Here is a 72,089-nt window from a genome sequence, read left to right as displayed (position 1 = left end):
TCATGAGTGGGTTTAGTAGAGTCTTGCGGATGGGTATGGAGATGTCTGTACTTATCTTCAGGAGGCTGCAGAACCTTTAGGAAACTCCACATTCTTGAATTCTTGTCGTACGAATCTGTTGATTCTAGTAACTAAACATCTGTTATTTCCTTCTCTCACAGATGGTGAGGACTCGTGCTACCGGTCAGGAGGGCCAGCTACCAGTACCACCAGCCAGGGCCGCGAGAGGCCGAGGCTGCGGTAGAGGCCGTGGTAGGGGCAGAGGTGCAGCCCTTACAACAGTTGGGGCAGTACCTACAGATCCACCGGTTGTCCCAGACCAGGACCAAGTTCCAGTTGTTGATGCACCAGCTCAGGCACCACCTGTGCCTATTATGATTCCAAGCCTTCAGGAGGCCCTAGCTCAGATTCTGATAGAGTGTACTGGCCTTGCTCAGGCGGTCTCTATTTCGATGGCCGCAACCACTTCTTAGTCTAGGGGAGGCACTCAGACTCCTATCGCTCGCACACCCGAGCAGGTTATTCAGGGACTTCAGACACCATAGGCACCACTATCCCTGCTGGTTGCTGTTGCCCAGGATTATGTGGTTCCTACTATGCCTGAGGATGATCAACGTATGTTGGAGAGGTTTGGGAGACTTCAGCCACCACCTTTTAGTGGCACAGACAGAGAGGATGCTCAGAACTTTTTGGACAGGTGTTAGAGGATACCCCGTACTGCTGGTATTTTGGAGACTTGTGGGGTCTCATTCACTACCTTTCAGTTTTCTGGGGCTGCACTCAGATGGTGGGAGACTTACAAGAGGCGTAGGCCTGTTGGCGCAGCACCCCTTACTTGGTAGCAGTTATCCATGGTCTTTTTGGAGAAGTTCGTACCTCGATCTCACAGAGAGGAGCTGCGTAGATAGTTTGAGCGGCTCCGCCAGGGTGATATGTCTGTGACGTAGTTTGAGATGCGGTTCTCCGATTTGGCCCGTCATGCTATCTGGTTGGTTCCTACGGACAGAGAGAAGATCATAAGGTTTATTGATGGCCTCACTTATCAGCTACAGTTGCTCATGACCAGGGAGCGGGTTTCGGGTGCTACCTTTGATGAGGTTGTCGACATTGCTCGGCAGATTGAGATGGTTCGCGGTCAGGAGAGGGTTGAGCGGGAGGCCAAAAGGCCTCGTGGTCAGGGTGGATACAACGGTGCTCCTTTTGGGAGTCAGTTCTAGCACGGTAGAGTTCGTCATTTTAGAAAGGCTCAGTCAGCTCGGCCATTTCATCGGGGTGCATCATATGGCCATGGTTCTCACAGTTCTCATCAGGACCACTCATCACTTAGTGCCCTTCCAATTCAGAGTTCGTCCCGTGCTCCACCTATTCAGGGCTCTTCCATGCCAGGTTCTTCTACCAGTCATCCCGGTGCTAGAGGTTCCCTTCAGTTTTCGCCGCCAGCACCAGGGAGTTGTTTTGAGTGTGGGGAGCTTGGGCATATGTGGAGGCAGTATCCTCGTCATCATGGAGGTCTATCTCAGTAGAGGAGTCAGCCTCCAACTACAGCACCAGCTACCTCACCATCCGCCCAGTCAGCTCGGGGTGGAGGTTAGTCAACTAGGGGTCGCCTTAGAGGGGGAGGCAGATCAGGGGGTGGTCAGGCCCGTTTCTATGCTCTCTCTGCCAGACCAGATGTTATTGCTTCAGATGCTATGATTACAGGTATTGTCTTAGTTTGGCACAGAGATGCCTCAGTATTATTTGACCCTGGTTCCATGTATTCATATGTTTCCTCGTATTTTGCCCATTTTCTGGATATGCCCTGTGAGTCCTTAGTTTCATCTGTACATGTATCTACTCCTGTGGGCGATACTATTATTGTGGACTGCGTATATCGGTCATGTGTGGTGACTATTGGGGGTTTGGAGACCTGAGTAGATCTATTGTTGCTCAGTATGGTTGACTTTGATGTGATATTAGGCATCGATTGGTTATCTCTATGTCATGCTATTCTAGATTGTCACGCTAAGACGGTGACGTTGGCTATGCCGGGAATTTCGAGGGTTGAGTGGAGCGATTCTGTAGATTATGTACCAAGTAGGGTGATTTCATATTTGAAGACTCAGCGCATGGTTGAGAAGGGTTGCCTATCTTATTTGGCTTTTGTGAGGGATGTTAGTGCAGAGACTCCTGTCATTTATTCTGTTCCGGTGGTACGTGATTTTCCGAATGTGTTTCCTGCAAACCTACCGGGCATGCCGCCTGATAGGTATATTGACTTTGGTATTGGTTTGGTGCCGGGCACTCAGCCCATTTCTATTCCACCATATCGTATGGCATCGGCAGAGTTGAAGGAATTGAAAGAACAGCTTCAGAAACTCCTTGATAAGGGGTTTATTCGGCCTAGTGTGTCACCTTGGGGTGCACTGGTTCTATTTATGAAAAGAAAGATGGTTCCATGAGAATGTGTATTGATTACAGGTAGTTGAACAAGGTCACAGTCAAGAACAAGTATCCTTTGCCTCGTATTGATGATTTATTCGACCAGCTTCAGGGAGCGAGGGTGTTCTCCAAGATTGATTTGAGGTTCGGCTATCACCAGCTGAAGATTCGGGATTCAGATATTCTCAAAACAGCTTTTAGAACCCGATATGGCCATTATGAGTTCTTGGTGATGTCTTTTGGGTTGACCAATGCCCCAGCAGTGTTCATGCATCTGATGAACAGTGTATTCCAGCCCTATTTGGACTCATTCATCGTTGTATTCATTGACGACATCCTGGTGTACTCTCGTAGCCAAGAAAAGCACGCTCAGCATTTGAGGGTTGTGTTGTAGAAATTGAGGGAGGAGAAGCTTTATGCAAAGTTCTCTAAATGTGAGTTTTGGCTCAGTTCAGTAGCACTCTTGGAGCACGTGGTGTCCAGTGAGGGTATTCAGGTAGATCCGAAGAAGATAGAGGCGGTGCAGAGTTGGCCCAGACCGTCCTCAGCCACAGAGATTAGGAGCTTTCTTGGTTTGGCAGGTTACTACAGTTGCTTTGTGGGGGGAGTTTCATCTATTGCATCGCCCTTGACCAAATTGACCCAAAAGGGTGCTCCATTCAAGTGGTCGGATGAATGTGAGGAGAGCTTTCAGAAGCTCAAGACTGCTTTGATCACAGCTCCAGTGTTTGTTTTGCCATCAGCTTCAGGTTCTTACACCGTGTATTGTGATGCCTCGAGGATAGGCATTGGTTGTGTTTTGATGCAGGAGGGTAGGGTGATTGTCTATGCCTCATACCAGTTTAAGACCCATGAGAAGAACTATCCTATCCATGATCTTGAGTTAGCAGCCATTGTTCATGCCTTGAAGATTTGGCGTCATTATTTGTATGGGGTTCATTGTGAGATCTATACTAATCACCGGAGTCTGTAGTATCTGTTAAAGCAGAAGGATCTTAATTTGCGTCAGCGGAGATGGTTGGAGCTTCTTAAGGAATATGATATCACTATTTTGTACTATCCGGGGAAGGCCAATGTGGTGGTCGATGCTTTGAGTCACTGGGCAGAGAGTTTGGGGAGTTTAGCATATCTTCCAGCAGCAGAGAGACCTTTGGCATTAGATGTTCAGACCTTGGCAGGACAGCTTGTCAGATTGGCTATTTCGGAGCCTAGTCGGGTATTGGCTTGTGTGGTCTCTAGGTCTTCTCTTTATGACCGTATCAGGGAGCGTTAGTATGATGACCCTCACTTGCTCGTTCTTCAGGACAGGGTTTGGAGAGGTGATTCTAGGGATGTGACTATTGATGATGACGGGGTGCTGAGAATGTAGGGACGGATATGTGTGCCTAATGTAGATGGGCTTCGAGAGCTGATTCTTGAGGAGGCCACAGCTCGCGGTATTCCATCCATCCGGGTACCGCGAAGATGTACTAGGATTTGAGGCAGTACTATTGGTGGAGGTGGATGAAGAAGGATATAGTTGGGTTTGTGGCTCAGTGTCTAAACTGTCAGCAGGTTAAGTATGAGCATCAGAGACTGGGTGGCTTGCTTCAGAGGTTAGAGATCCCAGAGTGGAAGTGGGAGCGGATTACTATGGACTTTGTAGTTGGGCTCCCACAGACTTCGAGGAAGTTCGACGCTATTTGGGTTATTGTGGATCGGCTGACCAAGTCCGCGCACTTCATTCCATTTGGTACTACTTACTCTTCAGAGCGGTTGGCTGAAATTTACATCCGAGAGATCGTTCGCCTGCATGGTGTCCCAGTTTCCATCATTTCAGATAGGGGTACTCAGTTCACGTCGCAGTTTTGGAGGGCCGTACAGCGAGAATTGGGTACTCAGGTTGAGTTAAGCATATCTTTTCACCCTCAGGCAGACGGGCAGTCCGAGCGCACTATTCAGATATTGGAGGACATGTTGCGTGCTTGTGTCATTGACTTTGGGGGTTCATGGGACCAATTTCTGCCACTCGCGGAGTTTGCATATAACAACAGTTATCAGTCGAGTATTCAGATGTCTTCGTACGAGGCTTTATATGGGAGGAGGTGTAGATCTCCGGTTGGATGGTTTGAGCCGGGTGAGGCTAGGCTCTTAGGTACAGACTTGGTTCAGGACGCATTAGATAAGGTGAAATTGATTCAGGAGCGGCTTCCCACGGCGCAGTCTAAGTAGAAGAGCTACGTGGATAGGAAGGTCCGTGATATGTCTTTTATGGTTAGGGAGAAGGTTTTGCTGAAGGTATTACCCGTGAAGGGTGTTATGAGGTTTGGGAAGAGGGGCAAGTTGAGCCCTCGGTTCATTGGGCCTTTTGAGGTGCTTGAGAGGATAGGATATGTGGCTTATAAGCTTGCCTTGCCACCCAGCTTATCGAGTGTGCATCCAGTGTTTCATATTTCCATGCTCCGAAAGTATATTGGAGATCCGTCCCATGTTTTGGATTTCAGCACGGTTCAGTTGGAGGGTGATATGACTTATGATGTGGAGCCGGTGGCTATTTTGGATCGACAGGTTCGAAGGTTGAGGTCAAAGGATATAGCTTCAGTGAAGGTGCAATGGAGAAGTCAGACTGTGGAGGAGGCCACCTGGGAGACCGAGCGGGACATGCGGAGCAGATATCCATGCCTATTCGAGACTCCAGGTATGTTTCTAGACCCGTTCGAGGACGAACGAATGTTTAAGAGGGGTAGGATGTAACGACCCGGCCGGTCGTTTCGGGGTCGGAATTTGATTCTGAAAATTGGAATACCTCTGTTATGTCATTTAAGACTTGTGTGCAAAATTTGAGGTCAATCAGACGTGATTTGATAGGTTCCGGAGTTGTTTGTAGAAATTAGAAATTTCAAAGTTCATTAGGCTTGAATTGGGGTGTAATTCATGGTTTTAGCGTTGTTTGAGGTGATTTGAGGATTCGACTAAGTTCGTATGATGTTTTAGGACTTGTTGGTATATTTGGTTGAGGTCTCGAGGGTCTTGGGTGAGTTTCGGATGGTTAACGGATCAAAAATAGAACTAGAACAGCTGCTTCAATTTCCTTCTGTTGGAAATTGCTTCTACCCAGAAATCGAGCCCAGATGTGAGCCCAGATCGAGCTCAGGGTCGAGGGCCACGATCGAAGCCCAGATCGAGCTCACGGTCGAGGGCCACGATCGAAGGCATGATCGAGCCTAGAGTCGAGGGTCACGGTCGAAGGCCGGGTCGAAGACATAATCGAGGGGCAGGATCGAGGACCTCGATCGAAGGCTAAGATCGAGGCAGAACCGAGGATGTCTGGGCAGAATTATAAAAACAGGGACTTCGTCCCATTTGCCATTTTTGACAAATTGGAGCTTGAGGAGAGGCGATTTTTGATATATTTTCAAGAAAAACTTGAGGTAAGTCCCTTGTGATCATTTCTACTCCATAATATTGAATTATCATCGAATAATCCGACTAGATTACATGATTTTGAGGTGTAAATCGGAGATTGGAACTTAGAAATTTGGAAATAAGATTTGTAGATTTGAGGGTCGAGTTGAGGTCGGATTTTGGTAAAATTGGTATGGGTAGACTCGTGGTTGAATGGGCTTTCGGATTTTATAACTTTTGTCGGGTTCCGAGACGTGGGCCCCACGAGCGATTTTTGAGCTAATTTTCGGATTTTTATGGAAAAATCATTATTATCTTGTGGAATTAATTCCAATGAATTTTATTGACTGAACGAATTATTTATGACTAGATTCGAGGCTTTCAGAGGCCGATTTGCGAGGCAAAGGCATAGCAGAGTAAAAAGTTTCACATTTTGAGGTAAGTAACGATTGTAAATCTAGTCCTGAGGGTATGAAACCCCGGATTATTTATCATTCTACTATTTTTAGTGATGCACATGCTAGGTGACGGGCATGTGGGCGTTCACTGTTGGGGATTTGTGACTTGGTCCGCCCCGTAGCAACTGTAAAGTTGCATACTTTGTTGAAACCATTGATACTTATATATTTTAGAAAGATTTTCTGATAATTGGGCTGAATGCCATGTTTGGGCCTTGCGCCAATGCTGTTTGGACCCTTAGAGGCTGTTTCTTACCATCCTCTCACTATTTTCGATTGAAAAATCTATACTCAGTCATGTTTATACTTGTTTACCGCATAACTCAATTTTATGACTCTATTTTGATGCATATAAATGTTTTGGACCGAATGCCCTGTTTTAATGAAATGCCCGAGTGGCCTGATTTGTGAGGATGAGTGTGGATCGGGGCTTCCCGCCTGCAGCATACTTTATGACTGAGTGAGGCCGAGGGCCTGATTTGTGAGGATGAGTGTGGATCGGGTGTGCCCGCCTGCAACATACTTTATTATTATCGCACGTGAGTTGTCCGTGCAGATTATAGCGATGTGCTGAAGGAGCCCTTCCGGAGTCTGTACACACCCCCAGTGAACGCAGGTACCTACTGAGTGTGAGTGCCGAGTGCTGAGTGACTGGGAGGCAAGAGTGATTGTGAGGTATACCTGAGTGGCAAGAGTGATTGTGAGGTATGCCCGAGTGGCAAGAGTGATTGTGAGGTATGCTCGAGTGGCACGAGTGACTGTGAGGTTTGCCCGAGGGGCTGTATACGAGTGATGTTTTGTCCGAGGGGCTGTTTATGATTTCATCATTTTTGCTCACCTTTGCATTGAGCTTTTGTTTGAAAAACTGTTGGAAAAATGTCTTTAAATGATTTCTACTGGAACTGGGTTTAAACGAGATGTTTGATTCAAATCCTGATTTTTTTAAGAGCATGTGGTATTTTACTGAGATTTCCTGATATGAATAAAGCACCTTTGCATGTGCTTTATTGCTCGTCACTACTGCTAAGTCTTTATTTATTGTTGTTACTTACTGAGTTGGCGTACTCACGTTACTCCCTGTACCTTGTGTGCAGATCCAGGTGTAGCTGGACACGGTAGCAGTTATTGAGTGTTCTGGTTGCAGATTTTCTCGGAGATAGCAAGGTAGCTGTTTGGCGATCGCAGCCCCTACTCTTCTCCCTCTTATCTTCCTCTAGTTGTATTTAGCTATTTTCCGGGCTGAGTTAGCCTTGATATTGTTAGACAGATTGTAGTATATGCTCATGACTAGTGACACCCCGATGTCGGGCTTTTCTTTTCCGCACTTCTATTTTTCTTTGATTTGAACTCTCTAAATGGAGGTTTTATGTTAAATAACCTTGAAATTATCTTTGAAATGAAAATATTATTTTGTTTTGGAAATGAGTCGGCTTGCCTAGTTCCACGATAGGCGCCATCACGACAGGGGTTAGTTTTGGATCGTGACATGCATGTGCTCCACATTTGCTAACATAGATACGCCCCTGAACGAGGATGGGAACAAAGACATTGTTCTGGGTGATTTGGGATCCTCCAAGAGTCATTGCGACTTTGGATATTGTAGGCGGATAATCTTACTCGGTTTTTATTGTTCTGTTCAAACTTATAAATATCAGTAGGCTCATATTATTATCAAATGGGAAGAATTTATAGCTTCGGATGTTGTGTATATGTTTCCAAAAGATAATTAAAGGAAAGTTACTCCCAACTGCAGTAACAAATTATCATTTTCATTTAGAAAGACTAACATAGAAAAACCCACAAAGTCTACCAGTTAATTCCACTTATATCCCTATTAAAAATCAAAGATTAGAACTGGAATTGTAGGGGCACTCAACTTGAGAACCCCTCCAAAAATTGGTGTATGCCACTAAATGCAGCGCGCACACGGTATTCTTTAGTAAAAGGCGAAAGAAAAGTTGCTTTGTGCTCACTCCGTTAGTTGCAAGAGTTTTGCATTATGCTTAAGTAACCTTTTATATCTAACAAGAAGTTTGGGCTTACTCTTTCATTTATGATGTGGGAGTTAGCTCTCTTCTGTGGTTTAGAGTACAACAACAACAATCTAGTATAATCTCACTAGTGGGGTATGGGGAGGGTAGTGTGTACGCAGGGTAGCGAGGTTATTTCCGATAGACCTTCGGCTCCCTCTCTCCAAGAAATTTCCACCTTACTCTTGGGGTGACTGGAACTCATACCTATTATTTGGAAGTGAAGGATGCTCACCGCTTGAGCAACCCACTCTTGCCTGTGGTTTAGAGTCTACATTTTAAATAGAAGCGACTTTGTGGATCGTTTTGCTCTGTCCTTTGATTCATTCGCGTAGTTGCTTTTAGCTTTTATTCATTTAAGGTTCTTGATAATTTTGAAAAAATAGATGCTAGAAGCTGGCTAGGAAGGAGGCGAAGTTAGCGGTTACGACGGCTAAGACTGTAACATTTAGTCATTTATACGAAGAACTTGAGGGTAAAGGCGGGGATAAGAGGCCGTTTAGGCTAGCCAAGGTGAGAGAGAGAAAGACCTACGACTTGGAGTGAGAGAGAGAAAGACCCGTGACTTGGACGAAGTGAAGTGCATCAATGACGAAGAAGGTAGAGTTTTGTTGGATGAGGCGCATATCGTCGGAGATGGCAAACTTACTTCCATAGTCTCTTGAACGAGGACAGAGAGGCGGGTCCATGATTTTAAGACCATGGGTGCACCACGATACTTGTCATAATATTAAGTGATGTGTATTTTTTTTTGTGTTTTATGACATATTAATAATTTTGCACATTATTCAACGAGATAAGCTATAATCTTACTATTCTAAATCTGTGTTTGTCATTAATATTATCAATTATAATTCGACAATCATTGCATAATGTTTATCTTAAAACATGTTCAGGCTTTAGCATATAATTCAAAATAAAAAGGAAAAGTAGAATACTAATGAAAATTTAATACCGTAAAAATTGAAACTTTGCAAATTTTATAGCTAAAAGAAAATGAAAATATCAAAAAGCTCTTAGAGCATATGACAAGTTCTTTATATGTGACTTGCTTATCCAAAAAAAGAAAAATATATTTTATCCTATAAATTTTGAAAAATAATTTTAATAATTTGATTGAAATTCAAATATGTTTAAGCAATATTTTGGGATAAAAATATTTAAACAAGTCTCATCATAGACTTAGATCTTATTGTCACATAAATTATTTATAATAAAACAAATTTATAGTGGTTCAAGATAAGACAAAAATCAATGAAAGTAATAAGTAGTTTAATTTCCGACTCCTTAAGTGATTGTTTACCATGAAAACTTGGCGAAGGAGATAAAAAAGGAAAAAATGATAAGAAGGGAAAAAAAATAGAACTAAAACAAAAAAAGCGCTACGAGGTACAAACTAAATACGTAGTATTATATTAATGTGTGTCCATGGGGTCTCGACCTGAGGCACCAATGCCAGAATTTGAGCATGGGTGCCATCTACTCTATATGGCTAAACTATTAAAAATTTGTACATAAAATCCGCTTTTACTTGGTAAGAGGATGGGTACATGTGCCCCACATTTGCTAACATAGATACGCCCCTGACCGAAGATGGGAACAGAGACATTGTTCTTGGTGATTTGGGATCCTCCCAGAGTTGTTGCGACTTTGGGTATTGCAGGCGGATTAGAGTTGAGGAGGTTGTGGGGGCTATGCGTAAGATGAGCAGGGGCAACACTACCGGACCAAATGAGATCCCGGTGGAGTTTAGGAAGAGTGTGGGCAGGGCGGGCTTGGAGTGGCTTACTAGGTTATTTAATGTCATTTTTAGGATGAAAAAGATGCCCGAAAAGTGGAGATGGAGCACGATGGTTCATGTGTACAAGAGTAAGGATGATATCCAAAATTGCAACAACTATCGGGGTATTAAGCTGCTCAGTCATACTATGAAGGTATGGGAGAGGGTGGTGGAGCTAAGGGTGAGGAGAAGAGTGTCTATTTTCGAGAGCCAGTTTGGGTTTATGCTAGGACGTTTGACTACGGAAGCCATTCACCTTGTTAGGACATTGATGGAACAATATAGGGAGAGAAAGAGTGACTTGCATATGGTGTTCATCGATTTAGAAAAAGCTTACGCTAAAGTCCCGAGGGAGGTTCTGTGGAGATGTTTGGAGGCTAGAGGGGTACATGTGGCCTACATTAGGGTGATTAAAGACATGTATGAGAGAGCGTAGATCTGTGTGAGGACAGTGGGAGGGGTCTCGGACCATTTTCTGATCATGATGGGGTTGCATTAGGGGTCGGTACTCAGCCCTTTTTTGTTTGCCCTGGCAATGGATGTACTGACTCGCTATATCCAAGGGGAGGTGTCGTGGTGCATGTTATTTGCAAACGACATTGTTTTGATTGGCGAGACGTGAGACGGTGTTAATGTGAGGTTAGAGGTGTGGAGACAGACCCTGGAGTCTAAAGATTTCATGTTGAGCAAAACCAAGATAGAATACTTGGAGTGTAAGTTTAGCGGTGCTACTCAGGGAGTGGAAGGGGAGATGAGGCTGGATTCAGAAGTCATCCCTAGGAGGGGGAGTTTTAAGTACCTTGGGTCTATTTTATAGGGGATTGGGAGATTGATGAAGATGTCACACATCGTATTGGGGCGGGATGGATGAAATGAAGACTTACTTTCGGTGTTTTGTGTGACAAAAAGGTACTACCAAAACTTAAAGGCATGTTTTATAGAGCGGTGGTCAGACCGCCTATGTTGTATGGAGTTGAGTGTTGGCCAGTCAATAGCTCTCACGTCCAAAAGATGAAGGTAGCAGAGATGAGGATGTTGAGATGGACGTGCGGGCACACCAGATTAGATAAGATTCAGAATGAAGTTATTCAGGACAAGGTGGGTGTCGCCCCTATTGAGGAAAAGATGCAAGAAGCACGACTTAGATAGTTTGGACATGTGAGGAGGAGAAGCACAGATGCTCCGGTAAAGAGGTCTGAGAGGTTCACATTGGAGGGCCTTAGGAGAGGTAGAGGTAGGCCGAAGAAGAGTTGGGGGTGAGATGATTAGGCATGACATGGCGCAGCTACAACTGTCAAGGACATGACCTATGATAGGAAGGTGTGGAGGTCGAAGATTAGGATAGTAGGTTAGGTAGTCTAGATTATTCAGACCGGTAGTGTTAGTACGTACTCTCACATTTGGTTGGTAGTAGTCTTATTTGAATACATGTGGGTTTTTTTTTACATTTCGATCATCTTACTATCTTGTTGTGTATGCTGCTTTTACATGGTTTTTCAGTGTTGTCCCGTCTTGTTTCTTGTTATTATTGTGGTACCTATGCTTGCCTAAGCCGAGGGTCTATTGGAAACACCTTCTCTACCTCCACAAAGGCAGGGGTAAAGTCTACGTACACACTATCCTCCCCAGACCCCATTATATGGGATTATAATTGGTATGTTGTTGTTTAGATGCTGGAAGCTGGCATATGTAATGTCGCATGCAGAGGGAGATTCAGGTTTTGAATTTTATGAGTTCCTATGATAACTTTAAGTAAATTTATAATAATAACTCGGTTCACAATTAAATATCTATAGATATTTAGTGAAATTTTTAACACATACACACTATCTAGGCAAAAGTTACTGGGTTCATGTGTACCCATATGTCGTATGGCAAATGCGCCCCTGGTCACATGGAATGTTGTCACGACCCAAACTGATGGACATTGACGAGTACCCGAGTTCTACCTACCGAACACCCTTAAGCACATGTTTAAGATATAAACATGAAATAAGTGTAGGTCATGCATAACATCTACCCCTAAACTGCTGAATCACGTGAATAACATACGTGAGGAGACATACTTGAAAGATATATATACATATACATGTGGAATATAGTAGGGTGAGCCGACAAGGCCACATACTATCCAATTATAGATGATTGTCTACAGGCCTCTAATAGAGTGTAAAACTACCCTTATATATATACAAACGTATCGTATCAAAATCCAATAGCAGCTCCGGATCAAATAGAGCACATCAACTCTCACTGAGCTAGGATCCTAAGGAGGGGGACCGTCAGCCTGTCTACCTACACCTGCAGGCATGAAATGCAGGCCCCCAGGCAATAGGGAAGTCAGTACGAATAATGTACCGAGTATGTAAGGCATAAAAATCAATATATAAAAGGCATGAAAGAAACATTGAGTAAAGAACTCAACTTGTAAGTCTGAATAGCTCTGTGAATTATGAAGATATTTATAATGTCATGCGTATGCGTATAAATGTCATATCATGCATAGGTATATGCGTACATAACATCATTAAGCTCCTGAGGGCATCCCATCATATCATCTCAGCCTCTGTGGGCGAAATCATAAACGAATACCAGCTGATCAGGTGGTGGTGTGTATATAACGCCATCTGGTCATGGGTCGATATACATTTATAAATGAAAGCGGTGCATAATGTAATAAGTCAATAAGATCTCTCGGAATGTCATGAGACCCATGAACAGATGATATGATAGTAGGACATATGGGGAATCAAGAACATAGGTAACCCTAGTACTTCTATGAATAGAATCATTCGTGAAAGTGGCGTGCTTGCTCGTTTCGTTGTATCATATGGATTATATCAAAAGGAAAGAAGGGATAGCCTTAACATACCTGTATGATCTCTTACTTATTACTCAACCAAGATCAACACAACTTCTTGCATGTACAACAAGTGAAATGATATTTCCGTTAACATATAATGTCGTACCATCGTATTTGGCTTGTCGTATGGCTTAAGGAAAATCGGGCAGCAACTCTCCTATTTTTAATACATCCCAAAGACTACTAAGGGTCATCAATAACCTAACAACAACAACTATAACCAACAATAGCAACAACAACAATATTATCCAATATGAGTTTCTCCGATTATCATAACAATCATATTGAGTGGCAATCTCGTTTTTATTCATAACAAGATATAAATTGAATCCAACTCTTATTCCATAAATTAGTTTACAACCTTCAAAACATCATACTTATATGTACTATATTATTTCTAGTTCAAAACATCCACAAAATGCCTTCCAAAACAGCCCCATATATCTAGCACCTTATTTTTTATCGTCAATCACTTGTTTTTCATCTTTTCTTCTTCAATCAACTTAATTAACACCTAGAAAAAACTTAACAACAGCAGCCACAACATTATCCCATGTTCTTTCAAGTGCTATCTTATGGTTTTTCACTCAAACAACACAGCCAACACAAGATTAACCTTAGGTAAAATCAAGAAGATATTATACATACCTTGGACAACAGCTATAACTCGAAACCCCATCTCAACTTAGCTCACAATAGCCCTTAATTACACCACAACATCATAGAAGCATTCTCTTGTAGTCTTTAACATCTTTGATGATGATTTGAGTTGATTTCCCTTGAGTTTGGTTCTTGGGATCTTGGAATATGTTAGGTAGGGTTTTGGAGAGATTTTGGACGAAATTTGGGTGAGAAATGGCCTGAAATGAGGTTGAAACATCTTTTAAAAGACGTAGGGTCGGTGGCCATCTTAAGTGGGTCCCAACCGAGTTGCTTGCGCAGTCTCGCGATAATGCGGATATCTCTCTACTTCGATGTCGTATCAATTAACGATTTAATCCGATTTTTCCCAAACTTTATATTTTCTATCCAAACATCATATATAGACATATTATGACTTTAAACTCATTTAAATTAAGATTAACAAGTCTCATATTCATTATATCGCCTTGGGATGCACAGGGCGTAACATATCTTCCCCCCTAGAAACATTCATCCTCGAATGTTAAACTCCCAGAAATCTATAGAAATTTTGGCAAAGTCTCCTCTGTAACGGTACTACTACCTACCTTTCACACAGCAAACCCAACAATACAAAGCTATACAGGGCCACAATCATCAATAACACCAATAGCCTCACACGACCAATAATAATAACTAACATAAGAGTCAAGTATCATATACGTACCTAAAGGCTGTGATGTCTCAGTCCGATCCTCCTCTGGAAGAGGAAACAAGTGAGGATACCTAGTCTTTATTTCTTCTCCAGCTTCCCAAATCATCTCCTCTACATTATTATTTCTCCAAAGTACTTTAACCGAAGCTACATCCTTAGTTCTCAATCTCCGAACTTCTCTATCTAGTATAGCAATGGGAGCTTCCTCATATGATAGCTGATCTGTAACCTGAACATCATCAACTGGAATGACTTTAGATTGATCTCCAATACACTTACGGAGCATAGACACATGAAAGACTGGATGTACAAACTCCAAGTTGGAAGGCAAGTCTAACTCGTATGATACTTGGCCTACTCTGCGTCTAATCTTATAATGTCCAATGTACCGAGGGCTAAGCTTTCCTTTCTTACCAAATCTCATAACGCCTTTCATCGGTGATACCGTTAGGAATACCCAGTCGTCTACCTGAAACTCCAAGTCTCGTCGTCAAATATCTGCATAGGACTCCTGACGACTCTGAGCTGCTAATAGCCTTTCACTTATAAGCTTAATCTTCTTAACTGCCTGTTGTACCAACTCTGGTCCTACTAATTTAGTTTCCCCAATATGTAACCATCTGATAGGAGACCTACACTTTTGTCCGTAAAGAGCTTCGTATGGAGCCATCTGAATGCTGAAATGATAACTATTATTATATGCGAACTCAATAAGTGGAAGATGATCATCCCAGCTACCCCTGAAGTCCATCACACAAGCCCGTAGCATATCCTCAAGTGTCTAAATAGTACGCTCAGCCTGTCTGTCTGTCTGGGGATGAAATGTTGTACTAAGACTTACCTGAGTCCCCAATCCTTTTTGGAAGAACCTCCAGAAGTTAGCTATAAATTGAGATCCTCTATCTAAGATAATAGATATAGTGACACCATGAAGTCGTACTATCTCCTTAATGTAAAGCCTTGCATATTCTTCTGCTAAATACCTAGTCCTGACATACAGAAAATGAGCTAATTTTGTAAGTCTATCAATAATAACCCATATAGAATCGAACTTATACTGGGTACGAGGTAAGACTATGATGAAATCTATATTAATCACTTCCCATTTCCAAGTCAGAATGTCTATAGCCTGTAATAATCCACCGGATTTCTGATGGTCAATCTTAACCTACTGACAATTAGGGCATTAAGCAACAAGCTCTGCTATATCCTTCTTCATTCCGTCCCACCAGTATATTCCCCGGATATCATGATACATCTTCGTCGCTCCTGAATGAATAGAATAACGAGAATAGTGAGCTTCTCCCATAACTTGCTGGCGCAACCCTGCCATATTAGGAACACATAGTCGACCTCGATATCTGAGGACTCCATCTCCTGTAATCTCAAATGGTGTCTTCTCCTTTTGAGGGGTTGTATCTCTGTAGTGAGCTAGCACAGGATCTTCATACTGGCATTCCTTCACTTTAGTTACTAGAGAGGATGTTGTCGTGTCCTGAATAGTAACTCTGGTACCACATGAATCTAGTAATCGAACTCCAAGATTAGCTAGCTGATGAATCTCACGAGTTATCTCACTCTTCTCTGGCTGTAAATATGATAGGCTACCCATAGATATATGGCTGAGGGCGTCGGCTACTACATTCGCCTTCCCTGGATGGTATAAAATATCAACATCATAGTCTTTCAGTAGCTCCAACCATCACCTCTGACGTAAATTCAATTCCTTTTGCTTGAATATATACTGAAGGCTCTCATGGTCTGTATAAATATCAACATGAATGCCATACAAATAGTGCCTCCACATCTTTAGTGCATGAATCACCGCGGCTAACTCTAAATCTTGGGTCGGGTAATTATTCTCATGGTTTCTTAGTTATATAGAAGCATAAGCGGCAACCTTACCATGTTGCATCAATACACAACCCAATCCAACGCCCGAAGCATCACAATAGATAGCATAACCATCGATTTCCTTATGGAAGTGTTAGAACCGGTGCTGAAGTCAATCTGTCCTTCAATGCCTGGAAACTCCACTCACAAGTATCAGTCCACTGAAACTTAGTTTCCTTCTAAGTCAACTTTGTCAATGGTGCTGAAAGAGAAGAAAAACCCTCTACAAATCTCTTGTAATAATCTGCCAAACTCAGGAAGCTACGAACCTCCGTCGGTGTCATGGGTATAGGCCAAGTCTTCACTGCCTCAATCTTCTGTGTATCAACCCGATTACCCTCACCTGAAATAATATGACAAAGGAAGGCTACATAATTCAACCAGAATTCACATTTAGAGAATTTTGCATACAACTTCCTTTCTTGTAGAACTCTGAGTACAATAAAATAATCTGCATGCTTAGCCTCTGAACCGAGTAAACCAAAATATCATCTATAAATACAATCATGAACTAATCTAGAAAGGGTCTGAACACACGGTTCATCAAGTCCATGAATATTGCTGGGGCATTGGTCAACCCGAATGACATAACTCAAAACTCAAAGTGCCCGTATCTGCTCCTGAATGCTATCTTCGGAATATCTTTCTCTTTAACCCTTAGCTGATGGTACCCAGACCTCAAGTCTATCTTCGAGAAACATCTGGCACCCTGTAACAGATCAAATAAATCATCAATTCTCGGGAGCGAGTACTTATTCTTGATCGTGGCCTTATTCAACTGCATGTAATCAATACACATCCGCAAGAAACCATCTTTCTTTCTTACAAATAACACAGGTGCTCTCCACGGTGATGTACTAGTTCTGATAAAGCCTTTTTCAAGCAAATACCTCAGTTGTTCTTTCAACTCTCTCAGCTCTGCAGGTGCCATTCTATATGGAGGAATAGATATCGGCTGGGTATCTGGTAATGTGTCAATAAAAAACTCAATCTCCCACTCTGGCGGAAGGCCTGGAAGCTCATCGGGAAACTCATTAACCACCGGGATAGACTGAAGGGTCGGTGACTCTGCTTTCACATCCTGTACCCGAACTAAGTGATAAATATAGCCCTTTCTGATCATCTTTCTTGCCTTGATATAGGAAATAAACCTACCTCTTGACGATGCAATATTACCTTTCCACTTCAGAATTGGCTCCCTGGAAACTGGAACCGAACCGTCTTTGATCTACAATCAACATTAGCATAACAAGAAGCCAACCAATCCATACCCATTATAACATCAAATTCCACCATATCTAACTCAATCAGGTCTGCTACTGTAGAATGACTATGAACTACTACTATACAGTCTATATATACCCATCTAGCTATCACTAGATCCCCAATAGGTGTAGATACCTCAAAAGGTTCAATCAACTCAGGTTCTATCCCAAACTTACTACCAACCAACAGAGTGATGTACGATAAGGTGGAACCTGGATCAATCAATGCATATACATCATATGAGGAGACTGATAATATACATGTAATAACATTAGGTTATGACTCTTGATCCTGTCGACCCGTTAATGCATAAATACAGTTCTGAGGACCATTCGAGCTAGATGCTCCACTTCTGCCTCTACCACGACCAGCTGGTGCCTGTGAACCTTGCCCAGGGGGCCGTACTGATGATGACGAACTGGCTACATATCTCACTGTCTGAGCTATACTTACACCACCTCTCGTCAGACAATCTCTCATAACGTGGCCTGGATAACCACAAGTATAACAAATACCCAACCCTACAAGGCACTACCCGGCATGCTGCTTACCACACTGAGCACATCGTAGCAAGGGTGGCCTCATCTGACTTAACCCACCCCTATACTGAGAACTAGAGGCCCGGAAACTCTGACTAGGCCCTGAATATGTGGAACTATCCAATCTCCTACCGGTAAATTGAGGGGGTGCACTAGCCAATGGTTAGGCTGGATACCTCGGGTACTGCTATCGCTGACCACCTCAAAACTCACTAGAAGGACCTGAAGATCTCGCTCTCCTACTTTGGCCGCTATCATGCTCACAATCGGCCCTCTGCTTCTAATTACGCTCCTCTACACCCTGAGCGTATGCCTGAATACGAGAAATATCTATGCCTGGCTGAAGTGAGACTGACATACAGTCATTAAGCAGGTGCGGCTCCAACCCCATCACGAACCGGTGAACCCGATCCTCCATCTTAGCTACAATAGTGGGAGTATACCTAGCAAAAGAATCTAACTGAAGGTTGTACTCCCGAACACTCATATTACCCTGCCGAAGGGTCAAGAACCTATCAACTCTGGCATGTCTAAGCTCTGGTGGCAAATAATGATGAATAAAAGCCTCTGTAAGCTCTTGTCATACTACTGGAGGGGCATCCTCACCTCTGAATAACTCCCAAGACTCGTACCAATTAACTGCAACATCCCGAAGACTATAGGAAGCTAGCTCAACTGACTCAGTTGTAGTGGCCTTCATTACCCTCAAAGTTCTCTGCAACCTATCAATAAATACCTGAAGGTCCTCATTTGGATCTGCTCCAGTGAATATGGGAGGGTCCAAATTAATGATATCGTGAACCCTCGCATTGATGGCCCTATCTGCATGACCGATACCTACCTCCTGGCGTCGAGCATGTGCGGCCACTAGTCGAGTTAATAGCTGAATAACATCTCTCATCTCTGGACCCTGTGCCTCTGGCTGAGGAACTGGGGGTACTGGGGTTGGCACTGGAGCTGGTGCCCCTCGGATCTCTTCCGGAGAAGGTAGGGTATGTGAAGTCTGAGATGGATTCTCACTATGTGACTCTTCCCGAGCCCTGGTAACTAGTGGCGCTCGACTTGTAGTCTCATCATCCACGGACTTGCCCTTCTGGGCAGCTGTAGCCTTCTTGGGCATCGCTGAAAACATAACATAACGTTAGGAAAATGAATTCTTATATCGCACGATCTAAGATAAGAAGAGAGGGTAACATCCTATATGTCCTGCAGCCTCCTATTTATAAGTGTGGTGCACAACACACTCATAAACAAGACTCTACTAGACACGGTCTGCAGACAACCCTAGGATGGAACTGCTCTGATACCACTATTGTCACGACCCAAACTAATGGACTTTGACGAGTGCCCGAGTTCTACCTACCGAACACCCTTAAGCATACGTCTAAGATATAAACATGAAATAAGTGTAGGTCATGCATAACATCTGCCCCTAAACTGCTGAATCATGTGAATAACTTACGTGAGGAGACATACTCGAAAGACATATATACATATACATGCGAAATACAGTAGGGCGAGCCGACAAGGCCACATACTATCCAACTATAGATGACTGTCTACAGACCTCTAATAGAGTGTAAAACTATATAAAGGATGGGATTGGACCCCGTCATACCCTTATATGTATACAAAAGTATCGTACGAAAACATAATAGCAGCTCTGGATTGAATGGAGCACACCAACTCTCGCTGAGCTAGGATCCTAAGGAGGGGGAACGTCAGCCTGTCTACCGGCACCTGCGTGCATAAAACACAGGCCCCCAGGCAATAGGGGCGTTAGTACGAATAATGTACCGAGTATATAAGGCATAAAAAACAATATATAAAAGGCTTGAAAGAAACATGGAGTAAAGAACTCAACCTCTAAGTCTGAATACCTCTGTGAATCATGAAAATATTTATAATGTCATGTGTATGTGTATAAATGTCATATCATGCATAGGTATATGCGTACATAACATCATCAAACCCCTGAGGGCATCCTATCATATCATCTCAGCCTCTGTGGGCGAAATCATAAACGTATACTAGCTGATCAGGTGGTGGTGCGTATATAACGCCATAACCTTTCCCCCATACCCCATATACATATACTATACGCGTATATAACGCCATCTGGTCATGGGTCAATATACATGTATAAATGAATGCAGTGCATAATGAAATAAGTCAATAAGATCTCTCGGAATGTCATGAGACCCATGAACAGACGATATGATAGTAGGACATATGGGGAATCAAGAACATAGGCAACCCTAGTACTTCTAGGAATAGAATCATTCGTGAAAGTGGCGTGCTTGCTCTTTTCATTGTATCATATGGATCATGCCAAAAGGAATGAAAGGATAGCCTTAACATACATGTATGATCTCTTCCTTATTACTCAACCAAGCTTAACACAACTTCTTACATCTACAACAAGTGAAATGATATTGCCGTTAACATATAATGTCGTACCATCGTATTTGGCTAGTCGTATGGCTTAAGGAAAATCGGGCAGAAACTCCCCTATTTTTAATACATCGCAAAGATCACTAAGGGTCATCAACAACCCAACAACAACTATAACCAACAATAACAAGAACAACAATATAATCCAATATGAGTTTCTCCGATTATCTTAATAATCATATTGAGCGGCAAGCTCGTTTTTACTCATAACAAGATATAAATTGAATCCAACTCTTATTCCTTAAATTAATTTACAACCTTCATAACATCATACTTATATGTACTATATTATTTCTAGTTCAAAACATCCATAAAATGTCTTCCAAAACAGCCCCATACGTCTAACACCTTAATGTTTATCACCAATTACTTGTTTTTCATATTTTCTTCTTCAATCAACTTAATTAACTCCTAGAAAAATTTAACAACAGCAGCCACAATATTATCAAATTATTTCTCACAATTTCCAGCCACCACAAATCATATATTTAGCCAGAAAATAGTCCAACTAAAAAGACAACCATATTCCATGTTCTTTCAAGTGCTATCTTATAGTTTTTCACTCAAACAACATAACCAACACAAGATTAACCTTAGACAGCAGCTACAACTCGAAACCGTATCTCAACATAGCTCACAATAGCCCTCAATCACACCACAATATCATAGAAGCATTCTCTTGTAGTCTTTAAGACCTTTGATGATGATTTGAGTAGATTTCCCTTGAGTTTGGTTCTTGGTATCTTGGTATATGTTAGGGAGGGTTTTGGAGAGCTTTTGGAAGAAATTTGGGTGAGAAATGGCCCGAAATGAGGCTGAAACATCTTTTAAAAGACGTAGGGTCGGTGGCCATCTCAAGTCGGTCCCAATCGAGCTGCTTGCACAGTCTCGCAAAAACGCAAATATCTCTCTACTCTTATGTCGTATCGATGAACGGTTTAATGAGTTTTAAAATAGACTCGTAGATCTTCAATTTGGTATATAATATATCCCAAAAAGACCTAATATATCACACGAAAGTTATTGCTCAAAAAACTCAATTACAAGGCAAATCCTTAGTTGATTTTTCTGCAACTTTAATCCGATTTTTTCGAAACTTTATATTTTCTATCCAAACATCATATATAGATATATTATGACTTTAAATTCATTTAAATCATGATTAACAAGTCTCATATTAATTCGTAACCTTGGGACACACAGGGTGTAACAAATGTATGCTAATATCTTGAGTTTCTAATGCAGGTTTGTTTTTAAGTGTATAATGGAGGACCCAATTGAGACAATTCGAAAAAAAATCAGCTAGCAATTATTTAGTCAAGATGCTCAAACTGATTTGGATACCATGGTTATAGAAAAAAATACATTGTATCCCTTTTACCATCTTTAGGTTGGCTCAACAATGAAATTGAGTAGTGTTAAGGGAACTTGTTTAACTGGAGCTATGACCTTAAAATCCAAGTAAAATGAATGATGCCCCAGCCCAGAAGAAGAATATTCTGTCTCATATTCATTTCGTCACTTTGAGACGCATAGGGTATAACAAATGTATGCTAATATCTTGAGTTTCCAATGCAGGTTTGTTTTAAGTGTATAATGGAGGACCCAATTGAGACAATCCGAAAACAAAGCAGCTGGAAATTATTTAGTCAAGATGCTCAAACTGGTTTGGACACCGTGGTTATAGAAAAAAATACATTGCATCCCTTTTACCATCTTTAGGTTGGCTCAACAATGGAATTGAGTAGTGTTAAGGGAACTTGTATAACTGGAGCTATGACCTTGAAATCCAAGTAAAATGAATGATGCCCCAGCCCAGAAGAAGAATATTCTACTATTAGTAAAATGGCTCAATAGATTAATCGATAATGTGAATTCAACTGTTGATTTCAATATGGCAATTGACGAAATTTTCATAGCTAATGGTTTCCTTCGAAAGTATTTTCAAATTTTTCTAAAGATATTGTTCTCAGAAGAAAAACACAAAGGAAAGATGATTCCTACATCCACACAATTTTCGTTGTTTTGTTATGAAAATATTATTGTGGATATCCATTGATTAATCAGCTGTAGATAATCTTTCTTAGTGCTCCATTGAAGTTTATCTCTAAGCAGCTAATGCAGGCAGGTTGCAAGCAACTCAATGAAATGATTTGCAGCAACTTCTTATTAAACATGCAGGTTGCGAGCAACTCATGCAGACAACTTATAAGCAGCACAAGAAAAGCCCCGCAGATACTTCCTGAAAAGCCTCGCAGCTGTTTATTTTATTCTAAAAATAGAGGAGATTTCAGTTCACTATTAGATCAGTTTGAAGTCGAATAATATATCAATCTCTTTCTATACTTGCCTTCGGTTTATTTACTTTACAGTTTTTATTTTATAACACGTTATCAGCATGAGACTCTGCCTTTTGAGCACTTACTTCGAATTTAATTTCTATTTCAGTGTCCACCTCCGATGTAAGGAAACACTCTTATGTTCGTGGTTAGATCTTGTTCATTCCAAGTATCATAAGTCATATTATATCCTTGAAGTGGTGAGCTTTTCTTCTTGACAGTAGTAATGTAGATATCACTTACGTTTGGAGTGGCTAAACTTGTGTAAATTAATTTGAGCTTTTTGCTTATATTTGATTTAATATCTTTATCATCACTTGCTTGGTTATGCGCTACGTATATATTTGTTTTCGTCCTAATTATCTTTAAAAAGGAATACAATGTGGATAACATTGTTAGATCCACTTAAACTCCAGCAGAGGTTGCAAGAAATATACAACCACCAGAAATGACTATGTTTCGTATATCTCATTGTAACTAAATTTTGTTAACCACTAGAAGTGGTATATGCCTATGACCACCAGAAGTGATAATTTAGACTTGCTATGGTTACAATAAAGATAACTAAGAGATAAATTTTTTTTTGCATATTACAAGCATACCTCGATTTGCTCCTGAAGTAGTAAATATATTTAAAAAAATTCGAAGCCATCACAATTTGATATGATTAATGCACGTTCAAATAATTATGTTCCATTTCTTGAAGGATGGGAATTTTTGATAATATTAATTCAATCACTGAAGTGAATGAGACAATATTAATAAAGTTTGTAAATATGAACGCGCTCTTTATATAAATGTATTACAACTCAACTCTAGAAGAGGTAATATGATTGTGAGAATATATATTTAATATTTTGTATTTTAAATTTTCTCCTGAAGTAAAACAATTGAAATTTCTTCTTGAAGCAGGAAAATATTAAGAGCAATGGTTTCTTGTGTTTACACAAAATAATGAGCTATTCAAAGTTATTTTTGAAGCACATTTTTATTCCCTGGAGTGAATGAAGAAATACCACAACTCACCTACTGAAGAGGTAGAATAACAGATGATATAAATCTTATTTTTGTGGCATAATGATCATTGCCGCACGTACCTATTGTACGTAAAACATCTTGGATAATTTTATTAAGTATCATCTAAGGCAAAAGGATTCTTATAGAATGCTTTCTACTATAATCATATTAGTATATTATGGTTAGTTGCTATTGATTTCCCCGTTCAGATGATAATAGCATTTCTCCATGAAGGAGACATCTGCCACAAAGTTGGCGGTAAAAATGCTGAAATTCTTAATTTTTGTCATTTATATATTTAGAATTATCTTTATATTGTTCATTTGATTATGATTTTCCCTCATGATACCAGAAGTGTTTGAACAATATTGGATAGTACAAAATATATCAAAAAGTCCTGAAGAGCTAACTATTTGTTTAGAAGACACATGACACCAGTAGTGTCCGAATAATATTAAATTGTGGATAATAAACAAAGGCTCTCGAAGAGTTTATATACAAATATGTCATTCATATTATATGATTGTGGTCAAAACATATGGTGTAGTAAACCCGAAGTTTACTAATACAAATGACTATCATACTGAGACTACAAATGATTGGAAGATTGAACATCTTCATATTTCCACAATCATAGGAGGTAAAATAATATGTATGTGAGAAGTTACCCACCTTATTCTTCAATTTGTACTACATTACGTGTCACAGTAAATCAGAAGTTTACTAATGCAAAAGCAGTCATAGTAAATTAGAAGTTTTACTGAGGCAAAAGTAGCTACAGTAAACTAGAAATTTACTAATACAAAAGTAGCCACAGTAAATCAGAAGTTTACTGATGCAAAAGTTTATGCCATACTAAACCAGAAGTTTACTGAAAGATAGCATATGTGCAAATAAGTTATTAGCCAGTATAACCGATATTGCTATCCGATATAAGTATGATGAGCTAATTGAGAATTATGATAAGCATATATTGAAGAACTAGAAGATTCTTTAAAAATTCTCTTGTGTTGCTTGTTCTCATAATAAATTGATTATACCAGCTAAAGTTAGGACAGTCCCTTGAATTCTGGAAGATATAAAAGGTGAATGTGGGCACATTCACCTATCATGTGAACCACTTATAGATGCATATATAAGATGATTACATGTATGTTTATAGTCAATCTACAATTTGGCATTTGAAATTGCTTTTCTCAATTAAGAGCATAATATTTTGATTATGTAATCAAGACAGTTCATCTTGATAATGCTGGTTTATATCCAAGAATACGTATCATGTTAAAAATAACTTATCTCTGATTGAATCCTTAAATTATTCGTCACTTTTTAATTCTATTATCATCAAGATATCTTGGTAAATAATAACTTTCTTAAAGAGTAATTTGATTGGTAGTATTACGCTAAAATATAATCGGTGAAATGTATTTGAATTGGTTTGATTTTTTAAAGGGAAAAAATCTATCTAAACCGAACCATAAACACATAAACACACTTACAGACGGATTAGGGGAAGATGATGTACATCTTAGCTAGGTAATCACTACTTAGGAGGGCTTTATCTCTGTTCACAATTATTAGAACATAACGATCAAGCTTAACCATCAGATTGGTCACGGAAAGAACTCCCTACACAACCTTTCTATTTCAAATTGTTGCATATCTCTTTTCCGGAAAATAAAATTCAATTTGATAAATGAGTTACTTCCAACTGCAGTAACAAATCTTCATTTTCATTCACAAAATTACCATTCAGCTGCCAGACTTAGAGAATTGAATTTCTATCCTCAAAAGATTTATTGCTAGTCTAGATGATGAGGATGCTCTGTTTTGGTTTTCGACTGTGCTTGTGCTCTATGTCCAAGTTTCTTTTATCTTTTTTTCCTTTAAGAGTTTTACTTGGTAATAACAGTTGTTTAATTAACACAAAATAAATACCATGAAAAACCTAAATTAACTTTTCATGTCACTTTTGAATATAACCCTGAAAGATTGAAACTAAATTTGTAGGGGAAACTCAGTAAAGAGAACCCCTCCAAAAATAGGCGTATGCCACTAAATGCAGCGCACACACGGTATTCTTTAGTAAAAGGCGAAAGAATAGTTCGCTTTGTGCTCACTGCGTGGCTGCGTGAGTTTTTGGCACCACTTGTGCTAACATTTTATATGTGACAAGAAGTTTGTGTTTACTCTTTTTGTTTCGATGTGGGAGTCTGCACGCTTCTTGTTTTCTGCCTTACTGAACTTTGCTATGTTTGAAATTCTACATCTCAAATAGAAGCGGCTTTGCTATTCTGTCTACTTCGTTACTTGAGCTTTCCCCTAATATTTTCTCTGAAATAACTATTGCTACTGAATGTTGTTTATTTCAAGTATAATTAAGATGCCCTATCCATATACTAATAATTTTATGTACAATATATAAACTCCTTGCTTTCCTTTCTCCCCTTCAATTTAATGTCACACCATGATTTGAAAAAGGGCAGAATGAAATTTGTAACGACCCGACTTGTCGTTTTAAGAATTTATGTTCCATTCGGTGGCTTAAGGTCTCGAGCAGCTTTGAAATTTGTATTATGACTTGCGAGGGTGGTCAAGTGTGATTTTTCGATGATTCAGGATTTAATTGAAAGAACAATTCTTGTTTTGGAAGCTTAAGTTGAAATAATTGACCGGATGGTGAATTATGTGTGAACGACTCCAAAATAGAGTTTTGATGATTCCAATAGCTCCGTATGGTAATTTTGGACTTGCGTGTCCGAAAATTATTTTGGAAGTCCGTAGTGAAATTTTGCTTGAAATGGCGAAAGTTGAATTTTTGGGAAGTTTGACCAGGGAGTTGACTTTTTGATATCAGTTCTGAAAATTTTCATAGTTCTATTATGTCATTTATGACTTGTGTGCAAAATTTAAGGTCAATCGAAATTGAATTGATAGGTTTCGGCATCGAATGTAGAAGTTGGAAATTCTTAAGTTCCTTAAGCTTGAATTGGGGTATGATTCATGGTTTTAGCATTGTTTTATATGATTTGAGGTGTCAACTAAGTTCGTATGATGTTTTAGGACTCATGTGAGTTTCGGAGTGGTTTCGAATAAATTTTAACTTCTGATTTTTTTTTACAGCAATGTGCGAAATTTCTGATGCGCAGAGCTGACTTTGGAAGCTTATAGCTCGAAATCTATAAGGAATCTGGATATTATCAAAACATGAAAGTTGTAGCTCTTTGATTTTAGTTTCCAGAATAATAAACCATTTATCATTCGGACATTTGTACAAAATATTATGATCAATTGACTGAAGCTGGTACTGCAGATTTTGGCTACAGCAGTGTGCATCGCCAGAAATTTCTATTGCACAGGGCTGACTTTGGGAGATTATATCTCGCAATCTATAAGGAGTTGGGTGATGAACAAAACATGAAAGTTGTAGCCCTTTGTATCTAATTTTAAGAAATCTAAACCATTTGGCAGTTGGAGTTGAGTACAAGAAGTTATGGTTGATATATTACAGACTGCCGGGGAAGAGTTTTGGAAGAGTTTGATGTTTTCAGCATAAGCATGTAATGATTCAAAGATTCATTTTTAGTTCTAGAGATCGAAATGTGATTTCAAGACTTTCGGGATTTTGATAATGAATTGTAGGAGTGATTTAGGAAGTTTGGTCTAATTCCATCAAGTCGTGATTGGGTTTTTAGCGCGAAACATGAGTTAATTGTTTAACGAGCAAAATTGGTATCACATTGAGCAAATGAGCTTCGAATTGAGTTTTGATTGAATGAATAGGTACGTATTATTATTTGTGACTCATAGGAACAAGAATCGTCGAATTCTGAGTTCGTATGATGGAGTTAGAGCCTTTTTTAGTGAAAACAAAACTCCTGGTGTAAACAGTTCTGGTGCGCACCTTTAGCGACCAGATTTGACACTTTAAGCGACGGAATTGGACTTTTAGCGACCAGAATAGTATTTTTTTGGGCAGAAGCTTAAGGACCAAAAATGGTAATTTCCTTCATTTCGTTTTGGATTTTTGGAGCACGGTTCTTGGGCGATTTTGTGGATTTCTTCAAGACTTCAACTTGGGTAAGTGTCCTATATCCAAAAGTGATTATATTTCATAAATCCAAGGTTATATCCCTCATTTAATTCGGATTTAAATGGGAGAAATTGGGATTTTTGCAAAATCTTTCAAAAACAGAAATATTTGGAGGCCGAGTTGTTATCGGAATTTGGTAAAATTGGTATGGGTGGACTCGTAATTGAATGGGTTGTCGGATTTTGTGAGTTTTGTCGGATTCCGAGACGTGGTCCCCACAGGCGATTTTTGAGTTAAATTTCGGATTTTGTTGGAAAATTAGTATTTTCATATGGAATTAATTCCTATAATTAGTATTAACTAAATTAAATTAAATTGGATAGATTTAAGCTGTCTGGAGGTCAATTCAAGCAAGAAGGCAATTTTGGAATATCGACCTAACTTCAAAAAAAAAAAAGTAAGTATCTTGCCTAACCTTGAGTGAGGGAATTACCTCTTAGGTATCGAGTCTTATGTGCCATTTGTGACATGTCAAAAGCCGTGTACGCGAGGTGACGAATACGTACTCGGGCTTATGTATGCAAATTTTATTGAGTTAAAGCCTTAGGCATTATTGAGTAGTAAATTAGATAATTATTGGCATTTATTAAATCATCTATTTGCCATGCCTCAATCCTTGTTTGTTGAATTTATTTTTATATGACAATTTGATGTGATTGTTACTTGAAAATTTATGTAAATTCCGTGAGTTTGGTGATTTGATATTTCCTGAAAATAATTATATTATGGATTTTTCATCTGCAAATAATTAATGAAATAAGTTTAAACCGAGGCGTTATATAATTATCAAGAATTTGGATTAATGAAGGTGTTGCCCTATACTGAGTATTTTTCATCTCTGTTGTTATTTTGAGATGTTATACACATTGGGTGGAGCATTGGGCTATTTGTTGTGAAATTAATTGATTTTGTTATATCTTTGGAATTGGTTGTGGCCATTGGGCAAATTGTGATATGAATTGATTTTGTTATGTTGTCGTGATAATATTTCGTGTAAATTGTTATGTTATTTAAGTTATTATTTTGAGGATATAAGGGTGATATTTCACTGTTGATATTATGTGGGTATAAGGGTGGCATTTCACTATTGTTATGTGTGTTGGGATATTGTCTGGGCGGAGCGATAAAGGTGGCTATAGGAGAGATAAGGGTGGCTATAGGAGCGATAATAGTGGCTATTGATATTGTCAGGGCGGAGGGATAAGGGAGGCTATTTTAGGAGTGATAAGGGTGGCTATAGGAGAGATAAGGGTGGCTATTGTCAGGGATGATATGTGATGATGTGGAGTTATTGTGTTGGTAATTTTTATGTGATGATGTGGGGTTATTGCGTTGGTAATTTTCATGTGATGTTCTGATTTTCCTTGTGTTTATTTTTATATCTTGTGCAACTTGTCTTGTTGTTTCGGTAAACTTGATAATAGTCTAATATATGTTGAAATTGGGATCGGGTTGTACGCCGCAACAGGTATGATTAATGTTATATGAAATTGGGTTACACGCCGCAATAAATATGAAATGTGGGCACGAGGTGTCGGAGAAAATAATGATGATATTGGCACGTGAATTGTCCGTGCAGTTGTGATATGAAATGTGGGCACGAGGTGCCGTGATTAAATGATGATGATATTTGGCACGTGAGTTGTCCGTGCGGTTTTGATAGAGAAATTGGCATGAAGTGCCGTGGAAATATGAAAGTGGGCTGAGACCCGTATTTTATGATTTTGAAATGTTGTGTCAGAGGGTGAATTTTTTTCGAAAGAGATTTATTTGAAAGAATTTTATTTGAAAGATATTTATTTGAAGGAATTATATTTGAAAGAGATTTATTTAAAAGTATTATATCCTGAAGATTTCTATTTGAAAAATATATAGGCGAAAGATTTATATTGGAAGGATTTGATTAATTGGTTGTACTTGTATTCATTATTTATTGCACAATATTTATGGTGTTCTTGTCACTCTGTTGTGTATATCACTGGTTGATTATTGTTGCCATCATTGTTATTTGTGTCTTATTATTTTTGTATACTATATTGCACAGGTTATTAGACTAGTGAGTGTCTCGACTGTACCTCGTCACTACTCCACTGAGGTTAGTCTTGATATTTACTGGGTACCGACCGTGGTGTACTCATACTACACTTCTGTACATTTTTGTGCAGAGCCAGGTATTGGAGCTATCGGACTCGGACAGAGTTAAAGTGTGATCGCAAGGATTCAAGGTAGAGCTGCTTGGTCATCGCAGTCCCATGAAGTCTTTTTATTTTATTGTACTGTTAATTATTAATCAAACAATATTGAGTATTCGATCATTGAGATCATTTCATGTATTCAGTTAGAGTTCGTGACTCAGTATTACCAGTCTTGGGAGGTTGTTATATTTGTAGTTATTTTCGCTGTTGGTTTATATATATAAAAATGGCTTGAATTGTTATAAAATCAGCTTACCTAGTCTTAGAGACTAAGTGTCATCACGACGCCTGTGGCGGGATTTTGGGTCGTGACAAAATTAGTTGGAGATTAATCTAGTTTTGTTTTGGGTAGAGACTCTTATTGCTTCTCTATACTTTCCTCCTGTTAAACAAATACAAGAAAAGTATTAAAATTTTAGTCATCTTAAAAATAACCATCTTTTCTCTTCTCCGCTCCCCTTATAGGTAGCATTTTTTGTAAAATGTTGAAATTTTCTCCCCAATTATAATGTGAACAAATCATTTGATCCATCTTCCATGACAAAGTCAAATGACCGGTACTGTGCTGGATAGTGGTGGCAGAATGGATTAAAAAAATAATTACCCATCTATATTATTCACTAAAAAATAAATTGGATAATAAATTTTTTTTTTTTAAAAGAGAGGATAAAATCCATATTATCCGATTAAAAATAGATACACTAATGAGTTTAACTTTTACATTTGTAAAGACTCAAATTGGGGTTCCTCAAAATTGGAGGACAAATTCTCCCAAAAGTTACCATATTCAAGAAGCCATAAATAAATACCCATAATTATCTACCGATTAACACATTTTCTATCCGTATTGAATATGGGCAGGTCCGATATTTTATTTATTTTTACATTAATCGTTTTCAATCCGCTCGTATCTGATCCGATCTGCCCGTTTGTCACCCCTAGTGCTGGATTAAGGGTGTTTTACACATACAACCTAATATTAGAAAAAAACATATGATTACGGCAAAAAGTCACTAAACTTCAAAATCTCAAAACCTCCTAACGAACAACGAAGTGTGATATAATCAACTATAGGAATACAATGTGCATTCCGCTGGATAATCTTACTCGGTTTTTATTGTTCTGTTCAAACTTATCAATATCAGTAGGCTCGTATTATTATCAAATGGGAAGAATTTCCTATATAGCTTCAGATGTTGAGTATCTGTTTCCAAAAGTTAATAAGGGAAAGTTAGTCCCAACTGCAGTAATAAATTATCATTTTCATTCACAAAGATTAACATAAAAAAACCCACAAAGTCTACTAGTTAATTCCACTTATATCCCTATTAAACATCAAAGATTAGAACTGGAATTGTAGGGGGAACTCAACTTGAGAAACCCTCCAAAAATTGGCGTATGCCACTAAATATAGTGCGCACACGGTATTCTTTAGTAAAAGGCGAAAGAATAGTTCGCTTTGTGCTCACTGCGTGGCTGCATGAGTTTTGCATTGTGCTTAAGTAACTTTTTTGTAATGACCCAACCGGTCATTTTAACTTTTAGAACCCCGTTCCCTAAAATAAAACTTCCTATAGGTGCTTGTAATGATTTATGACTTGCGGGGATGGTTGGTTCGGGATTTGGAAGTGTTTGGGGTGAAACCAGAACATTGGGTTCCTTAAGTTGGCCTTAAAGTGCTAAGTTTGACTTCGGTCAAAATTTTATGAAAACGACCCCGGAATAGAATTTTGATGATTCCAACAGCTCCGTATGGTGATTTTGGACTTAGAAGCGTGTTCGAAATTTTATTTGGAAGTCTGTAGTTAAATTAGGCTTGAAATGGCTAAAAACAAGAATTTAAGTTTGGAAGTTTGACCGATGAGTTGACTTTTTGATACCGGAGTCGGAATCCAGTTCCGAAAATTTTTATAGCTCCGTTATGTAATTTATGACTTGTGTGTAAAATTTGAGGTCAATCGGAGTTGATTTGATAGGTTCCGACATTGAATGTAGAAATTGAAAACTCTTAGTTTCATTAAGCTTGAATTGGGGTATGATTCATGGTTTTAGCATTGTTTGATGTGATTTAGAGGTTCGACTAAGTTCGTATGATATTTTAGGACTTGTTGGTATATTTGGTTGAGGTCCCGAGGGCCTCGGGTGAGTTTCGGATGGTTAACGGATCAAAAGTTGGACTTAAAAAGCTGCTGTAATTTTCTCTTCTGCTGCATATTCTGGGCTGTGATCGAGCCTCAGATCGAGCCCCAGATCAAACCCAGATATCGAGCCCACGATCGAGGCCTGAGTCGAAGCCAGGGACGAGGCTCAGTATCGAAGCCTCGATCGAAGGCAAGGCTCGAGGGCATGATCGAAGGTAAGGCTCGAGGGCATGATCGAAGGTAAGGCTCGAGGGCTAGGATCGAGACCCATGCTCGATGCCCTGATCGAAGGCTCAAGCTCGATGCTATGATTGAGGCTATGATCGAAGGCCCAACCTCGATGCCCTGATCGAGGCCATGAGCGAGGTCCAGGCTCGAGCCTGTGATCGAAGCCCTGATCGAGGCCCAGTTCGAGGACCAGTTCCGAAGGCTGCTAGGCACTTTTATAAAAAGAGGGCATTCGTTCCATTTGTCATTTTTGACGAACTTGAGCTTGAGCAGAGACGACTTTTGGCAGATTTTTAAGGAAAAAACATTGGGGTAAGTGATTCTAACTCGGATTTGGTCTACATATACAAGTATATCATTGTTTTCACAATTTAATTAGTGTTTTGAGATTGAAATTTGGAAAAGTTTAGAAATCTCAAAGAAACGAAATTTTGAGATTTCGGTATCGATTCGGAGTCGGATTTGAGTGAAACTGGTATGGTTGGACTCGTAATTGAATGGGTTGTCGGATTTCATAACTTTCGCCGGATTCCGAGATGTGGGCCCCGCGGACGAATTTTTAATTAATTTCGGGATCGTTTCTTAAAAATGTAGTATTTTCTTATAGAATTGATTTCTACAATATTTAGTGATTTTATCGAATTATTTTAGCTAGATTCGATCTAGACGGAGTTGGATAATCGTGGAAAAGGCCCTATAGTGGATTAAATTGGAGCAAGACGAGGTAAGTCTCTTGTCTAATCTTGTGAGGGGGAAATTACCTCATAGGTGATTAAAATTAAATAATTGTTGCTAATTGTGGGGGGGCTACGTACGCACGAGGTGACGAGAGTCCGTGCATAGCTACTATTAATGCTAAAGTCCGAGTAGTTTAGGACTCAAAGCATGCCTTACTTGTGTAAATTGTATTCTTTGATTTATTTATATTAATTGATATCTATATGAATATATTGTGAATTGTTAGATAAAGATATTAAGGGATGAAAATCTCATAGGCTTGATTGTCTGTTTAAATTAATTAATTATTAAAAGAAATTATTCTCCTCCCAAATTCATCTTATAATGAATATACTCTCCTTCCGGAGGCACATAAGAAAATGTCCTCCTTTTTTGTGGAGCGGGCCGAACGCCTCGGCAGGATAGATGCATCTATGGATCGCGCCACACGTCCCTCGGCAGTGTACACGACACTCTGGATCGGGTCGTACGTCCTCGGCAGAAATCGTGCTTAATAATAATAATTATACGATACTTTAATAATTTATTTCAGCTTGTGAAGCTAATTAATAAATTGGAAAATCCTTGGAATTTAATGAATTATTATTCTTGCTTGTTTAGGAATTAATTGTTACTCCTGTAAATGAGATTTAATTGATAAATTGGAATTTATTTGATTTGAAAGAATTTAATTAATATATTAAGAATTGTTATATCTGAAGGAATTTGATTATTTCCGCTGATTAAATAAATTATTGTAAATTCTGTAAATCATGCTGATTTAAATATCCTAATTTTATTTCAATTATTATTGACCATAGTGAGTGTCAAGGTCGGCCATCTCATCTCTACTACTTCGAGATTAGGCTTGCTTACTGGGTACATGTTGTTTACGTACTCATACTACACTTGCTGCACTTTTTGTGTAGGATCTGAGACAGGTACTAGTGGAGGACCTATCATCACATACCCACGTCATCCCGAGGCATAGTGGTGAGCTGCCTTTCTGAACCGTTCTGCAGCTACCAATGTCTCTTCTGATATTTATATTCTATCTATTTCATTTCAGACAGTATTTGGAGTTTTGTATAATCTATTAGATGCTCATGCACTTGTGACACCGGGTCTTGGCACACACACATTGGTAGAAATTAGTATTTTATTATTTTTTTGGAATAAAAGTTTAACCAATGTACGTTTGACTTATTAGTTGGCTTGCCTAACTGTAGTGTTGGGCGCCATCACGACTTATAGGTGAAATTGGGTCGTGACAACAATGTATATCTAACAAGAAGTTTGGGCTTACTCTTTCTTTTATGATGTGGGAGTCAACTCTCTTCTTCCGCTTTAGTCTCTTCACTGTTTTGTTCAATTACTCTGCGCTTTAAAGTCTACATTTTAAATAGAAGCCACTTTGTGGATCGTTCGGCTCTGTCCTTTGATTCAATCGCGTAGTTGCTTTTTGCTTTTATTCATTTAAGGTTCTTGGTGATTTTGAAAAAAAAAGATGTTGGAAGCTGGCTAGGAAGGAGGCAAAGTTAGCTGTTACGATGGCTAAGACTGCAATATTTAGTCGTTTATATGAAGAACTTGAGGGTAAAGGCGGAGATAAGAGGTTGTTTAGGCTAGCCAAGGTGAGAGAGAGAAAGGCCTGTGACTTGGACCAAGTGAAGTGCATCAAGGACGAAGAAGGTAGAGTTTTGTTGGATGAGGCGCATATCCGTCGGAGATGGCAGACTTATTTCCATAGTCTCTTGAACGAGGATAGAGAGGCAGATTAAGAATTTTAAGACCATGGGTGCACCACGATACTTGTCATAATATTAAGTGATGTATACTTTTTTTAGTGTTTTATGAAATATTAATAATTTTGCACATTATTCAACGAGATAAGCTATAGTCTTACTATTCTAAATCTGTGTTTGTCATTAATATTATCAATTATAATCCAACAATCATTGCAAAATGTTTATCTTAAAACATGTTCAGGCTTTAGCATATAAGTCAAAATAAAAAGGAAAAGTAGAATACTAATGAAAATTTAATACTGTAAAAATTGAACAAATTTTATAGCTAAAAGAAAATGAAATTATCAAAAAGCTCTTAGAGCATATGACAAGTTTATATGTGACTTGCTTATCCATAAAAAGAAAAGTATATTTTATCCTATAAATTTTGAATTTTTTTTTAATAATTTGCGTGAAATTCAAATATGTTTATGCAATAATTTTGGATAAAAATATTTAAAACAAGTCTCATCATGGACTTAGATCTTATTGTCACATAAATTATTTATAATAAAACTAATTTATAGTGGATCAAGATAATACAAATCTCAATGCAAGTAATAAGTAGTTTAATTTTTGACTCCTTAAATTGTTGTTTACCATGAAAACTTGGAGAAGGAGATAAAAAAGAAAAAAAGATAAGAAGGAAAAAAATAGAACTAAAACAAAAAAAGAGCTACGAGGTACAAACTAAATACGTAGTATTATATTAATGTGTGTCCATAGGGTTTCGACCGGAGGCACCAATGCCAAAATTTGAGCATGGGTGCCATCTACTCTCTATGGCTAAACCATTGAAAATTTGTACATAAAATCTGCTTTTACTTGGCAAGAGGATGGGTGCATGTGCCCCACATTTGCTAACATAGATACGCCCCTGAACGAGGATGGGAACAAAGACATTGTTCTGGGAGATTTGGGATCCTCCAAGAGTCGTTGCGACTTTGGGTATTGCAGGCGGATTAGAGTTGAGGAGGTTGTGGGGGCTAGGCGTAAGATGAGCAGAGGCAGAGCGACTGGACCACGTGAAATCCCGGTGGAGTTTTGGAAGAGTGTGGGCAGGTCGGGCTTGGAGTGGCTTATTAAGTTATTTAATGTCATTTTTAGGAAGAAACAATGCCCGAAGAGTGGAGATGGAGCACGATGGCTTCTGTGTACAAGAATAAGGGTGATATCCAAAATTGCAATAATTATCGGGGTATTAAGCTGCTTAGTCATACTATGAAGGTGTGGGAGAGGGTGGTGGAGCTAAGGGTGACGAGAAGGGTATCTGTTTCTGAGAACCAATTTGGGTTTATGTCGGGACGTTCGACTACGGAAGCCATTCACATTGTTAGGAGATTGATGGAACAATATAGGGAGATGAAGAGGGACTTGCATATGGTGTTCATCGATTTAGAAAAAGCTTACGATAAAGTCCTGAGGGATGTTTTGTGGAGATGTTTGGAGGCTAGAGGGGTACATGTTGCCTACATTAGGGTGATTAAAGACATGTATGAGGGAGCGAAGACCTGTGTGAGGACAGTGGGAGGGGTCTCGGACAATTTTTTATTACTCAGCCCTTTGTTGTTTGCCCTGGCGATGGACGTACTAACTCGCCACATCCAAGGGGAGGTGTCGCGGTGCATGTTATTTGCAGACGCCATTATTTTGATTGACGATACGCGAGACAGTATTAACTCGAGGTTAGAGGTGTAGAGACAGACCGTATATTCTAAAGATTTCAAGTTGAGAAGAACCAAGATAAAATACTTGGAGTGTAAGTTTAGTGGTGCTACTCAGGGAGTGGAAGGGGAGGTGAGGCTGGATTCACAAGCCATCCCTAGGAGGGGGAGTTTTAAGTACCTTGGGTCTATTATACAAGGGATGGGGAGATTGATGAAGTTGTCACACATCATATTGGGGTGTGATGGATGAAATGGAGACTTGCTTCTGGTGTTTTGTATGACAAAAAGGTATTACCAAAACTTAAAGGTATGTTTTATAGAGCGGTGGTCAGACCGGTTATGTTGTATGGGGCTGAGTGTTGGCCAGTCAAGAGCTCTCATGTCTAGAAGATGAAGGTAGCAGAGATGAGGATGTTGAAATGGATGTGCGGGCACACCAGATTAGATAGGATTCTGAATGAAGTTATTCGGGACAAGGTAGGTGTGGCCCCTATTGAGGACAAGATGCGGGAAGTATGGCATAGATAGTTTGGACATGCGAGGAGGAGAAGCACAGACGCTCCGGTAAGGAGGTGTGCGAGGTTGACATTGGAGTGCCTTAGGAGTGGTAGAGCTAGGTAGGCTGAAGAAGAGTTGAGGTGAGGTGATTAGGCATGACATGACCCAGTTACAACTGATCAAGGACATGACCCGTGATAGGAAGATGTGGAGGTCAAAGATTAGGATATTAGGTTAGGTAGTATAGATTATTCATACCAGTAGTGTTAGTACGTACTCTCGCATTTGGTTGGTAGTAGGCTTATTTGAATACCTATCGTTTTTTTTTGTTTATTTATATTCCGATCATCTTACTATCTTGTTGTGTATGCTACTTTTACATGAATTTTCGGTGTTGTCCCGTCTTATTTCTTGTTATTATTGTGGTACCTGTGCTTGACTGAGCCGAGGGTCTATTGAAAACAATCACTCTACCTCCACAAAGATATGGGTAAGGTCTGCGTACATACTACTCTCTCCAGACCGCGCAATATGAGATTATACTGGGTATGTTATTGTTTAGATGCTGGAAGCTGGCTTATGTAATGTCGCATGCAGAGGGAGATTCAGAATTTGAAGTTTATGGGTTCGTATGATAACTTTAAGTAAATTTATAGTAATAACTGGGTTCACAATTAAATATTTATAGATATTTATTAAAATTTTTAACACATACATTGTCTAGACAAAAGTTACTGTGTTCATGTGTACCCGTATGTCGTATGGCAAATGCGCTCCCTGGTCGCATAGAATGTATGCTAATATCTTGAGTTTCCAATGCAGGGTTGTTTTTAAGTGTATAATGGAGGACCCAATTGAGACAATCCGAAAACAAAGCAGCTGGCAATTATTTAGTCAAGATGCGCGCAAACTGGTTTGGATACCATGGTTATAGAAAAAAAATACATTGCATCCCTTTTACATCTTTAGGTTGGATCTACAATGGAATTTAGTAGTGTTAATGGAACTTGTATAACTGGAGCTATGACCTTGAAATCCAAGTAAAATGAATGATGCCCCAACCCAGAAGAAGAATATTCTACTATTAGTAAAATGGCTTGATTAATCGATAATGTGAATTCAACTTTTGATTTCAGTATGGCAATTGACGAAATTTTTATAGCTAACGGTTTCCTTAGAAAGTATTTTCAAACAACCAACATACTTATTTTCTCATAAGCATTTTTCTAAAGATATTGTTCTCAGAAGAAAAACACAAAGGAACCTACATCCACAAAATTTTCTTCGCTTTGTTATGAAAATATTATTGTGGATATCCATTTATTAATCCGTTGTAGATAATCTTCCTGAATTTATTTAGTACTCCATTGAAGTTTATCTCCAAGCAGCTGATGCAGGTAGGTTGCAAGCAACTCAATGAAATAATTTACAGTAGCTTCTTATTAAACAGGCAGGTTGCGAGCAGCTCATGCAGACAGCTTAGATGCAGCTCCAGAAAAGCCCCGCCGATGCTTCCCGAAAAGCCTCGCAGCTACTTCCTTTCTTCTAAAATAGAGGAGATTTTACTCCACTATTAGATCAGTTTGAAGTCGAATAATATATCAGTCTCTCTCTATACTTGTCTTCAGCTTATTTACTTACAGTTTTTATTTTATAACACGTTATCAGCATGAGACTCTACCATTTTGTAACGACCCGACCGGTCGTTTTGCGTATCACAGCCCCGTTTTCCCCATTTTCTGCTCAATTTATGCCTTATAATTGATTTATGACTTATTGGGTTAGTTGGTTCGGGCCTGGAAGGATTTCAAAGTGAAATGAGATAGTTAATCTCATAATTGAAAACTTAAGTTGAAAAAGTTGACCGGATATTCACTTATGTGTAAACGACCTCGGAATTTAATTCTGATGATTCCAATAGCTCCGTATGGTGATTTTGGACTTAGGAGCATGTCCGGAAAATTATTTGGAGGTCCGTAGCAGAATTAGGCTTGAAATAGCGAAAGTTGAATTTTTGAAAAGTTTTACCAGGGAGTTGACTTTTTGATATCGGGGTCAAAATCTGATTTTGTAAATTTTAATAGTTCTGTTATGTCATTAATGACTTGTGTACAAAATTTGAGGTCAATCGGACGTGATTTGATAGGTTTTGGCGTTGTTTGTGCAAACTTGAAATTTCAAAGTTCATTAGGCTTGAACTGGGGTATGATTCGTGTTTTTAATATTGTTGGACGTGATTTGAAGACTTTACTAAGTTCGTATGATGTTTTAAGACTTGTTGGTATATTTGGTTGAGGTCCCGAGTGGCTCGGGTGTGTTTCGGATGGTATTCGGATTAGTTTTCCTTCATTTTTGCACTGCTGGTAGCTGCTGATTTCTGGTGTTCCAAACCTTCTTCGCGATCGCGAAGATTGGGATGCGATCGCGTAAGCTTATTTGGGGCAGGGGTATTTTTGTTCTATGCGGTCGCAGAGAAAGGAACGCGACCGCGTAAGTTTATTAAGCCTTGCTTCGCGAACGTGTGGATGAGGTCACGTTCGCGTAGAAGGATTTAATCAGTAGATGAAGGGAGGCAATTGCTCTACGCGATCGCACGGGGCTGAACGCGTTCGCGTAGGTTTGAGAGGCAGTGATCCGCGATCGCGTGAGTGATTTTGCGTTCGCGTAGGGTAAAATGTGTGGGCAGTCTGCTTTGTGCTTCGCGATCGCTAGGCCATTTCTGCGATCGCGATTAAGAAAATCTGGGCAGTGGAAAACTATTCTTCGCGATCGCGTGGGGATGTTCGCGATCGCGTAAAGCAAATGACAGGGCAGGGAGTTTAAGTTCTGAAAATGGGACTTCGTCCCATTTTCCATTTTTGACGGATTGGAGCACGGGAAGAGGCGATTTTTGGGAGATTTTCAGAGGAAACAACGGGGTAAGTGTTCTTAACTCAATATTAGTTAAATTACCCGAATCCATGGTTGTTTTTAACATTTAATTGGTGAATTAATTTGAAAAATTGTGAAAACCCTCTTGGTTTAATTTGGAGATTTGAGGGTCGAGTTAATGTCAGATTTGAGTAAAATTTGTATGGTTGGACTCGTGGTTGAATGGGCATTCATATTTTTTAACTTTTGTCAGGTTCCGAGATGTGGGCCATACGGGCGATTTTTGAGTGTAATTTCGGATTTTGTGGAAAAATTAGTATTTTGATATGGAATAAATTCCTATAATTTGGGTTGACTGAATCAAATTAATTGTTACTATATTCGAGCTGTTTGGAAGTTGTTACATAGATGGAATTTCTGGAGCATTGTTTAGCTTGCTCGACATTGGATTCGGCTTGTTCGAGGTAAGTAACTCTTCTAATCTTGGAGCTGAGAGTATGAACCCTGAATATATGTATTATGTAAATCGTTGGGAGGTGACGCACATTCTAGGTGACAGGCGTGTGAGCGTGCACTATAAAAATTGTGACATAATTGTTTTGTGGAATTTTGTAGTTAAATAATCTTGGCATTTTCCATGCAGTTTTATGTGTTAAAGAAATTGAGCTGGAAAGCATATTAAATATCATGTTGAGGCTATATGCCAGTATTATTGGGACCCACGAAGGTCATATTGCTGTGAATTATTTGTTTAAATTAAAAATTCATACTCAGTCATATTCATTTCATTGCATATCATATCTCAGTCTCTGTTGTTATTTATTGATACATCATATCATCATTTTTGGGCTATTCTCATGACATTGTGAGCACATGAGAGAGAGACTGGAGAGATTGATGACTGAGGGAGGCCGAGGGCCTGATTGTGAGGATATTTTTGGGATCGGGCTACACGCCGCAGCAGGCCATGTTGGCTTTATATATATTATTACCATGGATCGGGGGGCTGCTTGCCTGCAGCAGGCCTTAATGGCTTATTATGGCACGTGAGTTGTCCGTGCAAATTATAGCGCTTGGGCTGTAGGAGCCCCTCCGGAGTCTGTGCACACCCCCAGTGAGCGCAGGTACCTACTGAGTGCGAGTGCCGAGTGCTAAGTAATTGGGAGGCATGAGTGATTGTGAGGCATCCCCGAGGGGCTGTTTACGAGTGATTGTGAGGTATGCCCGAGGGGCTATTTACGAGTGATTGTGAGGTAAGCCCGAGAGGCTATTTATGATTTTATCACTGAGTTGCATCGCATTGGCATGCACATATGACATACATGGATAAAGATATATTTTTCTCTAATGCTGTACAACATCACATCATTCATGATTTCTCACACATTTTGACAGATAGGCATAGTGATGCATTTGTTTTTACATGGGTTATCTGGAAGGAAAATGAAACGTCTCATTTATTATTGAAAGGAATTTTGGAAAAAATTATTGTTTTCAAACTTATTCATTTTTTTGACAACTTAGGCAAACGATTTGGGTTTTCACTGATGTACTTGAAAGGAAAAACTATTATTTTTGAAATCATGATTTGGCTGAGCATTTTATCTCTGAGTTACTTCTGGTATTATTTGCTTTATGTTGTTATGGACTGTTGTGGACTAGTGGGTTTGGACCCGACCTTGGTAGAAGCTCGTCACTACTTTCAACCTAAGGCTAGGTTTGTTACTTACTCAGTACATGAGGTCGGTTGTACTGATACTACACTTTTGCACATTGCGTGCAGATGTTGGCTGCTGTGCTCGATGGTTGCGGGATTTGAAGATGTACCTGCGTTCCTGTTGTAGCTGGCTCTTATTCATGGTAGCCTTAGATTTACAAAAGCTCTGTTTATGTATTATTCAAACAGACTATATAATTATTTTATTTCCGCTTTGTATACTCTATTCTTAGAAGCTCATGATTTGTACTACCAGTTCTTGGGGATTGTATAAGATTAAGATCTTTATTTACTTAAATTACTTTAATAATTGTTATTGGAATTGGATAGTTGAAAATTGGCTTATCTAGCGGGTTGGGTTAGGTGCTATCACGACTAGTTGGATTTTGGGTCGTGACAAGGTGGTATCAGAGATCTAGGTTCATAGGTTCTATAAGTCATGAGCAAGTGTCTAGTAGAGTCTTGCGGATCGGTATGATGACATCCATACTTATCTTCGAGAGGCTACAGGACATTTAGGATATATACTTCCCATCTTTCTTTCCTTATCGTGCATGATTGATTCGGCTTGGGACATAACTCTTTGAATTCCTTCCACGTATTCGTATGCGCACATGAGCGCTCGGTATCAGCTGTGTATCGCCGACTTGTGATTCTATGAATGAAGTTCCAGATGAGTATTCTGTGTTTTGGTGATGGGCCAGTCTGGAGGAGTTGAGCCCGGGGTTAGACCGCAGCTTAGGCTCGATAGTTTTTGTTGTGAGAACTTGTAAATTTGGACTCGTATGTCCGGTAATATCCCTACGAGTGGAATTTGTGGCTTGATGAGTAGTGGAATGGACTTGTGATGAGTACGATGTAACTATAGGTTATATTAAGACGATTTGAATGTGAGCAGAAGTGTTTCTGTGAAATGTAAAGGAAAGGCCATTGGGTGCTTGATTTTCGTTTTGATGTGACGTACAGTCTCGAATGTGAATGTTTTGAAAGATCTTTCACGTGTTTAAATTTTGGGACAAATTAAACTCTTATGTCTGGTTAATGAGTTTGGACTCAGAAAGATTTAGTGATTGCGTAGAAATTATGGCTGCGAAAAGATATAACAAGATGCCAATTGGAGGCTAGGGAGGTGGGTTATCTCCTGTAGAGTAATCTACGTAGGTGTGTTCATTGTAACGTGAGTGAAGGGTTTCTTTTCTTCCAACATGGCGTATGTGTGGAGATTTGAATTTGAATCTGGCTGAGAAAGTTGACTTGAGTATCAAGAGAATGATTGCGAGCTTAACGACTGATTTGGGGTAATTTTATGGTTGGCGTTGCACGAGTTTGAGAAGAAGTTTCGTTGAATTGACTGTGGCATTATGGACGTAATAGAGTATTGTTATTGTGAGTTATGGAATGTTTTAATCTATGGCTTTGAGCCAAGTGGGGGAGCCTGCTATTGATAATTCAATTTCATGATTATATGTAAAGGTTTAGTTTTGGGCTGAGGCATACTAGTGGGTTAGTTATGACTTACAAAAGTTGAGATCGATGATGACTCGAATAAGGAAATTCATGGATACGGTTGTATTGCACTTATGAGTATATTAAAATCGTGGGATGAGTGAGTTATTATTTGTGAATGATGTAGTGCGCACGGAGTATGAATTTGATATGTGGTATTAAAGCAGAGTTACTTCTTTGAGAGTTGTTGTGCTAATGGGGCACGTGTCTTTTGGCCCATTTGGGCGGTGTAATGTGGATGTGAACAAAGGGGGTGATTCTCGAGAAAGTTCTAATGGATTCGAGATTTATATGTAACAATTGAGAATTTTTGGCGGATTTGTTTGCGGCTAAAATCTGAGATTTAAGTTGGATGGTGTCGAGACTTGTGGCATTTTTGTATATCATTATGGATTTTATATTATTGTATCAGGAAGGTGAATGGAACGGCCTTAGACTCAAATAATGTATTCTCAGAGTGGGTGTTTCGGTTGTGGTATTTATATGGGTAATTATGATATGGTGAGACTCTAAAGATGTTTTGATGGTTTCTACCATGGTTCGAACTAGATATTTTCTAATGGTGTGGGAAACGTATTGTGTATTGTGATTTCCTCCTGGAAGAAAGCAAGAGGAAGGTTTCTAACTAACCGGATATGTAATTTGCTTGTGACCAGAGTTGATAATGAGATTCTTGTGCTTTTCACATGATGGCAAGATAGATGTTATATGTTGTGCGGAAGTTAGATTTACATGTACAAGGTGGCAGTTCAGCCTTGAAGGAAGGTAACGAAGTTTGGACTGAATGGTCATGAATTCTTAGACAACATGGGCGGTTCCAAATGACTAGATGAATACGATTACTACTTGGTGTTGTATGAGAAGGGTGCGTATTTCAGAAGGCACATTGTATTTTGACTTACGGATGTTTAATTAGTATTACGGTACTCACATGGTTGATAGACTGCTGATATTCAAATTTTTCCAAGTGGCACGGAAGAAATTTTAAAGTATTTCTCGTGGGATGATCGTGTATGAGAGAGGTGTTAGGAATTCGGGCGGTGGAGATAGAATCAAATATGGTGATTCGCGTGTTCTATGGATTTGGAGATTGGGAGTTCTTAGGAGCAGATTGTTTCATGGTTGTGGACTGTGAAGTTGTGGCCGAAGCTAACCAGATGATAGAATGTGTTATGATTCAGTCATTATGGATTTTCGGAGGGATTTTTTTTTATCTATTTGTGGGTAACCCAAGTTGATTTGGGGGTCCAATAGCTGGCCCAATTAAGATGTGTATTCTACACCGAGCAGGAATGGTTGGCTCCATACTGCTATTGTTGAGGGATGTGTCATTCAGTTGATGTTGAACTTATTTGTGTTTTGAAATGATCTGTGAGTTACTCCTTTGTGCTACAAGGAGTTGTGATTCATTGGTTATATGCACAGATGGTGCGGTTCTATTTGAGCTTTATAGCAGAATTTGAGCGTGATGAGTATTTGGGTATTGCATGATCGATTGCGTAATGGTTATGTTCTTTCAAGTTTTGTGTGGAATTTTTTGTCATTTGTCTCTGTGGTTATTGATCTTGAGCGGGGTGGCTCGAGGTATATATTATGGACCAGCGTTTGGATGGGGTTACGCATTGTAGCGGAGTTATGTTAAGGTATGAACCTTGTGTTAGAATCGGGTGATGGTTCTACAGTGTATGATGAATTTTCAGCGTTTCGTTGTGGCGGTACTTGTTAATCTGGCGGGGCAGTTCTCTTATTTGAGTCATTTTCCATGACTGGGTACATTTGAATTGCTGCGTATTGGTGCACGGATAGCACGAGTTGTGGCTTTGATGTTATATTGGTGCGGCATGTCTATGGAACAATTGTGTTTAGTAATATAAGGTCATTGGACCTAGAATGGGTAGTATCAGGTTTGATTTCGGTATATTCGGGAGTATAATATTGAGAGTCGGCTCAGAAAGTGATTATAGTTCTGGTTGGGGGCGAGAGAGCTCCGTGACTTGTTGATCTGGTAAGTGGTCATGAAATTTCGTATGTTTCTTTTATTATCAACGGTGTACGAAGGTTTTGGGATGAGGTTTGGTTCGATATGGGTTTAATACTAGTATTTGGTTTGTTTTGGAGTAGTCACTGTGGTCAGAAATGGTGCTATGAGCATGCGAGTTGTATAATATGTTAGGTGATTATGTCCGTGGTTATGGTTATGGTTATGGCTTGATACAGCTTGTTCAAACACATACAGGGTATAAATGTAAGATTCGTGTCTTGAAAGAAATTCTTAAGGTTGGAAATTAAATTCTAAGGTTTATGGGCTAAAGTTAAATCAATGATTTCAGTTGTATTGAGTTGTCAAGCTCATATGGAATAGGGTGACATGGGTTCACCCTCGGGTACGTGTGTGGTAAGATGGAATAGAGATTTGAAGGTTAAGAACAACTCTTGGCACGTTCGAGGATGAACGTATGTTTGAGTGGGGGAGAATGTAACGACCCGACCGGTCGTTTTGTGTATCACAACCTCGTTTTTCCCATTTACTGCTCAATTTATGCCTTACAATTAATTTATTACTTATTGGGTTAGTTGGTTCGGGCCCTCGGAGTGAAATGAGACACTTAGTTTCATAATTGAAAACTTAAGTTGGAAAAGTTGACCGGATATTCACTTATGTGTAAACGACCTCGGAATTTAATTCTGATGATTTCAATAACTCCGTATGGTAATTTTGGACTTAGGAGCATGTTCGGAAAATTATTTGGAGGTCTATAGTAGAATTAGGCTTGAAATGGCAAAAGTTGAATTTTTGGACAGTTTGAGCGGGGAGTTGACATTTTGATATCGAGGTCAAAATCTGATTTTGTAAATTTTAATAGGTCCGTTATGTCATTTATGATTTGTGTGCAAAATTTGAGGTCAATCGGACGTGATTTGATAGGTTTCGGCATTGTTTGTGGAAACTTAAAATTTCAAAGTTCATTAGGCTTGAACTGGGGTATGATTCGTATTTTTATTTTTGTTGGATGTGATTTGAAGACTCGACTAAGTTCGTATGATGTTTTAAGACTTGTTGGTATATTTGGTTGAGGTCCCGAGGGGCTCGAGTGTGTTTCGGATGGTATTCGGATTAGTTTTCCTTCATTTTTGCACTGCTGGTAGCTGATGATTTCTGGTGTTCCAAACCTTCTTCGCGATCGCGAAGATTGGGACGCAATCGCGTAAGCTTATTTGGGGCAGGAGTATTTTTGTTCTATGCGGTCGCAGAGAAAGGAACGCGACCGCGTAAGTGTATTAAGCCTTGCTTCGCGAACGCGTGGATGAGGTCGCGTTCTGTAGAAGGATTTAATCAATAGATGAAGGGAGGCAATTGCTCTACGCGATCGCATGGGGCTGAACGCGTTCGCGTAGGTTTGAGAGGCAGTGATCCGCGATCGCGTGAGTGATTTCGCGTTCGCGTAGGGTAAAATGTGTGGGCAGTCTGCTTTGTGCTTCGCGATCGCTAGGCCATTTCCGCGATCGCGATTAAGAAAATCTGGGTAGTGGAAAACTATTTTTCGCGATCGCGTGGGGATGTTCGCGATCGCGTAAAGCAAATGACAGGGCAGGGAGTTTAAGTTCTGAATCCCATTTTCCATTTTTGAGGGATTGGAGCTCGGGAAGAGGCAATTTTTGGGAGATTTCAAGAGGAAACAACGGGGTAAGTGTTCTTAACTCAATATTAGTTAAGTTACCCGAATCCATGGTTGTTTTTAACATTTAATTGGTGAATTAAGTTGAAAAATTGTGAAAACTCTCTTGGTTTAATTTGGAGATTTGAGGGTCGAGTTGATGTCGGATTTGAGTAAAATTTGTATGGTTGGACTCGTGGTTGAATGAGCGTTCATATTTTGTAACTTTTGATGGGTTCCAAGATTTGGGCCCCACGGGCAAATTTTGAGTGTAATTTCGGATTTTGTGGAAAAATTGGTATTTTGATATGGAATAAATACCTATAATTTGGGTTGACTGAATCAAATTAATTGTGACTAGATTCGAGCCATTTGGAAGTTGTTACGCGCAGAATGGAATTTCTGGAGCATTGTTTAGCTTGCTCGACATTGGATTCGGCTTGTTCGAGGTAAGTAACTCTTCTAATCTTGGAGCTGAGAGTATGAACCCTGAATATATGTATTATGTAAATCCTTGGGAGGTGACGCATATGCTAGGTGACGGGCGTGTGGGCGTGCACTATAAAAATTGTGACATAATTGTTTATGTGAAATTTTGTAGTTAAATAATCTTGGCATTTTACATGCAGTTTTGTGTGTTAAAGAAATTGAGCTGAAAAGCATATTAAAAATCATGTTGAGGCTATGTGCCAGTATTATTGGGACCCATGAAGGTCATATTGCTGTGAATTATTTGTTTAAATTAAAAATTCATATTCAGTCATATTCATTTCATTGCATATCATATCTCAGTCTCTGTTGTTATTTATTGATACATCATATCATCATTTTTGGGCTATTCTCATGACATTGTGAGCCCATGAGAGAGAGACTAGAGAGATTGATGACTGAGGGAGGCCGATGGCCTGATTGTGAGGATATATTTGGGATCGGGCTACATGCCGCAACAGGCCATGTTGGCTTTATATATATTATTACTATTATATGGATCGGGGCTGCTCGCCTACATCAGGCCTTAATGGCTTATTATGGCACGTGAGTTGTCCGTGCGGATTATGATATGATATTATTGCACGTGAGTTGTTCGTGCAACACGTGAGTTGTCCGTGGAGATTATAGCACTTGGGCTGTAGGATCCCCTCCGGAGTCTGTACACACCCCTAGTGAGCGCAGGTACCTACTGAGTTCGTTTGCCGAGTGCTGAGTGACTGGGAGGTATGAGTGATTGTGAGGTATGCCTGAGGGGCTGTTTACGAGTGATTGTGAGGTATGCCCGAGGGGTTGTTTACGAGTGATTGTGACGTATGCCCGAGGGGCTGTTTACGAGTGATTGTGAGGTAAGTCCGAGGGACTGTTTATGATTTTATCACTGAGTTGCATCGCATTAACATGCAAACATGACATACATGCATAGAGATGTATTTTCCTCATGCTGTACAACATCACATCTTTCATGATTTCTCACACATTTTGACAGATGGGCATAGTGATGCATTTGTTTTTATACGGGTTATCTGGAAGGAAAATGAAACATCTCATTTATTATTGAAAGGATTTTTGGGAAAATTTTTTGTTTTCAAACTTATTCATTTTTTTGACAACTTCGGCAAATGATTTGGGTTTTCACTGATGTAATTGAAAGGAAGAACTATTATTTTTGAAATCATGATTTGGCTGAGCATTTTATCTCTGAGTTACTTCTGGTATTATTTGCTTTATGTTGTTATGGACTATTGTGGACTAGTGGGTTTGGACCCGACCTTAGTAGAAGCTCGTCACTACTTTCAACCTAAGGCTAGGTTTGTTACTTACTCAGTACATGAGGTCGGTTGTACTGATACTACACTTCTGCACATTGCGTGCAGATGTTGGCTGATTTGCTCGATGGTTGCGGGATTTGAAGATGTACCCGCATTCCTGTTGTAGCTGCCTCTTGTTCATGGTAGCCTTAAATTTATAAAAGCTCTGTTTATATATTATTCAAACAGACTATGTAATTATTTCATTTACGCTTTGTATACTCTATTCTTAGAAGCTCATGATTTGTACTACCAGTTCTTGGGGATTGTACAAGATTAAGATCTTTATTTACCTAAATTGCTTTAATAATTGTTATTGGAATTGGATAGTTGAAAGTTGGCTTACCTAGCGGGTTGGGTTAGGTGCCATCATGACTAGTTGGATTTTGGGTCGTGACACATTTTGAGCACTTACTTCGAATTTAATTTCTATTTCAGTGTCCACCTCCGATGTAAGGCGACACTCTTATGTTCGTGGTTAGATCTTGTATATTTCAAGTACCGTAAGGTAGATTATATCCTTGAAGTGGTGAGCTTTTCTTCTTGACAATAGTAATGTAGATATCACTTACGTTTGGAGTGGCCAAATTTCTGTAAAGTAATTTGAGCTTTTTGCTTATATTTGATTTAATATCTTTATCATCACTTGATTGGTTATGTGCTACGTATACAATACCTATTTTGGTATTTGTTTTCATCCTAATTATCTTTAGAAAGGATTACAAGGTGGATAACATTGTTAGATCTACTTAAACTCCAGCAAAGGTTGCAAGAAATATACAACCACTAGAAATGGTTAATGCACGTTCAAATAATTATGTTCCATTTTCTGAAGGATGAGAATTTTTGATAATATTAATTCAATCCCTGAAGTGAATGTGACAATATTAATAAAGTTTGTAAATATGAACACACTCTTTATATGAATGTATTACAACTCAACTCTAGAAGAGGTAATATGATTGAGAGAATATATATTTAATATTTTATATTTTAAATTTACTTATGAAGTAGTAAAACAATTGAAATTTCTTCCTGATGCAGGAAAATATTATGGGCGATGGTTTCTTGTGCTTAAACAAAATAATGACCTATTCAAAGTTATTTTTGAAGCACATTTTTATTCCCTAGAGTGAATGAAGAAATACCACAACTCACCTCCTAAAGAGGTAGAATAACAGATGATATAAATCTTATTTTTGTGGAATAAAGATCATTGCCGCACGTACCTGTTGTACGTAAAACATCTTGGATAATTTTATTAAGTATCATTCTAAGGCAAAAGGATTCTTGTAGAATGTTTTCTACTATAACCACATTAGTATAGTATGGTTAGTTGCTATTGATTTCCTCGAAGAATATAATAACTTATGTATCTTCCCCTCACGGACGTAATGACTATATGATTGCTGTTTTGATACAAAATATTCTGATGATAATAGCATTTCTCCATGAAGGAGACATCTGTCACAAAGTTGGCGGTAAAAATGCTAAAATTCTTAATTTTTGTTATTTATAAATTTAGAATTGTCTTTATATAGTTCATTTGATTATATTTTCTCTCATGATACCAGAAGTGTCAGAACAATATTGGATAGTACAAAATATAACAAAAAGTCCTTAAGAGCTAACTATTTGTCTAGAAGATACATCACACCAGTAGTGTCCGAATAATAATAAATTGTGGATAATAAATGAAGGCTCTCGAAGAGCTTATATACAAATACGTCATTCATATTATATGATTATGGTCAAAACATATGTTATAGTAAATCCGAAGTTTACTAATACAAATGACTATCATACTGAGACTACAAATGATTGGAAGATTGAACATCTTCATGTTTCCACAATCATAGGAGGTAAAATAATATGTATGTGAGAAGTTACCCACCTTATTCTTCAATTTGTACTACATCACATGTCACAGTAAATCAGAAGTTTACTAATGCAAAAGCAGTCACAGTAAACTAGAAGTTTTACTGAGGCAAAAGTAGCTACAATAAACCAGATATTTACTGATACAAAAGTAGCCACGGTAAATCAAAAGTTTACTGATGCAAATATTTATGCCATACTAAACCAGAAGTTTACTAAAATATAGCACATGCCATGCTCAACTTGAAGTTTTCAAGTGCAAACAAGTTATTAGTCGGTATAACCGATATTGCCAGCCGATTTAAGTATGATGAGCTAATTGAGAATTATGATAAGCATATATTGAAGAACTAGAAGATTCTTCATAAATTCTCTTGAGTTGCTTGTTCTTATAATAAATTGATTATACCAGCAAAAGTTGGGACAGTCCCTTGAATTCTGGAAGATATAAAAGGTGAATGTGGGCACATTCACCTATCATGTGAACCACTTATAGATGCATATATAAGATGGTTATATGTGTGTTTATTGTCAATCTGCTATTTGGCATTTGAAATTGCTTTTCTCAATTAAGAGCATAATTTTTGGATTATGTAATCAAGACAGTTCATCTTGATAAATCTGGTTTATATCCAAGCCGGTTTAGCATTGAATACCTACTATTAATGGGTAACCTATTGCTTACGAGAATAAAGTTTTCTGTATTGGTCTAAGATTTTCTATGTTGCATACATTAACACTTGTATGCATCAGACCAACAAGATATGATAAGTCCTCTCCTCACAATTAGTTCCGGATAAAAAATTAAATATTTTTACTATCTACCACAGCGCACAAACATAGGTTCCCCAAAGAATATTGCGAATATATGTTAGTTTTTCTAACATTAGGGGGATGTAATAAGCAGCTAGCAAATAGTATGATCATCAAGTCAAATGCAGAAGCATTTGTTGATCCAAAATTAAATATTATATTTCAGCTGCAAATGCTCTTATTAAAATTAAAGTCCTTGAAGAAAAACGTTTACTACACGCATGAAGCATGGTAGACTAATCGGTTCCAAATGTAGCAATCCTTGAGAAGGATAGGAGCAAACGATCAAAATGATACGACATAACATTTTGTAACGACTCGGCCGATCGTTTTGAGAATTTAAGTCCCGTTCGGCAGCATAAGGTCTTGAGCAGCTTTGTATTATGTGTATTGACTTCCGTGCGTGGTTGAATTCAGTTACCGGATGATTCAGAGTCAAACCGGAAGAAGGATTCAAGTTTTGGAAGCTTAAGCGGTAAGAGTTGACCGGAAATTTGACTTTTGTGTAAGCGGCTCCGGAATGGGTTTTGGATGATTTCAATAGCTTCGTATTGTGATTTTGGATTTAGGCGTGCATCCGGATTTGGATTCCGAGAGTTGGAACAACTCCGTTATGTCATTTGGGACTTGCCTGCAAAATTTGACGTCATTCCGGGTTGATTTGATAGGTTTCGGCACGAGTTTTAGAAGTTCAAAGATTTGAAAGTTCATAAGTTCAATTCATGGTGCGATTCGTAGATTTGACGTTGTTTGATGAGATTTGAGTCCTCGAGCGAGTCCGTGTTAAGTTATGGGACTTGTTGGTATGTTTAGACGGGGTCCCGGGGGCCTCGGGTGTGTTTCGGGTGGGCTATGGATCCTTTTCCCCTATTTTTGAACTGTTGTTCCAGTTTTCTGGTGTCCTTCTTCGCGATCTTGAAGGACCTTTTCGCGTTCGTGAAGGTTTGCCTTTCCCCTTCATCGCGTTCGCGATTAGCCACCCGCGTTCGCGAAGCTCTTTCTGGCAGCCTCATATTTCTTCTCCGTGTTCGCGTTCTCCGTCTCGCGTTCGCATAGGTTCCGTCCCTTGTTCTTCGCATTCGCACTCCTTCCCTCGCGTTCACAAAGGGTTTTTCTGGACACTTACTTTCCTTCTTCACGAATGCGAGCCTTTCTCCGCGTTCGCGATGCTTTCAGACCCGGGCAGAATATAAGTTTTCTAAATCGAGGGTTAGGCCATTTTTCATAATATTTTGACTTGTAGAGCTCGGTTTTGAGCGATTCTTTGTGGATTTTTCAAGCAAATCGATTAGGTAAGTTTTCTTCACCTAGAATTTAATATATTCCATGATTTTATCTTTATTTTTATCATTTAATTTGTGTTTTGAGTTGAGGAAAATTATGGTGTTTGAAGAAAGTTTTCAAAATGAAAAATCATGATTTTAGGGACGAAATGGTATCAGAATTTGATAATTTTAGCATGGTTGAACTCGTATTGGAATGTGTATTCGGGTTTTATGAAATTTGTCGGGTTCCGAGGTGCGGGCCTGGGGGTCGACTTTTGGATCGATTTTTAGATTTTGATAAAGATTGAGTCTTTATGATCCGGAATAGTTTCTTATGAGTTTTATTTGTGCTTTGAAGTTATTTTGGTTAGATTTGAGCCGTCCGGAGGTCATTTCACCCAGGAAGTTCATTTTAGAGTGTCGGTTTGTCTTCTTTGAGGTAAGCATCTTGCCTTACCTTGTGTGGGGGAACTACCCTCTTAGGATTTGAGTCTTCTATGTTGATTGTAGTTCGTGCACGCGAGGTGATGAGTACGTGCTCAGACTTATTTGTTGAAGTTGGCCTTTTAGGGTTCCTAGGTCTTTGTATTCATTGAATATGCAGTTGTACTTGTTATGATTACGTTCTTTAATTACTAGTTTCACCTTTACCTACTTAATTAGCAATGTTATCTTTTCCCTAACTGCGTATCTTTATTTTAAGTTGTAGTTGTCCCTTTTTTGTAAATGTTCACCCTTAATTGAGGTTATGGTGATTTTCTCGCTGCCCACTTTTATTTGAATTGGTTGTATCTCTTCTGTAATTGTCCAAACTTAAAAGAAGCTTAGATATCTTATGCCTTAGTGGACTTGACCTTATTTGGAATTATTTGACTCGTGTTAGTTTCTTGTTGTTGAACCGTATATTGTGCGAGCAGCTCATGCAGATAGCTTAGAAGTAGCTTAAGAAAAGTCTCGCAGCTGCTTCCTTTCTTCTATAAATAGAAGAGATTTCAGTTCATTATGTAGATCAGTTTGAAGTTGAATAATATATCAATCTCTCTATACTTGTTTTCGGTTTATTTACTTTACAGTTTTTATTTTATAACATATTTCTAGTTTTCTTTTGTACAGATGTTTACACTTTACATTTAGTAAATTGTTAATGTGCAAACATCTATATTAAGTAATGTTATACTTTCTTCTAAAAAAGGAAGTACTATTTTTGGACGGTATTTACCCTTAATATGGATAACAATTAAATTTATACGCGATTTTAAGGATATATGGATTGATTCAATATAAGTAATTGAGGATGTTAGATAAATAAATGAAAGATAAAACGAATAATCAAACCAGTTGTAATGCTATGGCCCAGCTAGAACTTGGGTTGGACAATAGTTTTGCCCTCAATCGGACCCTCGGTTCGAAGCCAATATCTTTCTCCATGTCGATCCATTAGTAGCCGGCCCTGATTAATTTTCGAACCAAAGAGTCCGCTCCCGAATGGTTCCCGCAAGTGCCTTCGTGAACTTCTCTCAAGACATATTCGATATCTCCCGGCCCCAAGCATATGGCCAGTGGGCTTTTTTCCAGTCTTCAAGTAATCTATGTATTTGTTCCTCCAATCCCAAGATAAACACGGGGAGTTTACTTCGGCGTGACCTTCTTCTACTACCGACTTCATGAGTTGTACTACTGTCCCCGAGCTGAACTCATCATCATCAACCGAGGACCCCAAGTTAGCCAGAGCATCGGCCTCGCTGTTCTGATCTCGGGGCACGTGTTGTACGGTCCATTCCTTGAATTGATGCAACGTTACCTGTAACTTGTCTAAATACCTTCGCATTCGTTCCTCTTTTACTTCGAACACCCCATTGACTTGATTTACCACAAGGAGGGAATCACACTTAGCTTCGACCACCTTGACCCCAAGTGTCACGACCCAAAATCCACTATAGGTCGTGATGGCGCCTAACGCCGCCGTAAGAAAAGCCAACGGTGATTTACCAATTTAATTACTCATTTTAGTATTTTGAAATCATAATTTTCCTTAATTGACCAGTAGAAAAGAGAATTTACAGAGTAAATAAAAATATTTACACGATCCACAATAATGAATAACCTGAAGGAACCCCCAAAACCCGGTGTCACAAGTGCATGAGAATTTTTCTAAGAAGCACAACAGCAGTACAACATCTGTCCAGAATATAAATAAGACAGGAATAAATAATTAGTATGATGGAGACTCGGTGGACTGCGATGTGTAGCCTGGGTTGCAGCTCACGTAAAGTCTCCTCAACAGATGTGCCTATGCGCCAAGATGATCATCCAATGAACCTGTCAGTCCTACACATTTAGTGTAGAAGTGCATCATGAGTACGTAAATCAACGCATACCAAGTAAGTATCTAGCCTAACCCCAGAGAAGTAGTGACGAGAGGTCGACATTGACACTTACTAAAGGTCCAATAAAACAATATAATAAAACATGCGCAGATATGTAGCATACGACAATGGTGGGGTGAATCTATAAGTTACATAATCTCCCAATTACTTCTTTTAAAGCATGAATTTCTAAATCTTGTATTATACCTTAACATCCCAGAAAATGTCAAGTGCCATTACCAAATAAATAAGGATTACCATATAAAACGCTAGGCATTATTGGAAAGTTTATCTCGTGAATATTCGGACTAATAGCGTTATAACGCACGATTTCCTGCCGAGGTCGTTCGGCCCAATCCAGAATAACATGTACACTGCCGAGGGACCTGAGGCACGATCCATAGATGCATCTATATACTGCCGAGGCATTCGGCCCGCTCCACAAAAAAAGGAAGGAAGTTACTGAATTATGATGCACGTATTTACAATACCGTACATGGGTACAAAATGAATATAATTTTTTCCGTTTCTCAAATAACTCGCCCACAATTTAAAGTGTTAAAGCTTGGCCTAGTATACATATATTTATTTCCAAATCAATTTCATTTATAGCGTCAGTTAATTAAGCCAGCAACATGAGTTCAAATAATTCAAATATTACAAAATAAGATCCTAAGCCTACCCGAACATAAACATGCTTTAGGTACGTACGGACTCTTGTCACCTCGTGCGTACGTAGCACCCACAACTAGTTGCACATAACAAAAAATATCACCTAGGGGTAGTTTCCCCCTCACAAGGTTAGACAGGAGACTTACCTCGCTCCAAAGTTCCAAAACCGGCTCCAAGGCCTCTCTAACACCTCAAACCAAATCTCGTCTATCCAAAACTATTCAAACAATGTGCAAACCAATCAAAAGATACTCTAATACCCATAATTAATCAATTTAAACAATTCCCAACTCCGCTCGAAAAGTCGAAGAAGACAACTCCCGGGGCCACGGGCCCAAATTTCGAAATTTTTTGAAGATAATCTTTATCCATAACACCACAAACTCAAATATATAATTTATTCTCAATTCCATGTCCAATTTCGTGGTCAAAATCCAAAAATACCAAATTCTAGATTTTCTACCAAATTTTCAAATTTTTCCTAAATTTTCCTACTTAAATCCACATATAAACCTTACATTAAGCTCACTACAAGTGGGAAATTACTTACCTTGTGTTACATGATGAAAACTCAGAATCGCCCAAGAACCGAGCTCCAAAAATACCAAATGAAAATGACGAAATGACAAGTTCGATCCCCTTATGTTCTGCCCAGTTTCCGCTTCTGCGGACATATTTGCGCATCTGCGGCCTCACTTTTACGAGCCAAGATGCGCATCTACGGAGTACACTGCCCAACTGAGACCTCCCATATGCGGAAGCATTTTCGCTTCTGTCGAATAGATGCTATGAACCTACCTCAGGGATGAAAACAAGGCACACAAAAATAAGTGTAAGGAACTATGCTCAACATCTCACTGTTGCTGCGTGCAACCCGATCCAACAATATACCGTGGCGGCGTACCACCCGATCCGCACCTAACAATCAAGAAGAAACACACATCAAGCCGTAACACTTATACTTATGAAATGCCCGAATATCGACCACAAGCACACCAAGTGCACAATACAAATCCTAGGGATATGGATAGCGCCATACGCTACGAAACCCAAGCAGAACTAAGGTGCGATATATGATATGCATCTCGAGAGCCATCCTGCTCATATAACACCACAAGATACATGGGACCTCAACACATGTGCGAATAATCCAACCGTCTCACAATCCACTTGGCACAATAGAGATTATCATAGAATAGCCGACGATGGGAATAACATCCAATGCCTGACGACTCTTCCGTAAGTAATACTATGATGAATGAACACATCCGACCTGGCGTGGAGCGCACATTCATATTAGGCCCACCAATGGACCTCAAACTGATTCTGATCCTACCATACTGGGTCAATAACCTTCCAAGGATCAGAAATGGCCCCATTTATGACACACACGTGCAACCGTCCACTCCGGACCAAACTTTCACAGTTTACAACCAAAGGATAGAGCGCCTTCCAGGCATAAACTCTCACATTAACGATAGTACAAAAATCTCTGTACTGGGTTTCAATCTTTAACAATCATATGACTAACATGTCACACTCATACAAATCTCCCCGTGGGGTATGCTCTCACGACCTTCTGCACTAGGTAGCAAAGCCTGCACCTCCATACCACCAACCATACTAATTCTGTAAAGCAATTCAAGAATTCGCAAATCAATACATAAGGCCTCTTACACATAACGTCGTTCTCAGGTGACACTAAAGAAGATGCCAGCTTACTCTAAACATCTGAATCCTCCCCTACTAATCCGAGCTCGTGACATTCTTGTCAATACCGAACCGCAACCTTGGTCCTCAACTTTCAAATTCCCATGCCGCTCACTACCCTATCATGCCGCTATGTGAGAATACAAGAATTCATCATAAACCCTGAACTACTGGTAGAATAAACACTTCATAGGCTAGAAACCTTTCACATAGCTCATTTCAGAAGAACCAATGCAACACGCAACTGAATTCCCAAATCGCAGAAAATACAAACCTCAAGTCGTGGTCTAAACCATCATGACTCTTTCGGAATCCATTTACACAACAAGGCCATTTGAATCAAATACCTCCCAAATCAATCAAGTCATAGTGGCTCTCAAGCCCACACCTACAACCACAAACCACATGTATAACTTCATGCTGAAGGAATTAATCACTGCCACAATCATGCTGATTCAATCAATACTAACCGATCCAACTTCTTCCAATTTACTCTCGACTAGTCTTAGAAATAATAATAGCTCAATTCACAACATAACGAACTCAATCCGCACTTATCTCAAGTGACCTGCATCACGAGATCATATTGTCTCAATACTCACGACCATCTTATACCCTCTTTATGCGCACAATAGCATCTCCAACTGGTACACCCATTCTGCAAGACCTTCCGCGAATCCGAAGCTATTTCTTCCTTTCCTCCAATACGGCACCGCATACTCGATGATAACATAGAACATTCCTTGTCCCGCTCGTAATAGCTTTCATATCTTCTTGTTGATCCATAGCTTTCCTGTATTTTTATCTTTAAGTATATCTAGTGAATTTTCCGGGCCATCAAATATGACCTAAGTAACCATAGTCACCGCCCTGTCATGACTACTCCTCGTTTGTTTTTGCATTTTACGGCCAAAAAACTAGAATTCTGCCCGATTCCATTATTTTCGTGTGTTATAGCCCACGTATTCCGAGTGAGCCCGGGCCCCCAAGACACGGATCACCTCAAATTTTTCTAGGCCATCAAATATCTGGAAGATTCATATCTATTTTACATGAGCTCGAACTGATTTGACTTATACCACCGGATTTGAAAGCATGTTCAATCTTTACTGAAATTTTTTGAAATGAACTGTATTTTTATAGCTCGTCACTGCTTCTCAGTTCCTTATTTAATTCTATTACTTGCTGAGTTGGTTGTACTCATGCTACACCCTGCACTTCATGTGCATATCTAGGTGTGTACTGTCACACCTCCTTTTTCCCGGGGGATAGGGAGTTTTTTCAATTAAAGTGACATTAATCGAAATAGGATTATTTATTTATTCAGAGTCGCCACTTGGAATAATTTATGGTGTCCCAAGTCACCGATTTATTTTAAAATCCCAAATCAAGAAAATTGACTCTATTTATGGTCTGCGAACACAGAAGACCGGGTAAGAAATTCTGTTAACCCGGGAGAAGGTGTGAGGCACTCCCGAGTTCCGTGATTTTAGCACGGTCGCTTAACAATTAATACTTGGCCTAATTATCTGATTTTTTTAATTTTTTTTTTATTTTTAATTATTTGATTTATTACCTATTTTAAACCTATTGTGCATTTTACCTTTGACCGTTTTTAATTATGTATTTAAATCGATTTTTAGTATTTATGGAGTTATTTCTTGAACAAGTTACGATGTCGTACACTTGTCGTTTGGTACACATTGCAAATCGCGCCACGTGAAATGCACCCGCGATTTACAATATGTTTATTATTATTATTGCACCCGCGATTTACAACATGTTTATTATTATTATTTGAAGTTATGGTCAAGTCGCGTGAAACGCGCACTCGAATTGGGATTTACGTATCGTGACCATGCCACGAGGACCGTACTCATAGCCACGATAATTTATTAATCGCGCCTAAAGCTAGCTACAAAGTTTATGAATTATTTGTCTTAAACTAATTTAAGATTTGTAAAGGCATGAGAGTATGTCATTGTAGAAAAGCATGAAATAGATTAAATTAATTATTCAAGAACTACAAAAGGGGGCCATTGTATAAGATTAATGGGCCTAGAAGATTTCAAGTTCTGACCCAAAAATAAAATAACTTTCTTCATTAGCTTATAGTAACCTCACAACTCCACTTCCTTCAACAACCCATGTGTCTAGGCCCAAACATTGGATCTTCACCAGTGACATAATTCTAGTTAAACTTGTTTAACAACTTAACTCTATACTTTAGACAATTGACAGCTTAATTTAAAACAAAGATGGAACTACTAAAGCTCATTTATTAACACATGAAGGACTAAATAACCAAATAGAGACATAACATTGCTTGAGCTTCCATTTCAATAAGAATTTTTTTTTTTTTATGAACAATCACAACTCACTTATCAATTAGCAAATTTCATTAAATCATTCATGGATGAACCCTTTTTTAAGAGAACATGCTAATGAACTAAAATAAATATACAAAAAGGAAGCTAAAAAATTGGCATGTTTAACAGAGAATAATTTCATTCATTCAAGATATAAATGAACACCAAAAGAAAAAGAAGCAACTCATATCATTAATCAAAACAAGATAAGAAGTGGACCTCAAAAGTTGAATCTAAAACTTTACGGTTTTACAACTTTGAATCTTAAACTCATTCAGACCGCACGCAAGACCTCAATCGGAGCATCGAAACTCGCCGACGACCTCAACTAAAAATCTCACTATTTCGATTGGGTTTGGATGGTAGTTTATGGTATTAAAAGAGCTGTTATATGGAGGTTTAAAGGTTATTTTTGGGTGGTGAAGCTGCTGGTTTTTTCGAAAGAAAGACGAAGAAAGAATGACACAAGTAGAAATTCTTTTATCCTAAAAGAAGAAAATAAATTTCTCTCAATTCCCTCCTCCCTCTTTTTTTCTCCTTCTCTCCCTTTTTTCCCCTCACATTTCTCTTCTATTTTTAGATAAATTTTCGGAATTTTCAGAATTATTTTTTATTTTTTTATTTTTTTAATTAAAAAGAATTTCCACTTCCCATTTTTCTTATTTTTTTTAAAAGATAATTCCCCACTTTCCTTTACTTTTATTTTTTAATTTCTCACTTTTTTTACTTTTAATATATTTAAAATCCCACTTTTTTTACTTTTCTTTTTTTATTTTCCACTTATTTTACTTTACTTTTTTTTTAATTTCCACTTTCTTTCACTTTTTTAAAACAAAAATTCAGCTACCTTTACTTTTATTTTTTAATTCCAACTTTCTTTTACTTTTCATTTTTTAAATTTTCACATTCTTTTACTTTTATATTTTAAATGTTTTACTTTTTTTTACTTTTTATTAAATAATTTTCACCTACTTGTACTTGTACTTTTTAATTCTATAATTCTACTATTCCTATTTTTTATTCAAATCTAAAAAATTAAAAAAAAAATATTTAATTATTTTCTTTTTTTTAATTTATTTTATTTTCAAATAAAGATAAAAATAAAAATAAAAATAATATTAATAGTAATAATTGACCTTTTAAATTATTTTTAATTTTTACCCTATATATAAAAAAATGTAAGAAAGCTAAAAAATATATATTAAATTTCTAAAAATATTTACATAGTAGAGAGTGATAAAAATTCAAATATAGTCAAAAATTAAATGCTCACAGCTGCCCCTCTTTGCTTGAAAACATGAAGAGTTTTCATGCAAAGATTAGGTGAGCCATGTGACTAATTTTTTACCAAACCGTTATTCAAAAGGAAAAGAAATAAAAGATAGGGTGCAACCGAGTCCTCATTTTGGACAGCCTACATATCCCGGGTTATAGGGGAATCAGGTCGCGTGTAGTTCAAGGAGAATAGTGGAATGATGAGTTGAGGAGTCGGCTGAGGTTCCGTCGAGGCTCCGGGACCGTTGTCTGCTATTATATCAAAATAAAAAAGAAACTAAACAAGCCTATCAGTTATGAGTTACAAGATTCCTATCTATGAGTCTTCTGAAACTTGATCTTGAGTCTTGACTGGTTCTTCATGCAGACTCTTATCTAAACCTTGATGCTCGCTAGCTGTAGGTTCTAGTTCATTGTTCTATAGCTTCTTCTAATCAAAACGGGACTCCAACGTTCGTGGCTTCAGTCATGTCTTGAGCATTCCACATCTTTTCAACTGCTTTTGCATTTTGGACTCACTTATTTTTTCTTTTCTTTTATTCTGAATTGAGACTTCTTCTTTTGGTCATCTCGAACCATGTGCCTCGAGGTAAAACCTAGTCAGACACCAAAACAAACAAATGAATGAAATTTTTCTATCCCAGTTTGCATTAGGAAAATTTCATGAGTTATTGTAACAAAATTCTAAACTATTTCTTTATTGAAAGCAATAAAAGGTCGGGAGTGGTGTACCCCGAAAAAGTCATGATATTTTTTTTTTGGATGGTGTTCCTTTATTGTCAAAAGGATGTCTCAACTAAGGATTGGTATACCTTATGTTGGAAAAATATGGCCAAGGAATGGGATACCCTATATTAGCAAAGATATCAGGGAGTGGTATAACTTGCATTTAAGATCAAATCAACTAGGGAGTGGATACCCTATGTTGGAAAGGAGACTAGGGAGTGGAGATCCTGTGTCTGAAACAAAATTAACTAGGGAGTGGAGATTCTATTTTGGAAAAGTGGCTAGGGAGTGGAGACCCTATGTCTAAAATATAATCAACTAGGGAGTGTAGACCCTATGTTAAAAAAAGACTAGGGAGTGGAGACCCTATGTCTAAAACAAAATCAACTAGGGAGTGGAGACCCTATGTTGGAAAAGCGACTAGGGAGTAGAGACCCTATGGCTAAAATAAATTCAACTAGGGAGTGGAGACCCTATGTTGGAAAAGAAACTAGGGAGTGTAGACCCTATGTCTAAAAAATCAACTAGGGAGTGGAGACCCTATATTGGAAAAGCGACTAGGGAGTGGAGACCCTATGTCTAAAGTAAAATCAACTAGGGAGTGGAGACCCTATGTTGGAAAAGCGACTAGGGAGTGGAGATCCTATGTCTTAAAATAAAATCAAATAGGGAGTGAAGACCCTATGTTAGAAAAGAGACTAGGGAGTGGAGACCCTATGTCTAAAATATCATCAACTAGGGAGTGGAGACCCTATGATGGAAAAGCAGACTAGGGAGTGGAGACCGTATGTCTAAAATATCATCAACTAGGGAGTGGAGACCCTATGTTGGAAAATCACACTAGGGAGTGGAGACCCTATGTCTAAAATAAAATCAACTAGGGAATGGAGACCCTATGTTGGAAAAAGGACTAGGGAGTGGAGACCCTATGTCTAAAATATCATCAACTAGGGAATGGAGACCCAATGTTGGAAAAACGACTAGGGAGTGGAGACCCTATGTCTAAAATATCATCAACTAGAGAGTGGAGACCCTATGTTGGAAAAGTGATTAGGGAGTGTAGACCCTATGTCTAAAATATCATCAACTAGGGAGTAGAGACCCTATGTCTGAAATAAAATTAACTAGGGAGTGAAGACCGTATGTTGGAAAAACGACTAGGGAGTGGAGACCCTATGTCTAAAATAAAATCAACTAGGGAGTGGAGACCCTATGTTGGAAAAGCAACTAAGGAGTGGATACCCTATGTCTAAAACAAAATCAACTAGGGATTGGAGACCCTATGTTGGAAAAACGACTAGGGAGTGGAGACCCTATGTCTAAAAGAAATTTGGGGTCGTGACATGGAGACCATATATCTAAAATAACATCACTAGGGAGTGAAGACCCTATGTCAAAAATAAAATCAACTAGGGAGTGGAGACACTATGTTGGAAAAGCGACTAGGGAGTGGAGACCCTATGTCTAAAATATCATCAACTAGGGAGTGGAGACCCTATGTTGGAAAAGAGACTAGGGAGTGGAGACCCTATGTCTAAAATAAAATCAACTAGGGAGTGGAGACCCTATGTTGGAAAAAGGACTAAAGAGTGGAGACCCTATGTCTAAAATATCATCAACTAGAGAGTGGAGATAGTATGTTGGAAAAGTGATAAGGGAGTGTAGACCCTATGTCTAAAATAAAATTAACTAGGGAGTGAAGACCGTATGTTGGAAAAACGACTAGGGAGTGGAAACCCTATGTCTATAAACATCAACAAGGGAGTGAAGACCCTATGTTGGAAAATCGACTAGGGAGTGGAGACCCTATGTCTAAAATAATCAATTAGGGAGTGGAGACCCTATGTTGTAAAAGCAACTAGGGAGTGAAGACCCTATATCTAAAAATATCAACTAGGGAGTGGAGACCCTATGTTGTAAAAGCGTAGCTAGGGATTGGAGACCCTATACTACCGTGATTTTGAACCATTTTTTTTTTTCATCATCAATTTTTTTATTTCAGAGAATGAGTAAATGCGGGAAAGAAGTTTTCGAGGAGATTTCCCTTTTGGAGTGGTTGCTGCAAAACAGCTTCTAGCCTTTGCGCAATTTTGTTTTGGTTGCACCTGCTTCTTGCAAGGTTGCTTTTGGATTGCACCCGTTTCCTGTTTTTTCAAACAAAGAACAATTTTTCAGTTTGAAACGGTGGTTGGTTTTGTGGGCTTGATTGTTTCGGTCACTTGGTCTCGGCCCTTTCAGTTGCAACTGGTTGTTTCCTGAATATCGATTGCATTTCTAACCTCAGAGAACCTCTGGCTTTTTCGGACTTTGCCATGACGGTTAGTCACGTGGGACTTAACCTTTCAACTTTATTTTGCCTATGTGGGCATTCGACTTTGATTTTCCTTTCTTTTTCAGAGTTTTGATTTTGAAACATCGGCCATCATGACCAGTCGGAGTCGACTTGATGCCCCTGCCGGTGCTCGGTGCCTTTTTTGCATACTGACTTGTATCAAGTGAGAACCCTATAAATCAGTCTTTTCATCCTTTCTTTGTCTTAGTTTCAAAACAGAGTTAGACCGAAAGGAATTCAAAGAAAAGCAAACAATGGAATGGACAAATGAATTTGGACAAGAGGTATCCCTTTCGGGGAAAGGAAAGAAGAACTTATCTGGAGTACATGCAGACTTCAATGAACATGACATGCCTCTTGGACTGGATGCCTGACCCGTGTAAACCGTCCGACTCTTAGAAATTCATCACAGCTTTTGCCTCAAAATCTAGAAACCCTGCCAGGACTCTGTCAATGCCGATGGTTGTGAGGATCCTCTTTTCGATCAGTGGCGCCCTGTGCGGGTTTTCACCAGCTGACCTCTTTCATTTCTCTTCTTACCATCGCCTTATAGTGCTCTTTGCGAGTTTTCACTAACAAGACTCTCTCATTTTAATTTCTCTATTTACCATCACCTTAAAGTGCCCGTGAAGGTTTTCACCATTAAGACTCTCTCATTTTATTTCTCTCATTTGGATATATCAGATCCAAGTGGTTGCATCCTTCAATTCTTGAATATTCTCATTGCTTGATCGGAAGGACTTTGAAAAGGACTTGGGTGAAAAAGGATTTGGATTAAATTACAACTTTGGAACCTTTCAGACAAAACCATCACCAACCCATTATAACATCTGTCCCATATTCACTTTTTGGGAATTGTGGATTTTTATTTTGGTGTGACTGAACCCCAGAGAGAGGCTGCCTACGTATCCTTTCGGAATCAAGTCGAGCGTAGTTCAAGAAACTTTGTCTCTGATTTTCTTTTCTGTTTTGGTTTCTTCTCTTTCTTTTTCCTTTCCTTTTTTCTCTCTTTTTTTTTTCATTTTTCATTTCATTTTTTTTGTCTTTTTTTCCCTTTTTTTGTATATTTCTTTTTCTTCTCTTTTCATTTTTTTTTTATTTTTCATTCAATAATGACTTTCAGGTTCCAATGAGGGTAATCAAAGAATGGGGGCCGGCTCAAAAGGGTTTGTAAAGGGTTAAATGTTTGGATAGTGAGAAAGAAGGCCTTCTTCATCCCAACCAGAGAACATTAATGCTATATAGAGGATCCAACATAGTATCTTTTGACTGCACCTGCGTTGACAGTTATTTCAGGTACATTTTCTTCGATGTGTCCCAAGTACAACGCTCTTTTTTGGCAGTACTCTTGTTCAATGTATGGACCTTTCTAACCTGAAGCCAATTTTCCTTTAGCTGTTCCGATTCTTTATTTTATTTCCTTAACCTCATCTTCATTGCATTCTGCTTCTTGATTCATTATTTCGAAGTCTGACAGAGTTTTAGGATCTAGTCATGAAGTCCGCAAGCATGTCATGTTATTAAAATCTGCATGAACAGAACTGAAAAGAGAATAAGAAAAGTGACAAGATTAAAAAAAATAGACATTCTTAGACAATGAAATATTAATTTTATTTGATTTTTTTATTTTTATTTTTTTTGTTTTTTGTTTTTAAGATAGAAGGGTTTATATCAAAAAGTAAGACAATAAAGTAAAATATCCGGATCACACCCTGAGATAATCCGGACGCAGAAAGGATAGCAAAACTGGCTATCGAGACTCCCGTCTAATGGGGAACTTTCAGGCTTGGCGACCGTTTTTTAACTTTTCTTCTATCTAGGCAATTGATGCAATGGCCTTCCGTGCCGGATCAAATTCTTCATCTTCACAAATCATTCCGACTAATGGCATATTGGTGTGAGTAGGCAGAGAATTGTTCATCATTCCACTGCTCTTTTGAGAGTCCAACAATCTTTAGTATCATGTCCCACTGCTCCGGAGTGGTATTTACATATAGCATCAGCTCGGTGCAAGGGGGACTCGGGGTTTAGCCTGTTCGGGACTAATGGATGCAGTAGACCTAGCCTGACTAGCTTTTAGAATAAGCTCGAGAATGATTCACTAACAGGGGTGAACTAATTCCATATCGGGAGACTCTTTTTGTTTTCTTTTTTTTTTTACTTTTTTGATTTTTTTTTAAAAAAAATTCATATCTTGATTTCTTTTTCTTTCTCCTTTTTTTTCTCTGTTATTTTTTTTTCACTCTTTTCTTTCTTTTTCACTCATTTTTTTTCGGTCTATTTTTTCACGCAATTTGTTTATGGCTATGATCGAATCCGATGGGGATTGCCTATGTATCATAACGCCGCATGAATCAGATCTCGCGTAGTTCGGAAAGATTGAGAATAGAGCAAATAAGCTAACTCTTCTTCTTCTTCTTTTTTAAATTTTTAGAAGAAAGGCATTAAAAGAAGAAAGAAAATATTTTTGGCTCTTTTATTTTGTATTTAGATTTTTATTTTTGAAATGTTTGAAAGAAAGACTTCTAAAGAAACAAGAAAATATTTCTTGGATATTGATTTGTATTATTTTCTTCTTCTTTTTGACTATCTAGGAGAAAGATTTCTAAAGAACAGAAAAACATATTTATTGTTTTTGGATTTTGATTGATTTATTTTTTGAATGAAAGACTTCTAAAAATTCTTTTTATTTTGTTTTGAACTTTGGGAATTTCAAAAGTAAATTTTTTTTTTTTTTTGAATTTCCATTCGTTTTGTCTTTTTGTTTTAAGAAGAAAAAATATATATTTTTGGATTTTGAATGTTGCCTCTAAATTTTCAAAAGAGAGACTTTAAAGAAAGACTTTTAAAGAAGAAAAAGAATATTTTTTGGATTTTTGTTTCTGATTTATTTTTTAATTTATGGGAAAAATGCTTCAAAATGAAGGAAACCCATATTTTGGATTTTGATTTTTGATTGATTGTTTTAAAAAAAAAATTATATGAAAGACTTTGGAAAGAGGGAAAATATTTTTTGGGGTTTATAATCCTTTTTTTTCTTTTTTTTTTGAATTTTCTAAAGACTTCTAAAGGAATTGTTTTTTTGGATTTTAAAAATTGGAGCCGGAACCGATGAGGTTTGCCTACGTAGCTCACATCTGGTGAGAATCAGACCCGCGTAGTTCGGTCAGTTTTGTCGGAACAGAGGAAACATGACTTTTGAAAATATTGACTTATTTGTTTTATTTTTTATTTTCAAATACCTACCTCTCACTTTTTGTTTTTTGATTTTCTCTTATTTTCTTTTTTTAATCCTTTTTTTTATTTTCTTTCCCTATTCTGAAAGCCAGTCAACATGCAAGCCGAAACAAACAGATGCGCAAGTAGCACGTAAGATGCATCAGGATGGTCTTTTATATTGGGTATACCTGTCCTAGACGGACCCAACCCTTGTGTTGAGTCCCCAAAGTCAAATGCACGTGATGCAAACAAACGTTCCTACTAGGGATCCGACATGAGGCTATATTATTCTAGGTTTAAATCCTGGGGTGTGTTGTTCTAGACCTGGCTTACCCGAGCGGACAATTCGAGGCGGGGGAGGGGGGAGGAGGGGAGGGGGTAGCGTACCGGGAATACAGAAGTTTCATCGGCTTTGCAACATGTCCGATCCTCGTTCTAAAATTAGGGATATGACTCTAACAGAAAAGAAGCCACGCGAAGCGCACACTTCCCGGAAGATTTAAAAGACTTAGAAAGAATAAGGGTTTTCGTAACAGTTTATATACAGTTCACAGCAATATCAAAGCGGTAAAGAGCGGTTATTAGCACATTATGCTCAAACACGTAAAAAAATCAGATAATAAACAAAAGCCAAGTATAAAGGTCATCTGAGCTCGAATTCTGAACACTGAACCGCAAGTTCTGGGTTCGTGTCCCCAGCAGAGTCGCCAGAGCTGTCACACCTCATTTTTCCCGGGGGATAGGGAGTTTTTCCAATTAAAGTGACATTAATCGAAATGGGATTATTTGTTTATTCAGAGTCGCCACTTGGAATAATTTATGGTGTCCCAAGTCACCGATTTATTTTAAAATCCAAAATCAAGAAAATTGACTCTATTTATGGTCCGCGAACATTGAAGACCGGGTAAAAAATTTTGTTAACCCGGGAGAAGGTGTGAGGCACTCCCGAGTTCCGTGGTTTTAGTACGGTCGCTTAACAATTAATACTTGATCTAATTATCTGATTTTTTAAATTATTTTTTTTACTTTTTAATTATTTAATTTATTACATGTTTTAAACCTATTGTGCATTTTACCTTTGACCGCTTTTAATTATGTATTTAAATCGATTTTTAGTATTTATGGAGTTATTTATTGAACAAGTTACGATGTCGTACACTTGTCGTTTGGTACACATTGCAAATCGCGCCACGTAAATTGCACCCGCGATTTACAACATGTTTATTATTATTATTTGAAGTTATGGTCAAGTCGCGTGAAACGCGCACTCGAATTGGGATTTACGTATCGTGACCATGCCACGAGGACCGTACTCATAGCCACGATAATTTATTAATCGCGCCTAAAGCTAGCTACAAAGTTTATGAATTATTTGTCTTAAACTAATTTAAGATTTGTAAAGGCATGAGAGTATGTCATTGTAGAAAAGCATGAAATAGATTAAATTAATTATTCAAGAACTACAAAAGGGGGTCATTGTATGAGATTAATGGGCCTAGCAGATTTCAAGTTTTGGCCCAAAAATAAAATAACTTTCTTTATTAGCTTATAGTAACCTCACAACTACACTTTCTTCAACAACTCATGTGTCTAAGCCCAAACATTGGATCTTCACCAGTGACATAATTCTAGTTAAACTTGTTTAACAACTTAACTCGATACTTTAGACAATTGACAGCTTAATCTAAAATAAATATGGAACTACTAAAGCTCATTTATTAACACATGAAGGACTAAATAACCAAATAGAGACATAACATTGCTTGAGCTTCCATTTCAATAAGATTTTTTTTTTATGAACAATTACAACTCACTTATCAATTAATAAATTTCATTAAATCATTCATGGATGAACCCTTTTTTAAGAGAACATGCTAATGAACTAAAATAAATATACAAAGAGGAAGCTCAAAAATTGGCATGTTTAACAGAGAATAATTTCATTCATTCAAGATATAAATGAACACCAAAGAACACCAAAAAAAAAGAAGCAACTCATATCATTAATCAAAATAAGATAAGAAGTGGACCTCAAAAGTTGAATCTGAAACTTTACGGTTTTATAGCTTTGAATCTTAAACTCATTCAGACCGCACGCAAGACCTCAAACGGAGCATCGAAACTCGCCGACGACCTCAACTAAAAACCTCATTGTTTCAACTGGTTTGGATGGTAATTTATGGTATTAAAAGGGTTGTTCTATAGAGGTTTAAAGGTTATTTTTGAGTGGTGAAGCTACTAGTTTTTTCGAAAGAAAGACGAAGAAAGAATGACACAAGTAGAAATTTCTTTATCCTAAAAGAAGAAAATAAATTTCTCTCAATTCCCTCCTCCCTCTTTTTTTTCTCCTTCTCTCCCTTTTTTCCCTCACATTTCTCTTCTATTTATAGAAAAAATTTCGGAATTTTTAGATTTCTTTTTAATTTTGTTTTATTTTTTTATTTTTTAATTAAATTTTTTTTTCACTTCTCATTTTTCTTATTTTTTTTAAAAGATAATTTCCCACTTTTCTTTACTTTTATTTTTTAATTTCTCACTTTTTTTACTTTTAATATATTTAAAATACCACTTTTTTTACTTTTCTTTTTTTATTTTCCAATTATTTTACTTTACTTTTTTTTTTAATTTCCACTTTCTTTCAAAAAAAATTTAAAACAAATTCAGCTACCTTTACTTTTATTTTTTAATTCCAACTTTCTTTTACTTTTCATTTTTTAAATTTCCACATTCTTTTACTTTTATTTTTTTAATTTTTCACTTTCTTTTACTTTTTATTAAATAATTTTTACCTACTTTTACTTTTACTTTTTAATTCTATACTTCTACTTTTCCTAATTTTTTTTCAAATCCAAAAATGTTAAAAAATATTTAATTATTTTCTTTTTTTAATTTATTTTATTTTCAAATAAAGATAAAAATAAAAAATAAAAAATATTAATAGTAATAATTGACCTTTTAAATTATTTTTAATTTTTACCCTATATATAAAAAAAATGTAACAAAGCTAAAAAATATATATTAAATTTCTAAAAATATTTACACAGTAGAAGGTGATAAAAATTCAAATATAGTCAAAAATTAGGTGCTCAGATGTATGATTCTGGCGGTCGCTGAGTTCGTGCGCGAGCTGATTATCGGAGACTTACGAGGTAACTGCCGACGTCCGCAGTCCTTGTTTCTCCTTTCTTATTATCTTTTCTCTCTTGTGCATTTGGCACAAACTATAGTAGACTCTATTTCTAGATTGGTTGTTAGATGCTCATGACTCAGTGACACCCCGATGTCGGGCTATTTTTCCGCACTTATAATTTTGGGTTTTACCCCGTTTTTATGAAAAACTCTGACTATTTCAAATGTCTTAATTCATTTCTTTTAAATGTTGAAAGTGTTTTGAAAATGTCGGCTTGCCTAGTATCACAATAGGCACCATCACGATAGGTTAGGTTTTGTGTCGTGACAAGGAGGCGAGCCGATTGGCCTATCCAGAGGCTCAAATTAGGTTCTTTCTCGTATGTATTCGCACGATGCATCCATAATTTGCAACATCTCCTCAACCTCTTCTTCAAGTTCCAAGTGGTTGAACAACATCAATGCCTTTTCTAGTGCATCTTCTTTAAACGCACTTGGCTCTACGGCTAATTCATTTATCTCCACCACCGAAATCATGGCCAGGTCCTCGTAATGACGAGGCAACTGAATGGCTCGATATACATTGAAGACTGTTTCTTCATTGTCCACCCTCAGGATCATCTTACCTTCTCGGACTTTGATAATTGCATCTCCAGTGGCCAAAAAAGGTCGTCCCAAGATGATTGGAACTAACTCATCAGCCATGTAATCTAGGATGATAAAATCTGCAGGAAAAATAAACTTCCCAATCTACAACAAGACGTCCTCAATTACCCCCTCGGGATAAACATAAGATCTATCAGCTAACTGTAGCATCACCGTGGTGGGTCTCGGGGCTCCTAAGCCCAATTGTTTGAATACTGACAATGTCATCAGATTGATACTTGCACCCAAATCACACAAGGCTCTACCCACTTCAAATTCACCAATCCTCACGGGGATGGTAAAACTACCCGGATCCTTAAGCTTTTATGGAAGCTTATGTTGAATCCTGGAAGTGCACTCCTCAGTAAGTGCTACGGTCTCAAACTCAGTTAACCTCCTATTATTTTTCACTATGTCCTTAATATATTTTGCATATTTTGGGACCTCACGGAGCATGTCCACCAAAAGGATGTTCAAGTGTATCTGCATCAGCATATCTAGGAATTTGTGAAACATGTGGTCTTCATTCTTCTTTCTCAATCTTTGAGGAAAAGGTGGTGGCACCCTCTCTGATATTTGCTGAGGCTCTATTTTGTTTCTCTCATCTACCTCTACAGGTTTTGGCACTTTTTCTTCTTCAAGCCCAGACTATTCCTTTTTCTTCTTAGGCACTTCTACCAACTCTCTCCTATTTCTCAACGTCACTGCATTGACTTGAGGATTTTTCTCTGTATTGCTTGGAAGAGCTCCAGCAGGTCTAGTATTCTGATTGTTAGCCATTTTCCCAAACTGCCTCTCTAGATTTTTGAATTATGTGCGCAATTGTTGATTCTCAGCCCTGACTTGTTGATTCTCAACCATAACTTTCTGATTGTCTATCAAGAGCTTTTTCATCATGTCAATCAAACTCTCCTCTACTTGCTGTGGAGGTTGAGATGGATGATTGTAATTCGCTTGAGGTCTGATATTCTAATTTCCACCCCAAGAGAAGTTAGGATAATTCCTCCAGTTCGGATTGTATGTGTTACCATATTG

The 72,089-nt window shown here is 38.4% G+C and overlaps 3 non-coding genes across 3 annotated transcripts; all 3 read right to left on the bottom strand.

Moving 5' to 3' along the window:
* Positions 1-8,130: 8,130 nt before the first annotated feature.
* LOC142177703 (U5 spliceosomal RNA) lies at positions 8,131-8,246 on the bottom strand. Its single transcript, XR_012706268.1, has one exon. It is a non-coding gene; the product is annotated as a U5 spliceosomal RNA (small nuclear RNA).
* A 17,547-nt stretch (positions 8,247-25,793) lies between these two features.
* On the bottom strand, positions 25,794-25,909 carry LOC142177685 (U5 spliceosomal RNA). The gene has a single exon (XR_012706253.1). It is a non-coding gene; the product is annotated as a U5 spliceosomal RNA (small nuclear RNA).
* Positions 25,910-31,430: 5,521 nt separating this feature from the next.
* On the bottom strand, positions 31,431-31,546 carry LOC142177683 (U5 spliceosomal RNA). Its single transcript, XR_012706251.1, has one exon. It is a non-coding gene; the product is annotated as a U5 spliceosomal RNA (small nuclear RNA).
* Positions 31,547-72,089: the final 40,543 nt, after the last annotated feature.

The sequence above is a fragment of the Nicotiana tabacum genome, chromosome 23 (assembly GCF_000715075.1).
Source record: "Nicotiana tabacum cultivar K326 chromosome 23, ASM71507v2, whole genome shotgun sequence".
NCBI lineage: Eukaryota > Viridiplantae > Streptophyta > Magnoliopsida > Solanales > Solanaceae > Nicotiana > Nicotiana tabacum.
This window is presented reverse-complemented; position numbering and strand designations above follow the sequence as displayed.